This window comes from Physcomitrium patens, chromosome 1, assembly GCF_059467195.1.
Source record: "Physcomitrium patens ecotype Gransden chromosome 1, ASM5946719v1, whole genome shotgun sequence".
Taxonomy (NCBI): Eukaryota; Viridiplantae; Streptophyta; class Bryopsida; order Funariales; family Funariaceae; genus Physcomitrium; species Physcomitrium patens.
In genome coordinates this window covers 3315691-3387209 of record NC_143410.1, presented here as the reverse complement: position 1 = coordinate 3387209, position 71519 = coordinate 3315691, and the positions used below count along the sequence as shown (strand labels likewise).

Sequence of the window (71519 nt, the reverse complement as noted above, 5' to 3'; positions counted from 1 at the left end):
CAAACTCAAGCCATCAGCCCCTTTCCTAAGTAGAACTTGCATTTTTAAGTCGAAGTTGAAAAATGCCGTCTGATAAAAGGGGGTGTGGACGTAGTCAGCCCCTAAATAAATAATCAATAGTAGTGGAATAAATAATCAATAGTAGTAGAACTATGGCTCGTCGCGATGCTCCAATCGCATTGCGTCGCAGCGGCGGTGGAGGCAGGGCCAGATCCCCCAGCGGAAACAAAATTAAGCTGGAAAAAAATCGGCACATCGAGAGCGAGCAAGCGAACGAACGATCTACAACATCCATCTTGGCAAAACGCGTGCCGGCCCCGAGGGTCGGATGCGAAGATATGGTACTGTTGCTCACGCGACGGACAAATTCGCACGAGCTCATTCAATGGGGCCCACAAATGGAGAAGACTCAACAGCTCCCCGCTTATCCGAAGCCTGGTGCACGGGATTGTCCATGTTTTAATAAGTCTCCGGAGTTTGAGTCGAAGTGGGAGGAATTGTAAGTGTTGCGCGCGATGCGAGAGAGGTAGTCGCGACGAGTGGAGCTGTGTGTTTTTTTTTCTTCCTGGAGGTGGGTTTGTTTTGCGGTGCTGAATCGGTGTCAATGGGGGAATCGGGAGTGAAGTCGAGGGTGGCCTTCATCTTGGTTGATGGGTTGGGTGATGTGGGTATTCCCTCGTTGGGATTCAAATCCCCCGTCGAGGCTGCCAAGACGCCCAACCTGGATGCTTTGGCTAGTGGCGGCATCAGCGGGTTGATGGATCCCGTGGAGCCAGGACTGGGATGCGGGAGTGACACCGCGCATTTGTCTTTGTTGGGATACAACCCCAGGATTTATTATCGCGGCCGTGGCGCGTTCGAATCTCTTGGCGCTGGCCTGGCTATGGTCCCTGGTGATATCGCCTTCAAGGTCCGTGCGTCCTGTGCCCTCGAATCTAATTGGGTTTGAACGTTGAAGAGGTTGGAGGGTTTGAGTGTTTAAGCCAGTAGTACCATCGCACTGTGATTGCGAATTACCTGGATCAGCGTCGATTGACAATGGGGTTTAGAGTTTTCCAACGTCGCGCATGGAATTTTGTATCTAATTGAGTCGTTGTTAGTCTATTCTTTCAGAGTAACTTTGCTACGATAGATGAGGAGACGGGAGTTGTAACAAGTCGAAGAGCAGATCGTCATTTTGAGGAGGCGGGTCCGATCCTCTGTGCTGCTCTCAACGGTCTGAAGTTACCGTCTTATCCTGAGTACAAAGTCTCTGTGAGGTATGTCTTTTGACATCCTTGTGCGTCAGCGGGCTGGGTTGAAGCTGCCGGATACTAGTCCCCTTCCGATCGGATTTTTGCGAACACGACGTGTGGGGGTTTCTGTTATGCGGTATGTTTTAGGTTTCCTCTCTGCTGGTCAGATGTTCTCACATTTGCCATTTTAACCCGTACTTCTGTTGCATATATGCAGGTACGCAACGGAGCACAGGTGTGGGGTTGTTGTTAGTGGACCCGGCCTTTGTGGGAACATCTCAGGATCCGATCCTTTGAAGGACCACCGACTCTTGCTCAAAGTGAAGCCACTAGACGATACTAAGGAAGCGGCGCACACGGCTAATGTTGTGAATGAGCTTTCAGATGTGATTCGTGGCATTTTACGCAATCATCCTCTCAACGCAGAGCGCTTAAAACAGGGGAAAGCTATTGCAAATCTTGTTCTCCTTCGAGGCTGTGGTATCCGTATTGATGTACATTATTAATCTCCTTCTTGCAATTCTGTATCTGAATTCTTTCAGCTCATATGTAGTTCAGCACAAGACAAAATCACAGCGGATAGGCAGTTTCTGAGATATTCTCGTTTTCTTCCTTAAATAGGTTCCGAATTTCATGGACATACATGGGCTACGACCATGTATGGTCGCGCCAACAAAGATCATTGCAGGGCTAGGTTTGTCTCTAGGGATTGACATCCTGGACGCACCCGGCACAACTGGCGATTATCGGACCCTTCTCACGAACAAGGCGGTCGCAATAGCAAAGGCTTTGGCTGCTCCCTTGGCTCCTCCACCCAATGTGTTTGTACCCGGCGAAGAAGAAACGAAACCAGGACACGCAGATGGTTATGACTTCGGGTTTTTACATGTGAAGGTATGAACCCTAAACTCTTTGCTTCGATATAATCATTTTCAGTGCAGCATTCTCTATCTGAAATGATAGTTTTATCTCTCAGTATGGCAATTAAGGTGTGCAACTGTATTTCGCATTTGATGAGGTTTTTCTGCTGAATATGCAGGCGATTGACGACTGTGGACACGACAAGGCAATGAAGCTGAAAGTGAAGGCTTTTGAATCTGTAGATAGAATGGTGTCCCAGTTAGCGCGTCTGCTGTTGCAAGCGCAGAAGGAAAGTGGGATACAATATTCAATTTGCATAACAGGGGATCATTCTACGCCCGTAGAGTACGGAGATCACAGCTATGAGCCTGTGCCATTCACGATTTGCCATGTCAATGACCTTGTGAAAGCGAAAGGTGGAGAGGATGTAGTTCTGGCGGCAGATTTGGCTCCATTTAATCTACCTAACGCTGCTGATGCTGCCAGGGCTGAAATTGTGCCCTACGAGAGCTCAGTTAACGCGAAAGCTGTAGCGGGTGACTCTGTGGCGACGTTTGGCGAAATCGCAGCTGCTCGGGGGTGTCTTGGGCGGTTCACTGGGAGCGAGATGATGGGGGTCATCAAGCACTACATGGCTATAAACGCAGCGTCTGTATAACTGGAAATGTTCTACACCTAGGAACTGCTTTCAAGAATTTCCTGCTGTTAAAACATACCAAAATGGTGGCATTTTACAGAAAAATCCTTGGAAATGGAAACCATAGAAAAACCTTTTTCTTGTTGCTCAAGTTTGTGGGTGTCGTCTTTGACACACTGGTGTGTTGGTTTCTGGGCACGCACGGGGTTCAAGACCATTCCCGTTTTACTGCATCTCAACGTGCACTTGCAACGTTGAATTCAGCTCATTCAGATTTCGGCAACAGAAGAATACTCCCTTTCAACATCTGATGAGTTGAATCAGTGCACTAAAATTATTCGGCTTGCCTGAACATCATCTTCAGGCTGTCATCGTTTCAATTGAACGCCGTTTGTACATCAAACTCAACCTAAACGTGACCTCAGGGATTGTTCCCCGACTAACTTTCAACTATTCCTAATAAAAGCTTCACTACACTACACGCGGTGTCAAGGAACAGACCCAGCACTTCTGCCGCGTTGAATCTTCTTCACTTAGCTCTGCAGACTTAGTCGCAAATGGAGTCAATTCGTGATCTGGAGACTTGTGCAATATTTGACCAGTAGCTGTGGATTTACCCCCCAAACCGCTAGGAGAATGGTTCCTTGTGATTACAACAATGGTAATTGTGCAATGATATTAATGGCATAAATTTGGTTGTGATTTTAAAAAATAAAACATCCAAGATATGATTAGGGGCTTGATTATGAATATATTGCAAAATTGATGAACCTTGTAAACACATTTTATCTTAGTTCATTATCTTAAATTTAATTAATTTTATTATTTAGGTTTATTGCTTATAAATATATCTATTTTGTGTCTATTAATTTAAAGACTTAGTTATATGGGCTTTTACTTGACAATATGATAAGTTCTATTACTTTAATGTTTATACTACCTCCTAAGTTAAACCTTAATATATACTTAATATTTTTAATAGCAAATCCATAACTATATTATTTTTAATTATTTGTTTTATAATTTAAGATCAAAATATCAATATAGAATCTTTTTGCTAAATCTTTGTCAAATCATCAAAAAAAATTATAACTAAGGATTTTTTTATGATTGTTAATTTATGATTTTTTTTAAAAAATACATATAAAAATATGTTTTATATTACAATTTATTACATTTATAAAAGAAAACTTCAATAAAATTTTCCATTATTTTTTTTATAAATGAATGTAAAAAAATTATAATATAAATTTTTCATTGAAGTTTTTTTGATCACCTATATTAAAAAAGAATAATATATAAGTGGTTTTTATAAGAATTTTTTCGTTATAAATATATTATTAAAATTATTTATTAAACTAATCTTTAAATTATTATTTTTATAATTTTAAATATCAATACTTCAAATGGAAGGACAAAAAAGCACTATTAGAAAGAATAATAGTTTCTTGCAAAAAATTTGGAAAAATGTTTTAAAAAGAATAGGAAAAAAATCTTATTGATTATAAATAATCTAACAATATTAAAAAATCTCATACCAAAATTTATGCAAAAAATTCAAATTTCTATGTCTCACTTATAAATCCATTTAATTAAAGCAATACAAACAAGAGATTTCACTCCTAGTGGAGTTATTTAGATAATATTTATAGGAGAATGTTAAATAGACACATGGTTTTTACTAAATTGACCTACTAAATATGGTAATCATAATAAATAAATAAATATAATTGATTTTCATTGGATTTGGATCCAATAGTGGAGAAATGAATCTAGAATTAATCTTTTTTCATAATAAGTGGGTCAATTTAGTAAAAGCTTGGGTCTATTTAACATTCCCCTATTAATGTGATAAAAGATATTGAAAGATTAAGCATTTTTTAAGACTAAATAACACATTTTGAAGTGGCAAATTTAGCAAAGAAAGAAGAAAAAAGAAAATCAACATGACTGTTATACCAAGAATCTAAATCTTTTGAAGAAATAATTGTATCATTTGAAAATTTTATAAAAAAAACTTAGATCATTTTTTCAATATCGATGTGGGCTCATAAACTTTGTGGTAAATGAACCAACATAAAATTGAAGCATACGAGTTATAAATCAATGTTTCAAAGAATACCTGAGCAGCCGAAGCAGGCTCGTAGCTTGCAAGCTCGTCCTGCTGAAGTTTAACTTCAAAATTTCTTTTTCAGAAGCAAGCAAACTCGGGAGTGAGGCGAATACTTTAAAGCTCCCATTCATTCGACGTAGGTCCAAGAATATATGAAACAGGTAAAGAATTAATGGTTATAAAATACCTATGCCTCGTGAGAAATACAGAACTTGTCTAAGAAAAGTTCACCGCAGCTGCCAACACATCGGCCTTTACATGGATCCCGAAGGCCAGCATGAACCATTACATCTTTTAGCTGGACATGACCCATCTTCTGAACAGAGAGATTCCGTTGCAGAATGAAGGGTGCATTGGACATATTTTCCATGCCACCAGCAACAACCACCTGATTGAATCCTAACATTATGCTTTGTGCTCCAAACATAACCGCTGCAAATTTATCACAATAGAGAACTTGTTAGCTTCATTATAGAAGAGGCTCAGCTATTTCTCAAGGCAAACTTGTCATCATAGAAGAGTTCATACATTCAAGCAAACTGGTCTGTAACTATTCTTACAAGTAGGAAGTGCAAGCTCTGATCATTCAAGCAAAAGCAAAACTGTTCTATCTCGTTGCTGTCTAAATAGAAGTTTGGTGTTTCAGAATCTTGATTTCTCGAGACAAAGTTAAACCAACGAAACTCCAATCTATCTCACACAAAAGGGGGGTGCTTTGCTTTGTCCCCTTCATGCCAGAGGCGCATACTTCATGCACAGTACTACTAACAGTTTCAGGTAACTGTGCACCCTTCTGGAAACAAATTATACTGTTCCAGTGCCATGTCAGGTAGTACCAACTCGCAATCTACATTGATTGATTTAATCCATAGGCACTTTGTCTCTGCAATCTAATATCTTCGGCAAAGCAAATGAGGAAGATAGCGCATTTGCTTCTCAATAGTTTCAAGAGAATATCCATTTGTTTCCTGCACATGAAAAGATTGGGAATTCAAGAGAGGGAGATTAAGCAACTTACCAAAGCGGCTTAGCGAGCCGAAGGTTGACCTACACCTTAACTAAAAACATTTCCCATGAATACCTCGTCGACATGCTCTCGAGATAGCTTGATGAAACCTAGTGCTCCTGCATAAACATGCAACTTTCCCCGAATTATTATTCAAGTTTCAAACTGCAATTAATAATTCCAATTCTAGTCTCGATGAGTTTCAATCAATCTTAATCGAATTAATAGGCTGCAATAGAAAGACAGCATTCTAGTCAAAACTCGAATTGCAATCGATCCGAGCTCGGGAGCGGAGAGAGAAGCAAGGGAGCCTTTGGATGATCTTACTAACGTGCGCTTCTCAGCTATGATCACATCACAGAGGACGGGGCTGAGCATGCGGTGTTTGCAACACTTTGTATCGACATGCTTCTCACTAGCTTCTGTAATCTCCGCCCCACCACCGCCATCGTCATCGCCATCGCCCCACTTATGACCCTCTCACACTTTCCCTCTGCAACAGTAAATCTCCGAGATTCTGTCTCCTATGACTGTAAGAGGTGTCCCAAAGGTCACAGCAACCTGCTAGAAAAAAAAACCACAGCGAGTCCTCAATCGCAAGTTTCCTTCTCTCCTCCCTTTTCGCATACCATCAACTCCTCTGACAGTTCACCCTTGACCTAATCCAACCTGAACCAAATCCGGTTCAAGATTAACATAAATCCATTGATCTAGAAGAACCAATGATCATGATTATTTTCTCAAAATCATTACGGTCGTAGGAACTGAGAACAAACTTAAAGCAAGTCGGGACGGAATCATCTAAAGTTACCTGGAAATTATATTCAGGCTACAGAATCTAAACTTCAATACGAAAATACTTCTACTTCTTGTCTGATTGCGTGCAATTGAGTAAAACAGCAAAGACCACTCGCTTGATACATGGGAGATTCGACGAACATAGAATTTACAGGAAAGATGATGAATGTTTGCAGCAACCACAGGAGTTGGGGAGGTGAAGACCGTGAGGTGGAAGAGTAGCATGCTTACGTAGCAATGACAACGTGACTGGCCTACAATTATACTCTGGCGTCCTTGGGCAGGAGAGGGAGAACCACCTGCTGTGACGAATCTGGTGATGCTCAAATTTTGCATAGACGAGTGGCGCGCGCCCATCAAAGCAGAGTCGTTGCAATATACATAATCAACTCACAATCCTGAACGGCGTAAAAAAACTAAAAAACTAAAAAAAAAAAAAAAAAAAAAAAAAGAGTGTTCTTGGTGTCGTTTTCCACAACATTATGTTCCTGCACTGTGTCACAAAGAGCGACAGGTTCATTCTAGGGCGAACTATGCCGTGAACAAACGGTTGCTTCACACATCTCCAACCTTGTCATGCAACGAGGCAGTTCATCTACCTTCCACAAAAAGAATTTCAAAGCACAACTATGCGCTGAGTTGGAATGTGAGCTGCGTGCAAGTAGTATGGAGCACGAAACTTTGCTTAAAATTAAAGCCTGTGATTGGGCATGTACTGGGGGATGGCTTTTTATTGCTTGTCAAGTAAGCACAGTACAGCAATAGGAAAGCTACCGAGCTTGTATTGTAAATTTCAACTTGAAGAAAAAATCTTCAGCATGTTGAAAGATGTTACAGAATCAAAAGAATTCGAAGAGCAAGTGAAGCGTGATCCACAAAATGCTAAGTGACTAAAAAGGCAAAGTGGAGAGCTACGACTTCCAGTTCCGAAGAGTACTGATTTATTTCAGGTATGTACCTCACAAATTCTTGTAGCCGACGACGCCCCTGCCAAGAATTCGTCAGAATATCGCATCTGCCATGGCAGAAGCTGATAAGCAGCCTGCCTAACATTCTTTGTGCGCTACATATTTAAAAAAGAATAATCGAAACCCTAAATCAATCGGAGTCTTATGTAAATTTGATTCTTTGATCGAACACTACTGTTTTCTCTGTACATGAGCTTCATAAAAATGAAAGGATGCCTGTGGGGCTAAGCTTTCCAAAGCAAGACGGACTGTAGCCGCATGTCGCACAGGGGCATCTACTGTCTCCACAAGAACAGCAGCCTCAATTTCGCCGTAGTTGGAACCCCCTCCACAAATAAATGCTACAATTGCAGCTTGTAGAGCAGGAAGGCCTGGGTTGTAAGCCGCAGATTCCATGTAAGAACCACGATAGATTTCGCCTTTCTTTGTATAGATAGCTACCCCAGAGGGACACCTGCTGTAGGGCGCGTACGATGCATTGGCAGCTACAAACGCCGCAGTTTTGAGTTCTAGTAGAGAGCGCTTGCTGTTACGCAACCAGGAGTTCAGGCTTGGCTCCTTCAACAAGTTGGACTTCGTGGACTCTGTGAGCCCCTCCTTGTCTGCTACATCCTCTTCACATAAGTTGGGGTGAAGGTCGACTTCAAGGTTTGAGTATTCCTCTCCAGTTGAAATCGCTGGAGTACCTGGGGCAACGAGGCCATTGGCCCTTGACTCAAGGAGAAGGGGAAAGTCTTTGGACAATAAATCATCTGGACCAAATCTATGCGGGAGGAAATAGGAAAGTGGGCGCACTTGGGCGTCTTTTCCGTCTGTTACCAACACCCTGATATTGCCTGCATCTCTCAACTCCTGAAGAAATTGTCTGCAGCATCCAAATGCAACGCGTACAATCTCACAATTTTAGTCAACACAGGGATCCTTGAAGCTATGACAATAAGGACATTATAACTTTAAAACGATTCTATGGGAACCAAAAAACTTGCAAATCTACGCAGAACACTGCCACTAATCCTACTTAGAGGTGCAGATGTTTATGGTTACAACCAACAAGAAGTATATTAGAGGAGAAAAACAGACAATGCGCAAGTTTGAAATAATGCCAGGCCAACTCTCAGTAATCATCAAAAGATACTTGATGAAACAGAAACAACCAGTCAGGCCATAATCTTGGTGATTTCTGCGAATTCACTCGAGCTACATCAAATACAGGGCACATAGGATCTTGTTTTGATATATATTGGTGGTGGTGGTGTTGGTGGCAGTATTAGTATCTAAGTCTATCTCTCTCATTCTCTCGCTCTCTTTCTCAATCCTCCCAATGATCGACGTGTGTGAGAAAAATCTCTGTCGTATTCAGTTTGGGGGCATTATGTTGGCGAAAATCCGCACAGCACTATGGCAATGCCGTACATGCCTAGAAGGTTTGAGAGAATATTCAGAATACACAATTAACCACATTCGAAATCCAGAAATACATTCAAGAGATGATGCATATCGGTAAGGAAGTTGGACACGAACCTGCAATGACCGCACGGGGCAGCGGACACCGCGAGAAACACAATCCGCTTCTCGCCATGTTGCAGCGCATTGGCGACGAGGAACTGCTCGGCGTGCACGGTGCAGTTCAAAGGAAGCCCTGGAAATTCCAAATTCACACCTCTAAAGATGCGCCCACTGATCCCTAGCCCCACGGCCCCAACGTGAAATTTCGAAATAGGTGGGCGAGCCAACGCCGCCGTCGGCTTTACGAGACTCGCAAGGAACTGCTCCACTCCTAACCCTGACGCATGCTGCAGCTTCGCAGCCTTCACGGAATCTATAACGAATTCCGGCATTGTGCCACACCGCGGTCGCATAATATTCCTGAAAACGATTCAACCGGAAGCTATTTACCCTCTTCACCAGATTGGCCGACTCTGAACACAGCACTAATACCCTGTTTCGATCTCAACCCACAAATTATGTGTATATAGGTCTATCAGACAGAAGTGTAGATTTCGTCACCGAATGATACAGTCTTCCAAGCTACAAATTGCTCACGTCTCTGCTAAATCATGGGGCGTCTCATCATTCCTGAGACTTTCCCATCATAGCAACGATCAATCAACGCAGTTCGCAGGTTGATTGTGAAGGGGTGCACTGCTTTTCTACGTTACCAATGCCACGAATGTCAGCTCTGGTGCAAGAAAGAACGTATAAGCACATGCTCACATGATTTCAGGTCACCTTCGACCAGCGTAACAACTGCAATCAGAGTCCTAGAGAGAATTCGCAGATTCACCTGAAACCTTACAATGCTATAAACTCGTGGTCATCATATTCGCATTGTGACTGATGCACTCAGATCCAAAAGATTCGAGACTGTGATTACATTGTTACACCATCGTAATTGGACCTAAAATCCATATCATTTTGATTTACTTTAATACCCTCGGCTAGCTTTAAAAACAGGGTAGTGAACTTTGACTGCAAAGGAATGTGGGTGAGTGCAGGAGCTATGAATCCTGGTCGCAAGCACTGAGAGGAAAGTACCGGAAAAAGGCGCTTAAGAGGCCTTAAGGCGCTTCAGCTATGAACTAAAATCATAACGAAATTATCAAGGAATTTTTCCAGGATAATTGCAGGTGTAATATGGCAGAAACCACAAATGAGAAATACTTCTTAATAGAATCTGACGTAGACTTATAGATGCTAAAATTGCACGTTAGAAGAGTTGCTGTAGAAGCAGACAGATCACATCAAATATAAGGGCACTTCGAAAGAAACAATTCGGAGGAGACAGAGAAGAAGCGGCCAGTTGGAACCGCATAAATACTGCACGTATTTCTGCAGTAGCCGTGTTTAATGTAGTATGCCAAACCTAGACGTATTCTGCAAAGCATTCCACTGTCGGGCGTGAAAATACAATACTATTCCCAACCACCGGCCGACGTCACGTGAGTGGCAAGAGAACCAAAGTTGAGAATTACAGCACTCATTCAAGTCCACAAGAAGCTACATACTAAAGCTCAACGCGGGGCAAATAAGTTTTCCTAAGAAACTATAAGACAAAGAATGCACGAGGAGGTATATGAATGTCGTAGCAAAAAATTGTGTTCCCTGGGCGGGCGATTGACTTTACTTCAGCCAAGAATTGATGCAGGGTTGCTTAGAGCGTGCACCCTGCTCAGCATGTTATACAGCAGATGCAGGGAGACTAAGTTAGCAATGGTGTCAAAGACATACGTACTGCTCGTCGATTACTTAATGTAAAATGGAAATGATTAAAACTACATGCAGCTGACTAACTTTCTACCAGATTTCAATGTCTCATCAAGTTCAAAAATTGAGACGCTTTGCTAAAAAAGAATTGTCTCAATTTCCTAAACTAGCATTCTTGTGTCCAAAATAAAGGGAGATCCTGTAGGAGCAGCCAACCCAAGCTGTCGCATTATACGTAACCTTCTCAACCTTCGTTCTGGTTTTCGTTGTACTCTCTCCTCCTCCTGCATCGCGAAAGCAGAAATCCCTTCTATGAGTACTATCCAAATAGATGGTCCACCACACAAGCACCTCATTGTTTACAGGCTTGTGGCAGATGCCGTACCATGATAAGGAAATGCAACAAGGGATCAGATGCTGCGCTACGAAGGTTTCTCGGGGTGTACCACATCTACCTCGCCATCATACAGCGTGGATGTACAGGAGATATACAATCAGTACACGTGTACAACACAGGGACATGTTGATTTGCTACAGAAAGACTATGTATAATCAAAAATAAATAAAATGACAGGAAATTGTACCTCGTAAAGAACCTTAGGCTTCCGTTTACGCGCAGCTCGTCTTTGCTCTGTCCCCTCATCTTCAGGGGTTTGCTGACCCATACCATTTGCTCTAACACCTGCACAAGGAATCCACATGAGTTAATTTAGCCATAGATTGTTGATTTTAACTTCATTATACAAAGCCAAGATGTTTGACATCAATGAGTACATCTAATACTGATTTTAAGTACATCTTGCTTCTTGATGCAGGCACAAAAACAAAGTTAGGCAGACTTTAATATTGCTGGAGCGAAAATTGACATTATGTCATGACGATTTTTTTATCATTAAAATAAACAAATCCAAGGACATTCAAACAAAGAAAGAAAAAGGGCTCAAAACAATTCAGATCTTGTGCATGTGCACCATTGCTATGTGGTTTCTTGGGTGTTTTAGGCTCCTCTTGTTCTGTAGAAACCGTGAAGGAGTCTGGGAGCTTTCCACTTCTACGATACTCAAGTGCCTGCACACAATCGAATGACTACTTCAATTCTATATCTCAAGAGCTTCTTGAGTACAGTAAACCAGATGTCCGAAGCCAAACCTCTAATTTCGATGCTATACCCAAGAATTCCGTGTCCTGCCTTAAGTGAAAGGGCTGACAAGTTGCATGAGATGAATGAGTATCTGAGGTTAGCGTAAATACTCAGTGTCAAAACATCATAGGCTGAGTTTGGAGCAAAGTGAAATACAAACAGCCAAACACTGACCTCTTCAATACCCTTCTGAAATGCCTTCTTCTTAATTCTACTCCTTTCTTGCATCTTCTGGAAATAACAAAATACTCTTCAAGATGTTAGTGCAGTTTTCATCAATTGTGTTGTATTAACACAAGCCCACAAAAAGACCATCTCATGCAATGAACCAAGTCAAAATACTGCAACGATGTCAAAAGAACTATGTAAAGGGTTCAACGATGATACTCGCATCTGTAAGAACTTTACTAGCAAAGAAGAGCCTCAAAAGTGAGAACTGAAAATTGCTGATTCGTCATAGCAACAGATCCCCTGACAATCAGAGGCCTTGATGACAGGACACTAGAAACAGCAGGAATAACTTACAACAAAGCCAAAGAAAGGAAGAATACTGAAAAAATACTTGGTATACATACCACATCAAATTCTGATAAACCCACTTCTGGATCCACCCAACCACTGCACCCAACAACAAACTCGCTGTAAGTAAAAGAATAACTAAAAACTACTTGCATCAGAAGAATTTAGTTGATGCATGTATAGAAGGTTTTCTTCCACATTGTAATAGGCTTCTAAATATAATAACTGAAAGGTACGCATTTTTGTCTGTTTGAAAAGCCAACGATCGAATTTTTACCGAGTTGCAGGGACAAAAATGTTTTACATAAGGGTTAGAGCACATACTAATCGTAAGTTCCGAAGAAGCGCACTAAAACATCTGTATTGCTTCGCCTGTTACCGCCAGTACCTGGTTGAAAGGCCCTCTCGTTGATGATCTGTTCCCTCCAATCACAGCTATATAAATACAATGACATGGATCGATGAAGCAACCTTCAAACAAAATTCCGTGCATGATAGCAAGAGGCCCGCATCACAAATTTTAGGCACAATAAAAAGAAAATCTTATCGTCTATAACTTGCTATCTCGCATTTTAGGGGTACCTTTCCAAACGCTAGTTCCATTCATTTCACTTCGTCAAAGAGAAAAAATAAAGAAAGGTAGTGTAGAGACTCAGACCTCAGCAGGCCACCAAGGAAACCTCGCAAACTTTGCCCACACAAGCTGCCCGTGCTTAAACCGTGGAGAGGCCTCTGTTACAGCCATAGAAGTCCCTTCGTCAGCACCGCCGTCAGCTCCAAACCCTACATCAGAGATTTGAGGATCTTGTGGGGCAAGAGCGTTTAAGATAGCACCCCCTAGAAACTCTACGCTGTGAGTTTCTTCGCTCTCGGTTTCTTCATTATGGTTTGTCACCGTCACTGAACATCGTCGAAGACAGTTTGTGAGGGAGGTAGACTTCTTGTTTATGTACAAGTTTTAAACCAAGTGCGGTAATTGTGAAGTAATCCAAAAAAGGAATAACAAAAGAGTCTCAGCTAACAGCCTACTTGAGAGGAATACCTGAATCACTTCCTCCTACATCCACTTCTGGGCCGACACTATTCCCTATTGATCCCTCGTTTTCTGATTGAGCGTCTCCTTTCGATGAGCTTTCATTTTGAAACTCCGGATATTCTTTGGAAGAGCCCTCACTTTGTGACTGGGCCTCTTCTTTAACAGATGAACGATCCTCAAAATCACTACTCCCTGCGTCTGATTCCTTTTGCCTCGTGCTCTGATACTCATCACCTGTGCAGCAAAAACAGTTCAGACACAAGATTCCTCATCTTAATCATCAAATCTGCCATACTTCCAATTTGTAGCGTGTAAGTGTTGAACTCATATGTTAGTAAATATCTTGAACTCAAAACGCCACAACGTAGGCTTGAAGGCATTCGATATGCTTATTTCGGATGACCCCTAATTATCATAATCGATGGGTTCATACCTAGTACTGTGAAAGTTTAGAGCCGCCAGTTCGAAGATAAAACTTCCACTGCGTAGCAAAAATAGCCAGTACCTTCAGAGATTGTGATTGATCTCCATATCAGGCTTGCATGCACAGTTTCTTCAATACAGTAATTTTGATTCGAGAAATCGTAAGTGCTGGAGGCGCTCCATCAAGAGCAGAAAATCAGATTACTCAATCCTTCAAGCCATTAATCTTCTGTCACCTGTCAGATGATTGACCCAATCCTCAGGCTAGTGACGCGCAAATATCTAAGAGATATCTACGTAAAGCGCCTCAGTAATTCACCACCCTCAGGTTTAGCCGAACGTCATTTAATGTACAGCGCCATAACATGCCAAGTCCTTTGTTGGAAGGTTCGAGATTTGGACGAGCTGTCTATATTATTAACGGTAATCAAACCTTACGCAGACAGATTGAAGGATTTGCGTGAGCTAAAGGGAAAAGATTTGCAGTGACTGACAAACAGTGACAATCTGAGAGATGAGTAAGATCTGAAAACGCGAGGGCGCAGATATTCCACGACAACTTTCTATCCCATTTACGAGAGTCAGCAGACAGTGCGATGAAAATATAAATCTTGAAATTTCAAATCCGCCGCAGTCAAAGAGTTCTGTTCTTATTTTTCTTTGGCAAGAAGTTCCATAAACCTACACTACCGTAGCTCGAGAGAGAATTATCTGTTAAAATTAAATCAAGAAGCAAGTTCGAAACACGTAGTAGCCAGGAGTGTTCCAACAAACAAAATTAGGAAAGCCAAACCACAGAACAGAAAGTCTCAACCAGATGGAAGCATACATTGAAGGCCAGAGATTTGAGCACAAGTGAAGGGATTGCCACAAACCTCGAAGATCTATCACATGGTTTTCGTAGCTGTCCGAGTCGTACGTTGGTTCTCTAATCTCCAGCGACTTAACTTTCTCTTGCTTAGCTTTAAATTCTCCTCTTCCACGCCCCCGAGGCGCCATTACTTTTTAGATCCTGCGACAACATTTACTGATAGATCGGTAAACCACCAAAAGTGCTGGCAATATGGATTAGACATCTAAAAGCTCACTTCAATTTGTAAGACCTATATTCAAAATCACTACAAAGTAGAAAACATTTCTCACTAGGTATAACTGACAAACAGCATGCTCAAGGACACCATAGCACCTTAGAGAAATTGCAGGAGTTCGTAAAAGAGCTAATTAACAGAAGAAATGAGCGCGTAAAGAAACAAGACAAGTCATCGGAATTACCTCAGGCACTGAAGCCTGCGCACGAAAATGCACAAGGGTGTTGAATAAAGGATTGCCTCGAAATCAAAAACCACGCTGAGAAAGGCCGAATGCTAGTATCGTTAATAGAAGAACAAGCGCAGCATTCACGAGAAAAATAACCTAATCTGCGACTGAAACCTCTGCACAAAAGCAAAATGCTAAAAAAGAAACTTCGACAATAACTAAAATAATCCTAGAGACTATGAATCGAGAAGATAGCGATAATCGAAACACTGAGTAGGAATGCCGCACAACCACATTCGCAATGACGCCTTAATCAAGCTCTTGCGGAAACCCCAGGCAAAAACGCAATAGAAGCCACACAACACCGATTCAAGCCCAATTCGAGTTCTACTCCCTAATTGGCAAGAAGCTCCGACACAAAACCAAGAGCCACACTTCTTACTCAAAATGCTGCGCCCACGAACACCTCGCTACTCCCACTACCATCACTCATCAACAACCATAAGGAACACTGTAACGACCCTAGCATGAACTTCAAAACTCCACAATCAAACATCAGCCGCGAACACAAAGAAGGAGAAATGTCAAAAACAAAAAATCCCGACCGCAACAATACGCCACAAACTACTCCACTCCTCCCCCGCATCCGCACCACAAACCACCATCCACATTGAAACCTCAACCCACGACGAGAGGTCTCGACAACCTCATAAACACACTTGCCAAAAATTCCGATGAAAAAGTTCCAGCTCTACTTCGCTGGCAATCCACATACTTCGAAAAAATTCCTACACACCATGTGGCTCATGCGAGCGCGACCATCGCCACCATGCACACACGCGAAATTTCTCGACCGACGCAAGAATCGGCTCTCGCGCTGGCCACTTCCGCCCCTGGAAGCTGGCTTTGGCTCACTCCGAGACTACTTATGCTGTAGTGATGGCACCACGGTTGGCACTGCAACCACCACCGCCGCCGCCACAAACATGAAAGAAGAACCGCAAGGAATCGTCGAAGGACGTCCGGATGGCGATGGAAAAGCAGGGGCAGCTGGATTTGCGACGCGAAGGGTGTGATTGCGGAAGCCAAAATCGCGATGCTGCAACCGATTCGCAACAAGGCCCGGCCAGAAACCGACTGGCGCCCATTCGGAGGCCATGCTTTGTTGCACTTTGCCAGTGTAAACAGGGTCCCATCTCGTTGCCGGTGTGAAAAGGGACCGGCTTGGCTGCCGCGTCGATATAAAAGCAGGGTTCCAACAATTAGGGCTGGCGATCCTTTGAAAAGCATAGACTGAGGTCAACGAGAGTTGACTTAAAAAATTAATACATGCAATGGACTTTGTGTAGCTTCGATGGGAGGTGTCAAATGATTCTTATTTTTCTTATTTACTAGTAAGTAGGATCAGGTACCTACTGTGCAGTTTATTATCATAAGGTGTTGATATGGTGTGGCTGTTTCTCATCAACTTTGCTAGTTTTAATGCCATTAGAAATAAATTGTCATGTATTTTTAATGTTTTTTAAAGTGGCTAGAAATAACATTAAAAATAGGAGGTTTTTTTAACAGTAATTTCGATCAAGTATGTTCTCAAACCTCTATGTGGAACAATGTATTCAATTATTTACATACAAGTATTCAATTAATTAATTACATACAAAGCAATGAGTTATACACATATAATTTTGATAAAAAATTAAATGTTACAACTATATATTGTGTGTGTATGTATATATACACAAAGGTACTACTAATGTCTCCATAATTTTTGCTAAAAATTATATAAATAAATGAATTCCTATACCTAATATAAAATAAATATATATATTTTTACTTGTCTAATAAAAATATAATTTTATAACATCACAACTAAAGATATGTCTTCATATTCTTCTAATACTTACTTAATGCTCTTTTAAATTTTATTTAATTATGTAGAATTTTCATGATTAATTTTTTATAAATATATAACTTGATATTATTTCATATAAATTATATTTTAAAATATAATGATTTTTCTTTATTATTCTTGTACAAAGAAAATTCCTTGTAAAAGTATTATTATGGCATGAACTTTATAAGACTACATAGAAACTGTATGATGTTTTTTGGTCTACAACAAGACTACTTGGTATTCCCATGTTGAGTCTCAAATACCTTGAATGTTCTAAAGAACAAGTTTATTAAAGTTTCAATCTTAATATGTTTATTTTTAATTTTAACTATTAATTGATTGTACAAAAAAATAGCTTATTTAAATATTGCACTAAAAATTAGTCCAACAATGTAATTCAACAAGAGATACTATTATACTTAAGTAAAAAGGGTTTCAAGATAACAAGTTTAAAAAATCAAGATTTTATATTTTTTCTAAATATATTTTAAATTGGATAATATTAATAATATAAATTTTTATATAATTTTTTTATTAAAAATACTTTATATTTGATTTTAGGGCATTGGATTAAAAAAATTTAGCATTTGAAATAGATGCAAGTTTTTGTTTGTTTACTTTTACTTTTTTTTCTTCTAAGAAAATTAATTTTACTTATTTTTATTCTTATTTTTTTAGAACTTTTATAAGTTGGTTTCTTAGAAATTGTTTTCTTCCAAAGAATCTAACTTTGCCAACCAAATAATTAAACATTACATCAAGCTTTTTTTTAAAAATTATCTTCTTTTTGTAGTTCTATTTTAAAATCTTAATAATAATATTATTTAATTATTCATAAAAATTAATCATTTAAAAAAGAATAAAGAAAAATCTATAGTAATATTTATATTATTGATTTTTAATTGAGGTAGAATTTATTCAGAAAATAGTTAAGTTTTATTATGCTTACAATCAATATAGAATTAAATAATAACTTTAAGTATATTGACTTGAATACAAACTATTAATGGTAATTTCTTTTTACAATGATTTAAAAAAATGTATGATATGAAATTAAATGTTAGTATGGATCATATATCCTTTAAAAATATGTTGTAAAACCAAGCAAAAAATCTGGATTTAAACTTATTAACCTACAATGAATTAAAAATTTGATATGATTTATTGCAAACATGCAAGCCCATCAGTTATAACTTGATTAATCAAAACCTTATTTTTGAGATTTTTTTAAAATTTAAATTTAAAAAATCTATATAAGAAATACTAAAAAAATATTTATGGTTCTAAAGTTGCTAAAAAAACAAAATATCAAGCAATAATAAAATTATTTTCAAATAATAAAAATTATAAATACATTTAGCTTATATCTATTGCTATGTAAATATAATAATTAAAAAAATTAAGTAATTATATTTTTATAATAATATTTATTAAAATATATAATATTATAGTTAAATAATCATATATGATTATTGTATATTTAATATTAGAATACCTTAGTTACTTTAGTAGTTAAAACTTATTTGTGGACAAATGAATGTTTTTGAATCTAAACAAGGCATGTTAAAAAATAAGAGTTGAATCTTTTGAGTTTGTATTTAAATATGACTTTTGCCTATTCTGCATTAATTATATTTAATGAGCTTTAAGTTTTAGAGCATAAAATTTTTGACTTATGAAAATAAAGTTAAATTTAATAAATCTAGTTGAAAAAAAAAATCACTTTAATTTTTGTAATGTTTTTTATTAAAAAAAATTATTCTTATTAACTATATTGTCATTTTAATCAAAATTTTGCTTATCAAATCAAAAGACTTGCTTTATCAACTAGATTGAATGATAACCTTTGTAGTAATATCTCTTTGAATGAAAAATATCTCTTTGATGCTATATATATATATATATATATTGCAAAGAAACTATCTTTCACATACATGACTGCACTCATGTATATATATATATTGCAAAGAAACTATCTTTCACATACATGACTGCACTCATGTATGATTTTTATTTTTTATTTATTTATCGCCTTAATAAAAAAAAAGATGAATATTTTTAATTATTTAATGAATTTTCTTCAATATTTACTATTTGCTTTTGAAACATGTTTTTTCACATCTTTTGTATTTTTAACCATACCTTTGTATTTTTATGTTCTTTTTTTTTTCTTTTTTTTTCTATTTTTTAAGTATAAAATATTTAAAAAATAATTACTACCTTTGTCCACTTGATTTTCTTGTAACTATTTTCAGAAAACCACAATCTTTTCTAATTTCATATGCAAAAGCACATCATAGACTTGTCATGCATAACCTTGTCAAATCCAAAGCTAAACCTACATTTGCTATAGGAACTCAATAAAAAAAACATTAATACTTTTAAATTCTTGTAGTGACACAGATATCAACACATCTATTTTTTAATAGATATATTTATTCATTCCATATCTATCTATTTTCAAGTAATCAAACTAATAACTTTTCTTTTAACAATATGTGCAACATTCAAATTCCAAATTCCCAACCTGTCCAATTCAACTGCTTGCAATCTTCTAGAAGTTTCACATCACTTTAGAATCTTCACATTCACAATGCACACCATTCCTGGATCCGTGATAGTGAAACATCATTCGTAGCATATCTGCATCCAGTTACAGAACACCTGCGGAGTTGATTGGAATAAATAAAATTGTCTCCCAAATGATTCCGATGCCAATCACCATAGCGATTGCTTCCAATTTTGGTTGTGAATTGCTCATGAAACGATCCTTTCAGGGAGATGCTCCATGAGTACGAGAGGCGATTGGTTTCGGATTTGGCCAACCCTCTTTCGGAATAGTGCATCTGTTGCTGTGCTTCATGGCGGTAAGGAATTGATGAGCTTGGTTGATTGCTTTAGGGGGAGGGTATCTAGGTCTTAGTGATAATGTTTGGGATCCTTGGTTGTACTCTTGTTGGGACAAGTAAACATTTGTTACGCATGGCAGGCAATGGAAAAAGATTTGACGCTTTTGATGCTGTGCTTGGGATTCTGCTTGAAGAGGAAAAGAAGCATAAGCTTACCGAAAGCTAAGGAATGGACTGGATAAAGTTGATTCACTGTTTTTCACAGTTTATATTCTGTTTATATAGCATTTTTCACATTCTGTGAGGAATGGATTAGGATTTCAGCAGCTATACTAGTCATCCGTAGCCGTATTAGATCATTGCTGTGTCATTGTCTTGTCAATGATGTCCGTCGTGGAAGATTGCATTATTGAAAATTTCTCAAAATCATGCGGCATTCGTCGTGCAAACAATCTGGATACGGGTGCTTCATTCGTCGTCGTCTTGAAATATTTGCTTCTAATTTGTTTAATTAGTTAAGGGAGGATACGTTGATCATCTCGTTCGTGTCAAGTATTTAGCAGTAAATCTGGCAGCACACAAGAAATGCTAGGAAGAGGACAATTAACAAAGTTTTGTGTACTGATGCGGCTGCAGCAAGGGACGACCTCCCCGAATGTGGAATGGTCGATCATGAGAATATAAGCGTTTAGGTGATCTTTTTTCTGCAGGGTCGGCAGTAACCTTCACTGGCCTTTCTTTGTGTGTGTCCTGCCGTTTAGCCAGTGATCATACTCAATGAATTATCATTTATTCTTGTCCATTTTGCTTACGGAGGTTCATTTGGATATTGACTGGTGTTTAAAGAATGGTTTTGATTTCTCACCTTTGAGAAGTAGAACTACAACTCCGAGATCATAGTGTGATTAAGCTTGATTTTTAATTATCAATGATTGCAGTTCTTCTGTCAATCTCTTATTCTGGCCGTTCTACTGTCAAATCTTAGTTCTTTCTCAGTTCACAAGTTTGCATCTCGTGCTAATAGAGATTTGTGTGTGCTTATTTTTCCAGCCTACCCCCGACTAAAGGAGCAGATTGTTGATATCAACGGAACGACTTAATCAATTCAACGCAAGAATTAAGGAATTCAAACGGACTCTACTAGAAACAGAGGAGCTTAATGTGTCCATCCTGCAGGTTCTACACTCTCAGAGACAGACCCTTCTTCATGCCCAGAACACGGTGCGCAAATCTCATCATGCCCTCTAAAATCTGCTTATGTTCAACGTTGAATGTCCTGTGTAGTTGTGGTGAACAGTGGCTGTGACCTTGTGTGTTAGACCTGGTAGCAAAATCACCGAAAGAATGACCAGGCACGATTCACCTTATTCAATTATGCGCATAGAATTTGCAGATGATATGTACAAAATAGATTCAGGAATGAATTAACATGGATGTGTGCGCTGGTCATACAATTGCACTGCGTGGATGACAACATTGAAAAAGGTCGGCTGAACCTGAATTCAATGACTCGACTTGTGTCACGAAATAAATGGATAATCTGATTCGCACCAAATTACTAAGATTAATCTTCTTTGAAAGGAGAGTTGGCATGATAGAAGTCTTTGACCATGACTTGTGAAACTCTTGTAAATAAATACTGTATGAGCTTTATCTTGTTGCTGGAGTTTGAAGTGTTCGGACTCCAGGCAGGATATAGTAGCACTACCAGTGAGATTTTGCAGTGTCGTCACCATGGCTGAACAGACGTCGGTAGTATCTTGGTTCGGGACCTGGGTTGAGCACACGAGTATGCCCTCGATTATCATTCCAACGCATGATTCCTGCCAGACACCAAGCCAGTGGCTGGATTCCAATGGGTTGTAGATTGACAAGCAATTGAAGTTGCCGGATCTGGGTTCGGTGAGCCTAATTGAGATTGAAAGGGGACGGACGGTAGATCTTTAGTGGTAATTGTTGCAGTTGAATACCATTGCAGATCTCATGATGTGGATTAGCAGTCAAAGTGTTGAAAGCTGCTAAGAATTCTAGGTCCTATGTGTACAGGTCTGCAAAAATTGTCGAAGACATATTATGGGGAATGCAACTCTCAAGGAAGAATTTGCACCATCGAGGCACAGAGATGGCTTGATCTTACGATCCGGTTAACAAGATTTATCAATTGGTTCAACACAATCTACTAAGAGATCTGACATTCATGAGCCCGCGAATTATTTGAGATAAAGTAATTGCAGCGATTTGAAGGCAACAACTCACGTAGATCTTCACCATGGGTTGCAGAATTCATGTGTATCATTTATTTTTTTATATTTTTATTTGTTTGTTTTTGGTTCAAAAATTTAGCAACAATTTTTTTGTGTTATTATAAGACTTGTCTAATATATATATATATATATATATATATATATAAATATAGATGTATATGGTAATATTTTTCAATATATGTATATTTAAATATATATTATCTTGTCTTTAATATATATATATGTATATATATATATATATATATATTCTAAAATATTTTTTAAGTTTTTCATATATTTTAGATTTATTTTGTATTTTCTATTTTTATTTTGAAATCTATAATATATTTAAAATTATCATGATAAAAAAAATTATATTTTTAGTATATAGATAATTTGATCAATAACTATATTATTTTTAGTATTAATAGTATTTGATCTATCTTTTAATTATTTATAAGTTAAAAGGATATTTAAAACTTTTCTTAATGATTTTTTTTGTAGTTATTGAATAGTGACTTCTAGTTGATTATTAGTTGTTAAAATTTGAGAGCTTTGTACAAACATTCTTTTTATGTATACTTTTTTATTATTGAAATGTCATTTTGAATTTGAAGTTTTTGAACTACAATGGTGCTCTTAATGTATTATCACAGACATATACATGTAAACTAGTAATTATCTATCTATATAAATAGATAGAAATAGATAGACGTAGGTAAAAGTAAGTTAATTCTATAATATCTTTTATAGAAGCTTCCTAAAAGCTTCATAGATACTGCTTTGACTTTGTAGGTGTCCATTGTTGACTTTTAGGTTAGAAACTTGGTCAACAAGTTAACTATGTGCTTTACATGTTGGTAGCTTGAAGAATAAGCTAACTATGTAGTAAACATATAGAAAAACTTGCCTTGTAAGTCAAAGCATGTATCTTATAAAATGAACACATATTGGAGGTCTTATAGAATATCGCCAAGTAGTCCTTAGTTAGATAGTATATATAGAGATAAGAGTGAAGCTCTCTTCACTCTTGTCAACTCCTTTCTTGCTTCTAATCTAATTTCAAGAGTTTCAAGTTTTCTTATCTTTTGGCAATAAGCCATTCGAGTTTCTTTTTAATATACATACTTCTTTATTTCTATTTCGTCTTGTTTTCTTTGATACGGATTTCATTGATTTATGCATCATCTTGCAATTCATGTCCTTGATAGATTGAAAAGAGTATACTAATAATATCAAAGCTTTATCTTGTCTTGATTAAAAGTGGATTATCCCTTTCTCATCATAAAATATAAGCCTATTAGAAGTTACGGATTAGCCTCTTCTAAATTCATATTATTCTTAGTATTTTCTTTGTCTTCAAGCCCTTTCTTCTACTTGTCTTGAGTAGTATTAAATATTTTTGTGAGTGTTATTATGGCAGAGCTTTTTAAATTAAGAGTGTAATGGCACAAATGCAAGAGAAATTTAGAGAGTTGATGCTTACGATGCATCAACTTAGCTTCCCACCACAAGGATCAACAAGAATGACATGAAGTGAGGATATAAAGATGATTAGAGTTGCTTCAACATCAGTACCAAATCATGTCCTTCTATCTATAATAGAACATCTTTCAAATGTTAGAGAACTAAGAGTTGTCATACCTAAGAAGTTTGATAGTACAAGATCCAAATTTCGAGGATTTATCAATCAAGTACAACTTGAGATTGAACTTCAACCTCAAAGCTATCCAACTCAAAGATCACAAGTTGGATTCATTGATACACTTCTTTCAGGTTTAGTACTATCATAGTTTTCAACTTTTTTTGAATGACAAGATCTAATATTGGATAATCTAAAGGCATTTTTGGAAGAATTTTAGTCCATGTGTAGAAAACATGATGCAACTCATGTTACAACCAACAAGATCCGTATTTTATGACAAGACAATCGATTTGTAATATTATATGCTTCATATTTTTGATAACTTATAACTGATATCAAGTGGAATGATGTTGCACTTATTAACCAATTTCTATATGGATTACAATATGAAGTAAAGAAATTGATGCTCAACTTACCTGATCCTCAAATATTGAGTCAAGCAATTGACTTTGCTGTGAAGTGCAACAATTGAATTTTTAAATTTTAATCTGAGAATTGCACAAGTCAACCTCAACGTTACTACAATTCAATGGCAACACCAATATCTCCTCAACACATACATTTAAAAGTAGAGGATATATAAATTAATGGAGTATGTTTTAAACATCTTATCGAGCAAAAAATGACTCGTTGTCATCAAGAAGGATTGTGCTTATATTATAGACAACCTAAATACATTACTCAATGTTGTCTAAAGAAGTGACAAAACCACAAAATGAAGAGTACAGCTATCAAAGAAGACAATGTATCAAAAAACAAATTTATCCAACTATAATAGGGACTCTACGGCTAGAATCTTGTACAATTTCTTATGAAGGTTCTATCCTCTCCTCAGAATCCTCTCCTTGTTTTATAATAGATGTGTATTTAGGATCTAATAATTATAAAGCCTCTGCCTTGATAGATTCAGGAGCCTCAATTTATTTCTTAGACATAGAATTTATTAAAAGTCATAAAATATCGTTAGTACAAAAAACTAAGCTTATTCATGTAAAAGTCATAGATTATCGTCTGTTGTCTTTTAGAGATATTACTCATGAAATACTTTCCATAGATGTAGCAATAAATGGTCATAGTAATTACGTAATCTTTCATATAATTAGATCTCCTTTTAATCCAGTCATTTTAGGTTTATCATAGTTAGAAAAGTATAAGCCTTGCATAGATTGGACTTTTCATACTCTTGACTTCTCTAAAAGTATAACTAAGAGTAAAATTAATTTAGTAGAAAGTCATAAGTCTAGTACAATAAAACTTATATTTGTAGATGCGAGAGCTTTTCTTGTATGTTGCAAAAGAAGAATCACATTGAGCCATTTATGCCATACTTATTTCTAATGATGTAAAGACTTCAAGTGGCATTCCAAGCCAATATCAAGAGTTTTAAGATATGTTTGAAAAGAAGAATGCCGATACTCTTCCAAAACATCATCCCTATGACTGCTCAATTGACCTTCAAGAAGGAGTACAATTGCTATTTGGACCAATCTATAGTTTATCACAAAATGAATTGGTTGAACTCAAGAAATATATTGAAGAGAATTTGGCCAAGAATTTTATATGCTATTCCAAATGACCAGCAAGAACTCCAATCTTATTTGGAAAGAAGAAAGATGGATCATTATAGATATATTTTGATTATCAAAGATTCAACAAGATCAAAATCAAGAATAGGTATCCTTTATCTTTGATATCCGGACTTCTCAATCAACTGAATCAAGCTAAGATCTACACAAAAATAGATCTATGAAGAGCATACAATCTAGTACATATTAAAGAAAGAGATGAATGAAAGACTACATTTTGAACTAGGTATGGATATTTTGAATACCACATCATGCCTTTTGAACTTACAAATGCATCGATAGCTTTTCAACATCTAGTGAATGATGTTTTTTGAGAGTTTTTGGATGATTTTGTTGTCTCTTATCTGGATAATATTTTAATCTATTCTAAAAACATAGATGAATATGAACTTCATGTTCGTCATGTGTTACAAAAATTAAGAGATGTTGGACTCTATGCTAAGATAAAAAAAGTGTATATTCCACACTACTAAAGTCAACTTCTTAAGATACATCATTTCAAATGATGGACTTGTGATAGATCCTAAAAAAGTTCAAACTATTATAGATTGGAAGATTCCAAAAATGATAAGAGATGTCCAATGCTTTTAGAACTTTGCCAATTATTGTCAGATCTTCATCAAAAAAAATTCTTGAGTTACAACCCCACTTACACGTTTGACTTGCAAAGACAAACTTGAGAGGAGTAGAGAAGGTGAAGCATCTTTTGAAGCTTTAAAATCAACTTTTATTTCTACACCAATCTTATATCACATCAACTTTTCTAAGGCATTTTTATGGAAATAGACGCATTAAACTTTGCTTTGTATGTCGTATTATCACAAATGAGAATAAATGATAAACTTCACCTGATAGCTTTTTATTCCAATTTTTTTTCAGCAACCGAGATTAACTATGAAATCCATGACAAAGAGTTTCTTGCAATCATGGATTCATTTGAAGAATGGTGTCATCATCTAGAAGGTGCTTCTGATCTAATTATCGTATATATGAACCACAAGAATCTTGAGTATTTAATGTCAACACGTGTTTTGAATCATCACTAAGCCTATTAGAGCATGTTTTTATCAAGATTTGATTTCAAGATCACATATCGACCCCAAAAACAACAAGTTTTGTAAGATGCCCTTTCTAAACGTACTTATCTTGCACCAAAAGAAAGAGATACATCTTTTGATCAACAAAAAAATGATTCTTTTGAAATCAAAGCATTTTCATCTTCGAGTAATGAAATCAACATTGATTGTTGATTCCACCCTTGTAAAACAAATCCAATCAAGTATGTCTTCTAATCCTCTTGTTCACAATATCAAGAATCCTTCTTTTAAGTCCCAAGATACTTCTAAGATTGAGTTCAAAAATAACCTACTGTATTTTGAAGGTCAATTATATGTTCCAAAAAGAGAAGCATGATTACATGTTCTTCAAGCACGTCATGACTTTCTAGCAGTAGGACATTGTGGATACAACAAGACTTTGGAGCTTATATCTAGAGATTTTTAGTAGCTACAAATGTGAAAGGATGTAAAAGACTTTGCTCAATCATGTGACATTTGTTCAAGATCAAAAACTCCTCGTCATCAATCTTATAGGCTTCTTCAACCATTATCCATTCCAGAACAACCATGGTCTTTTATTTCTATAGATTTCATGACGGATCTTCCAATTTCAAGTTCTTATGACTCTATATTTGTGATAGTAGATTATTTTACCAAGATGGCACGTTTTGTATCATGTATAAAATCTATCATAGGTGAAGAAATAACTAAATTCTTTCTTGACAACATCTATTGCTATCATGGATTATTCAAGGATATTATATTGGATAAGGGAACTCAATTTGTATTAAGATTTTGGTAGACTCTTTTTAAGATTCTAAAGTGGATATAAAAATATCTTCGACATTCCATCCTCAAATTAATGGACAAACAGAGCGTGTTAATCAAGTTATGGATCAGTATTTAAGATGTACCATCAACTACCAATAAGATGATTGGACAATTCTTTTGCCATTGGCAGAGTTTGCTTTTAATAACATAGTACATTCTTCTACAAAACCAACACCTTTCTATACCAATTATGGTTGTCATCCATGATTTGATACTTTTGACTTTTCAGAAGTTAATAATCTTGTGGTGGAAGATTTGACAAATCGTTCATTAGAGCTATATGCAACAATGAAAGCAAATTTACAAGAAGCTAAAGAACAACAAAATATCAATACGGATGTTTATCAAAAGGAACAACTACCATTTTACGTGGGTGACAAGGTATAGTTACTTTGTCGCAATATCAAGACTACTCATCCTTGTGACAAGTTGAACTATTGTAGGCTTAGACCATTTCTTATTTGTAAACAAATCAATGTAATTTTATATCATTTATACCTATCAAAGTCAATGAAAATCCATCCAATATTCCACGTGACTCTTCTTGAACCATATAAGACAGTGGACATACCAAGAAGAAAAGTGCCACCTGCTCCTATAGAAGTAGACAATAATAAAGAATTTGAAGAAGAAGAAGAAGTCTTAGATTCAAGGCGGTGCCAAAATAAGTTGGAATATAATTAGCACGGATACAATATTAGTGAACACACATGGGAGCCAATAAAGAATCTTGCAAATACAGCAAAGAAGGTGGAGGCTTTTAATCCATGACATCCATCAAAATGAAGATGAAAACCTTTTTTATAAAAGAAATAAGATCTAGGCAAGATAATATTCTACTTTCAATCCTTGTTTGTAGCTTCTTTGTATTTGAGACCATGAAGATATGGAGAACAAACAACCAACAGATTTGATTGAAGAGCCTTCATTTGCTGATGTGTAGGACAAGACATTGTAATTGTCATAACCTTCAAGACTATGCAATTGAGATGAAGATCCTGAAGAATGACATGTTTTTTCTTGAATAGATGGCAAGATACAACACGTTTGGTATCACGACCTTAGAAGAGACTCCCGATGTTTGGTAATTTTATTAAAGGTAGGAATAACTTCTGATAGTATTTCAAATATTTTATTTGAAGGAAGTTATGAAGGCCTCAACAATGACCAAATAACAGGGTGGTCTTCTCACCTTGGTATGAAAAACTATCGATGGTTGAGAGGCCCTATCAATCATCTTCGAAGAGAATAAAGATTTGAGTATGTAGCAAATACAATTCTTTGCATCATAGATTTTCTCAACATATGATGACCGCTTCTTGTAGAACTTGTTCCTAGAAGGGAGAATAATGTCACTGATATACACATGTAAGCTAATAATTACCTATATAAATAGATAAAAGTAAATAGACATAGGTAAAAATAAGTTAATTCTATAATATCTTCTATAGAAGCTTCATAGACATTGCTTTGACTTTATAGGTGTCTATTGTTGACTTTTAGGTTAGAAACTTGGTCAACAAGTTAACCATGTGCCATACATGTTGGTAGCTTGAAAAACAAGCTAACTATGTAGCAAACATATAGAAAAACTTGCCTTGTAAGTCAAAGCATGTGTCCTACAAAATCAATACATATTGGAGGTCTTATAGAACATCGCCAAGTAGCCCTTAGTTAGATAGTATATATAGAGTTAAGAATGAAGCCATATTCACTCTTGCCAACTCTTTTCTTGCTTCTAGTCTAGTTTCAAGAGTCTCAATTTTTCTTATCTTTTGGCAATGATGCATTCCAGTTTCTCTTTAATATATGTACTTCTTTATTTCTATTTTGTCACTTTTTCTTTGACACGGATTTCAATGGTTTATGCATTATCTTGCAATTCATGTCCTTGACAAGTATATTAACATTCTCCTATTTTGTACTTGAATATTTTTAAGTTAGTATGTGATTAGTAACAATGAAATTGATAAGACATATAAAGAAAACAACACTAACATGTATAAAAAAAATAAAAAATAAACATAATATTCAAGCATGAATAAAGCAATTACAAAGTATAGTGCTAATGGGTTGTGCTGTACATCCATGATGGAAGGGAGTTGAATACCACAACTCCAAGAAGTATTCTACAACCATGAGTAAAAGAATTGGGCATAAAAGATTTAGAGAGATGTGCATAATTTAGTAGAGACAATTACACATAAAATATATAAAATAAAACTACAACCATCTAAATAAAATAAGTAAATAAAACCACAAGTCTTTATTACATGTGTCCAAGACAAAAACTCATCAAAGATTTGCTCTAGCAATTTATGGCAAGTTGATAGAATAGGTACAACATCTAACATAAAATATACATAGCATAAGACCTTAAAATCAAGGATAATTAAATTAAGGCAGTATAACCTCAAACAATGTGACAAGTGGCAACTAAGTTGGGTAGGGGTAGTAAAGTAGTTCCTGGTAGTTGCCCATGGATGTCCAGTTTTTTTTTTTTTTTTTTTTTTTTTTTAATGTCTATTGATCAATTCTAGATGTTTTGTCAGAATATTCCAAAAACGGCAAGCGCATTGAATTGTTCCATAGTGTAGTTGCAAATGTTTGTTTTGATATTTTGGTATATAAATAATAAATAAAAAAGTGTCAGCAAAATAACTTTGTAAATTAGGTAGAAATTAATATATTCTCAACCAAATAAACAAATCATTATGAGAAGAATTCTAAGATTTAAATTATAACTTAAATTAAATTAAATTAATATGAATCAAAATTTGCAATATAATATCTCTCTTCATTCCAGCTAATTTTGACGGGTAGTTCTATCAGTATGGTGCAAAACCAGATTTCACAAACGAACACACAGAAATCTGTATTCTTCGACACCAATGCAGATGAAGCGAAGAGCAACCAAGATGTAAGAAATTCTTGGGCCCCGGAGGATCGTCAATAGTGCTCATCGTGTAATTTACAAGGTATAATGTACATTGACATCCCACCTGTTCGGTGAATGTACAAACTACGACTTAATCACCGACTTCCTCTATGCTAGTGGCTCGCAGACAATTTGCAGCTCTTGCTATATGCTGAGATTCACAATCTAGAATACCATCAACTAAAAACTCTTGGTGCAGAGGCGCTGCAGTTGTCGGACGGTGTTACTCTGATCTTACAACTCACTCGCAATCAATAGCTTTCCCTAAAAATATCAAAAATGTACACTAATCAGAAAAATTATCTCTGTCTGCAACTCACACTCCAGGAACTTATGCATTGAGCCCTACATCGGCGCGGGTTGCAGCTGTCGCGAATGGGATCATGAAGCGAAGGATTCAGATGCACCCCCCTCGCCGAAATGCCATAGGAAATTTGCGTAGTTACTTGCAGGGAAAGAGCTGTCTGGATCGGCTGCTATGGCGGCCTTGAACGCTCTCTCGGCTGCGGATCGAATTCCCCGCCCTAGCCATAAGAAACTAGCGAAGCGCCCGAGAATGGTCGAATCTAGAGGATCCGCTTGCATAGCCCGGTGGAAATACTCCTCAGCTCTGACATATAAATCAGAAAAACCCCAAAAACATTAGACTTATGTTACGGGTTGTTGAGAATGTGAGACGATGCATCAAATTCCAGAAAGCTACCAAGTGGCTCTTGATTCAAAACAATCCAGCATGCTGTAAGATGAGGTGCAGGACCCACATACCGGTTGTTGTCACGCCGGACGACAAAAAGAAACTGCGCGTAGTTGGCAAGAAGCAGAGGATTGAAAGGATCCATGTTGATAGCGTACTGATACTCGAGATTAGTGCGGTCGAAGCAAGGATACTTGTCGGATTCAAGATGTACCGCAACAGGAGCAACAAACCTTCGAATTGTGTCTTGACCTAGCTGTACATGTTGCAGTAGCTCATTGCTATCGGGCTTCAAATCCTGCATGCTGCTGTCAAGCCACGCCTTCCACAAATCTTGCCGCTTCTCACGCTTTGATTGCGACTTCCTTTTAGCTTCATCGACTGCAGAACCAGGAGAGTGGAAGTCACGAATTGATTCCTTCTGAGAAAACATGTATCTCTGGTTTAGAGCACTATTGAACCATGCGTCCCCATCATAGCTCTCTGCAATCAGACCAGAAGGGTAATTGTTGCCCCCAGAGCCATCACCTAGACTTGCGGGGTCAGGTTCAGATGCCGTCGACACGGAATCCTTCAACATGTTAGAATATATCTGAGTACCAATAGCCAGGTAAGGATTAGACGATGCTTGTGGGTTCCCGTATGTCGAGAGGAAGAGGGCTATGGGCTCTGGTGTCTCTGTGACGATGGCTATGGCGACATTCTCCCCCGTGGAGTACACAGTGAAATTAGCCAGTAGAATCATGACGGAGACCATGAGCTTCGGAGTACATGCGAAGATTGTTTGGAAGAGCCAAACGAAAGACGAGTGCAACTCCCGATGAGCAAGAAGTAAAACCTCATCTACATCCCACTCTGACAACAGCGCCTGCCGCATCTGCAGGGCATGGCTCTGCACTGCCTTGATCATGTACACCATGGACGAGAATGCTTTCTTAATGGCGCATCCTCGCTCCCTCGCAGGTGAAGCTCTGCTTTCGCCTTTCTTTCGCAGCTTCTTTATGGATGACGGAAGGTGCACACCTCCCAGCCCCAACCCACAGAGCACCTGCGAATCTTTGCCTTGAGTAGAGATGGAAGTGGACGCAGTGGAGCACCCTGGCGATTCGACGCCATGGTGTGGACTAGGTCCAGAGAGATCAGCACCAGTGTTAAAGGATGATCCAACCTCGGCAACGTCAAAAACTGCTGCTGTCGAAGGTGGGCATTCACCTAAGTCGCTCGCTCTAGATCCCGAGTGATGAGACGATTCCAAAGACATCATCCTTGCATGAAACTCGTCATCAAGATTGGGCGATGGCGACCTCCAAAATTCATCGGTTTCAGGGTTAGAGGATCCAAAATTGGGGCTAAGCATAGATCTCGGAATCTCTGCATTTGCGAAGCCTCCATCCTGTCGATCCTTCTGTTCGATTATGTCTGATTGTGCACCAACACCTCGTTTCGTTACACCAAAACCAAAACCATCCTTCTCCTGAAATCCCTCTATACTCTCCCCATCAGGAAGCCCTGCCTGCTCGAAGGAATTTGCTCTACAAATGCAAGTTTCTGAAATTCGTTGTTTGCTATGCTCCAAGCAAGAGCCAGATGCTGAGACCGAAACAGAGCCGAAAGTGGGGGAGTTCAGGATGGAATTTGAGCTAGAGGTGACAACTTTACTCTTTTGGCTCACAGCCTTGTGCCTTCGCCCAGTACTTGAGGCTGCTACTCTAGGGCGTCGCCTCGCCAGGCGCGAACGTCGTGCGTCCCTCAAGTCAGGGTCAATGATAACATGAAAAGGCAGCGATAGTTGTGCAGCAGCATTTGACATGAAGCCTTTGGAGGAAAAAAAAACTTCTAGAGCCATTGGTCAAGTTAGTATTTTTTCTCCGTGAGGTGTGATCACAGACCCCTCACGAGAAGCCGTCAGCTAAAAAGTATGTGCCACTGCGGCTGCGTGTCAAATAAACTCATAACTCTTACTGACTTCTCCCTCGCCTTCCCAACAACATCACTTCTCAAGCAATCACCAGAATACCCAGATCTGTCTACACTCTCAAGCTCAGAATAAAATCCCTCTCAACAACAGACCCCCCCATTTTCTTCTCTGGTCCTCCACTCCCCACAACGACAATCTGTGTAACATCCGAAGGCCGAACAATCAGTTCTCTGGAGGAAACTCTCAGTATGCTTAAAGCCTTGATCGATGTCCAAGTTCCTAATCTTGATGCCAAGACACCGTTGCCTAGAATTCGAAGGGGAATTTAGTCTAAGGAGAAATAACCCTGTGAAAAACTTCACAACCGATAACAAACAAAAAATGCCAAACCTATCAGGGACCAAAACTCTGTCCTAGAGAGTCGAAAACTCTCCCGGGGGGGGGGGGGGGGTTGTGCAGATCGAGACCCTACAGTAGATGATCGGGCATCGCAGGGCAACCAAGATCGCTTTTCCAGTGGGCATGGCAAGAGCGACCAACAGAAACGAGAATCATGATATTTGTGGTTTTGTCTGCAGTGTCAAGCCCCGAGATATTAATATGCGCTAATATTAAACCCAGGGGCATGGTCGAGTCTCAGAAACTGTCTACGCGGGACCAGTTTCATAGACTCGCGATCATGTGCAAGCTCTAAAGCTCACCATCTCTCGGCTCCACTTGCTAACTCTCCTTCTCTAGCACGGTCAGCCCTCAGATCTCACGCTGCATTTCATCTCGCAACGATGACAAGCCTTCTCATATCATTAGCCTAATCAACTCAAGCGATACAAATCTCCACATCCAGCGGGGAGGGAAGACGCGGAGCATCAGAGTAACCTCGATCTACCGTATCAGAACTCAATCTCGAATTTCATGCTCGGAACCAAACTCCGATCTCCGAATCCGGAACTCGCCTTGGTTATATATAAACCTCTGAGACAAATTTCAGACAAAAAGCACACAAAAGCTTCCCAAAGGATTCCAAACTACTCCAATGCTAGTTAATGCTTACCGAGGTAACTCTATTTTTGGGAAATGTCACATACGCTCGCCTGATACTGCGCTCGGGGTTCGTTATCGGCAATTGACGAGAAGCTGCAACAGTTGACGGAGGCACCGAAAAGTTGATGTCATTAGGCAGGTGTCGCTATTATTCTGGCATGGCAAGGGCATGGCGAGACCTGCATGTTATCACTACAGATAGTGGTTAACATGAAAAAACAGTTTCTAATTTGGGCGCCGGAGTGGGAGCCCTCTCTCACCAATACTAATTGGGATATGCTGCGCTGTGCACCATTGATTCTCCGAGCGAGTGTGTCCGTCCAGCCAATGCATGATGATTTCAACAGTGCACTAGTGCTAACCACAACCAGCAGACAAATTTTACTAGCTGCACCTCGTAAGGTGACGTGTGGATATTGAAGCCTGCCAATCCTGAACGAAACTCCTGAAACTGCAGTCGTTTCCACTTCCAAGTCGACCCAAATCACGAGAAGCTTGTCTTAGAGTTCGATCCGAATGACACGCGGATGGTCATCCATTTACACGATTCTAACAAAACGTTCTGTGGGTCCCACTTTTTTGGGGAGTTGTCAGTCGATCCCCGTCGTCGGCTCCTCTGGTCACCCTCACCCACTCACGATCGGAACTAGATAGTCCATCCTAGAACTGGTCATTGACATCGAGGTCGCCAACCAGCCCCATTCTCAGCGCACTGCGTTGTTTCCCCTACTAGACCGTTCGTCAACTGTACGGACCCTTCCACACAACCTCCATCGATGTCGAGGTGCCAGAGATCCTAGGTAATCCGATCCTCTTGTAATAACCCGATCCTCCTGCAAGAACATCAATTGTTTCTTCTTTTTCTTATGCAAGTTCATAGTAAATGGGAACTGCATTCAAAGGCCATTCAAATGGGTGCATGTTGCATGGAGATAGTGGATGTTGGTTCTTGGAACTCGTGGCTCATGGGGTTTATTTAGGGTAGATTAAGTTGTGGGTCTTGGATGATTTGGTATGTTTGAGTGGATTTTTGTGGTTTTGTTGTAATTATGTGGTTTTATTACTTGTGATTTGTTCCCCAAAATAGGTAGCTATATATATATATATATATATATGTGTATATATAAATATAGAAACAAACAAATAAATAAAAAGATGTTGCAAGTGTTATTATAGTTATCATAGTTACTGGTGCTGTTACCACGGCTTATTTTTATTAATATTGAAATTATTACATATATATATATATATTGAAACTATCAACAATATTTTTTTATTGGTATAAACAAAAACTAAATATATATATTAGGTGGGAGGCAAGATAGCAAAAATTGTGGTAGTATTAACAATATCTAATATATATATATATATATATATATATAATATTTTGTTACTTTTGTTCAATACAATAAAAATGAAAAATATTAAATTGGTACTTTAATATTATTATTACTTTATTTTTTACATATTTTTAGTAAAATGTACTACTTATGATTTATTGAAATGTGTAAAAATAAAGTTAAATTAATTAGAATTGAGAATGCCAATTTATTCTAAGGATTAATCAACATGATTTATATTATCTTATTTTTAGAAATTTGATTTTATTCTTAAAACACATTATTAATATGAAGTTAAATAAATTAAAATTTTATAATTTAAAATTTATTTTTAACAATATCTAATATAATTATATTTTAAATTGATTTTTATAATTTTTAACACTAACATTAAAACCCCTTGCTTTATTTTGGGAGTAACATATTGCAGGTAATCAATAAAACATAGATTGAAGTAAAAAATTATGACTAAAATTTTAGTTATATTTTCTAAGTCTTAAGGCTTAACTAAAATATAGTAGTAGATATAATTATAGACATGTTGTGTCTTTAAACTCAAAAGTGATTTAAATGACGTAGACTTTTTAAAAATTTATGAATTGAGAGCTTTACATTTATATATTATAATATAACTATTGGATAAAAAAATGGATGAAGATTAATATATATAGTTTATGTTTAGAATACGTTTTTGTAAAATTTAATAAAAAATATATTTGATTGATATTTAGAAAAGTCCATTTGTAAGACAAGATTAAAATCATATTCCAAGGTAAAAAATGATCACTTTTTTTTTTCAAAGAGGTTCTTTTGGAGATCAAACTCTGAGATTAGAGAGAAGGTTTTTAAAATTTTCTTACACCTCAAAATGTCATGGACATACATTGGAAGATTCTTCGAATATTCTTCTAGAATATTCTCTAAAGATTCTCTAAAGATTCCTTTAAAAGGTTCTAGAAGATTCTTAAAATATTCCCTAAAGATTCTCTTAGAAGGTTCTAGAATATTCTTAGAAGGTTCTAGAATATTCTGATAGATTCTAGGAAATTGCTCGAGAAGTTTCCTAATTAGTAGAAGTTGTTGGAGAAGCGTCCTAGTTAGCGGAAGTAGCTCGAGAAGCTTCCTATTCAGTAGTATATATAGGAGTCGAGGTTGAAGGGTTCTTCAGTCTCGACAACACATCTCTTGGAGTTTTAGCTCATCTTTCTGGTGTTGTTCTTGTACTCATCTGTTTAATCTAGTCCTGCCACTTCTTCTTGAACTTCTTGTTAGATTTCAAGTCTGTATTTTGTGTCCGTGACAGTTTGTCGAGACTGCATTTTCACTGGTATCAGAGCTAGTTCCTTCTTGTTAGGGAGTGGATTACCCCTCTTCTTGAAGGTGTGCTAGTGTTTTAGAGGTTGCGGATTACCCTCCTCTAAACTGATATCTCTTCTTTCTCAATATTGGAGCCTTATTCTTCTTGGAGAGAGTGGATTACCCCTCATCTTGGAGTCTTAAGGCGTTTTAGAGGTTGCGGAGTACTCTCTTCTGAACCAATATTGTCTTCTTGTCAAAACTCTTTTTTCTTCTTTCTGAAGGTTAGCCGAAGGTTAAGACGTTAAAATGGCTGAAAGTTTGGAATCCAAACTAGACGCTATCATAAATACTCTTGCCTCGTTGTCACATAGGACAACAGAGATCGAAGGAGTCATGGTGGGACTCCATAACAATGGAGCATCTGGGATAGCGCCATCTAAAGCATATCAGCGTCAAACTTTTGCGCCAGAAGAAGCAGTTCTACCTCCATTTCAACAAGATCGAGTAGTCCTACAATGAAAGGAGCCTCGAGTTAGTCTTCCGGATAAGTTTGATGGAACTCGTTCCAAGTTTCGAGGTTTTGTCAACCAAATCAGGTTGATAACAATTTTACAGCCCGAACGTTATCCGATGGAGGAAGCGCGTGTTGGGCTTGTTGGAACCTTGCTTACAACACAAGCTCTGTCTTGGTTTACTCCCTTGTTCAAGAAGCGATCGCCAATCCTGAGCAACTTTGAAACGTTCTTGGAGGCATTTGCAGAAGCATTTGGCGAGCATGATAAAGTTCGATGGGCTACAACAAAGATCCGATCGCTACGACAAGGAACACGCTGTGCATCAGTCTATGCCTCGGATTTCAGACAATTGACAAGTGACATTAATTGGGGTGAAGAGGCGTTGGTGAGTCAGTTTTATTGGGGCTTGAAGGATGATGTGAAGGACTTGCTGTTATCTCTTCCTGATCCTCAAACGCTCAACGAAGCTATTAGCCAAGCTGTAAAGTGTGACAACCGCCTATTCCAGCGTCGCCAAGACCAACGTCCAAGACATCAAATGACTCGTTACGACGTGACTATGTCTGCAACTAGCTTAAACTCACATTCGGAGGCAACAGACATGCAAATCGACACGACGCGTGTCCGATCTCTTACTCCAACAGAGAAGAAACGGCGTATGGAGGAAGGGTTATGTTTGTACTGTGGAGAAGAAGGTCACAAGGTTGGAAATTGCCCAAAGAAGCAAAATTGGCACCCTGTCAAGACTAGAAGTGCGATGATTCCAGAAAACGACGACGCCCAGCCACAGTAGGAACCGTGCGGCTGGACAATCTAATATCACGACAACAATCAGGTTCCTCCTTCTCTGTCCAACCTGCCCGTTGTTTTACAATTCCTTTGTTTTTAGGCCCTCAAAAACAAAAAACTTTAGCTTTATTGGATTCGGGGGCATCTACTTGTTTTTTAGATGAAGAGTTTGCTAAACGCCACAAGATCCGTTTAGTACAGAAGTCCAAACCTGTTCACGTAGAGGTGATAGATGGACGATCCTTATTGTCAGGCAACGTTACCCACGAATCAGAACCTATAGAAGTGGTGTTTAAGGACCATAGTAGTCACGTTATTTTTAATATTATTAGAACCCCATCAAGCCCTGTTATCCTTGGTCTTTCTTGGTTAGAAGTTCATAATCCGTCCATTGATTGGAGGCTACGAAGGATAACATTTCCTGAAAAAAATAATAATAAACCTGTTGGTAGAACCTACATGAAGAAATCCATGTTTATTGGAGCGAGAGCGTTCCTAAGATCGTCCAAGGAAGGCGCACCATTTGTCATTTATGCAGCTCCAACTAGCGGCGAGAATATCTCAACATCGAATATACCAGAGCAATATAGGGATTTTGAAGACGTGTTTCAGAAGAAGAACGCCGATATACTGCCGGAACATCGACCATACGATTGCGCCATAGACTTAGAGGAAGGAGCGCAACCACCTTTTGGTCCAATATACAACCTATCGCAGACGGAGTTGGCAGAATTGCGGAAATACATCGATGAGAATCTAGCCAAGAATTTTATTCGACATTCAAAGTCGCCAGCTGGAGCACCAATCCTATTCGTGAAGAAAAAAGATGGCTCACTACGGATGTGCGTGGACTACCTAGGACTCAACAAGGTGACCAAGAAAAATCGCTATCCCTTACCTTTGATCTCCGGCCTCTTAGATCAACTTGGACGTGCAAGGATTTTTACAAAGATTGATTTAAGAGGAGCCTACAACCTTGTGCGAATCAAAGAAGGAGATGAATGGAAGACAGCCTTTCATACAAGGTATGGCCATTTTGAGTACAATGTCATGCCTTTTGGTCTTACCAATGCTCCAGCGGTCTTTCAGCATATGATGAACGACATCTTTCGGGAGTACCTTGATGACTTTGTTGTCATCTATCTGGATGATATTTTGATATTTTCCAAGAATGAAGAAGAACATGAGAAGCACGTTTGTTTGGTTCTTGAAAAACTACGCGAACGAGGACTCTACGCCAAGTTAGAGAAGTGTCAATTTCACCAGAATGAGATGGAATTTTTGGGCTTCATTGCGACTACAGAGGGCTTGAAGATGGATCCAAAAAAGGTAGAAGCAATTATATCTTGGGAAGTTCCGAAGATGGTTAGAGATGTTCAGTGTTTTCTTGGATTTGCTAACTTCTATCGGATCTTCATCAAGAATTATTCTCAAGTTGCTGCACCACTCACGCGTCTAACAAGCAAAGACAAGCTCGAATGGGGATCACAAGCAGCAAAAGCATTTCAAGATCTCAAGACGGCATTCACTACGGCTCCAATCTTGGTACACCCTGACTTTACAAAGGCTTTCTATTTAGAGACCGATGCTTCAGATTTTGCTTTAGGAGCTGTGCTTTCACAGATGGGCATAGACAAGAAGCTTCACCCAGTTGCGTTCTATTCACGGAAGTTCTCTGCTGCTGAGATCAACTACGAGATCCACGACAAAGAGCTGCTTGCTATAGTGGATGCCTTCCAAGAGTGGCGTCACTTCCTCGAAGGAGCTGCACATCCAGTGACTGTTTATACGGACCACAAGAATTTGGAGTATTTCATGACAACTCGAATTTTGAATCGTCGTCAAGCTCAATGGAATATGTCTCTATCACGATTTGACTTTATTATCACCTACCGCCCTGGAAAACAGCAAGGATTATCTGACGCATTATCGAGGAGATCGTATCTTGTGCCAAAGGCTGGAGAAGCAGCGTTTGATCAACAATGTACAACATTGTTGAAACCAGAAAAATTCAGGATTTTTGCTACTGTTGCAACTATCGATGACGGCTTCCTCAGCGAGGTACGTACTGCGACCATTGAGGATTCTATAGCTCTTGACATCAAACAACGTGTCGATAATGACAAGTTTAAGGTGGAGGGAGATCTTCTGTATTTTGAGGAGCGGTTGTATATCCCGAAAGGACCAACTCGACTCCGAGTACTTCAATCTCGCCACGACTTTCCAACTGCGAGACATTTTGGATTCAACAAGACTTTGGAGCTCATTTCACGAGATTTTTGGTGGCCCCAAATGTGGAAGGATGTGAAGGAATTTGTCCTTTCTTGTGATGTTTGTTCAAGATCCAAGATCCCTCGACATCATCCGTATGGACTTCTCCAGCCATTGCCTATTCAGCACCGACCATGGTCTTCAGTTTCTATGGACTTCATTACGGACCTACCGCCATCGAATTCATTTGACAGCATCTTTGTTGTGGTGGATCGATTTACAAAGATGGCGCATTTCGTGCCTTGCAAGAAAACATCGTCAAGTGAAGACACCGCAAGACTCTTTCTTGATAACATATATCGTTATCATGGCCTACCAGATGATATCGTGTCAGATCGAGGTACTCAGTTTGTATCCAAGTTTTGGAGGTCCCTCTTTGAGATATTGAAGGTGGATATTAAGCTCTCTTCGGCTTTTCATCCTCAAACTGACGGTCAAACAGAGCGGATGAATCAAGTTTTGGAGCAATATTTACGATGCAGCATCAACTATCAACAAGATGATTGGACTGCATATCTACCGCTTGCTGAGTTCGCATACAACAACACTCTTCATGCGTCAACTCAACAAACACCATTCTTCTGCAACTACGGATACCACCCCAAGCTCGATTTATTGAGTTCTTCAGCAAATAACAACCCAGCAGCTGAAGGATTTGTGAAGCAACTATCGGAGCTTCAAGCGACGTTGAAGCTTCAATTGCAATCTGCCCAAGAGAGTTACAAGGCATCTGCAGATAAATATCGAAATGAGGCGCCTACTTTTAAAGTTGGAAGTAAAGTATGGCTTCTTCGACGGAATATCAAGACCAAGCGGCCATGTGACAAATTGGACTATCGGAGATTAGGGCCATTTGTTATCGAGAAGCAAATCAATCCGGTGGCATATCGTCTGGAGTTACCAGCTACTATGAAGGTACATCCAGTCTTTCACGTGTCTTTGTTGGAACCTTATCGAGAGTCAGCTTTTCCCCAAAGAGTACAAAGTCCGCCACCAAGTATCGAAATTGAAAACCATGAGGAATACGAGGTGGAAAAGGTACTAGATTCACGGCGTAATAGGAGAAAATTGGAGTATTTAGTGCATTGGAGTGGATACGACATCAATGAACGAACGTGGGAGCATGCCAAAAATCTTGCCAATGCACCAAAAAAGGTACAAGAATTTCATCAACGATATCCTCATAAACCTAAGCCGATTCAACGATAGCTTCTTGCTGAAGCTTGCTCATCAAGTAGCATAAAAAAGGGGGAAGGCACCTCCAAAACCCATAGTTCGATAGTGTAGAACTTTGTTAGCAACTATAGTTTGCTCTCATCATTTTAGCCTTTGGACATGGATAGTCAAGATACTACACTTGTTATGTCATCTCAAGCGACTAGCTCACGAAGACGACCGCGAGATGAAGAACCGCCTGCACCACGACGACGTCGGAGGATACCGAGCAACAGATCGCTAGTAATTGTATTTGAGGTCGAGCCTGCCTACGACGGTCAGCCAGAAGGTGTGTTTGGAGGACAGTTTTACAATGAAGACACAGAAGTCCACGCTTGGTCAGAGGTTGAAGGTGTTGGTCACTACCGTTGGCTCCAAGGGCCGATGAATCATTTGCCTCGCGAACAACAATTGGAATTCATAGCGGATGTGATGCAACAGATTTTTATTTTCTTGCGTTGGTATTGACTGATAACAACATTGCTTCTCGGAGACCTCGAAGTTAGAAGAGGAGGTGATGTCATGGACATACATTGGAAGATTCTTCGAATATTCTTCTAGAATATTCTCTAAAGATTCTCTAAAGATTCCTTTAAAAGGTTCTAGAAGATTCTTAAAATATTCCCTAAAGATTCTCTTAGAAGGTTCTAGAATATTCTTAGAAGGTTCTAGAATATTCTGATAGATTCTAGGAAATTGCTCGAGAAGTTTCCTAATTAGTAGAAGTTGTTGGAGAAGCGTCCTAGTTAGCGGAAGTAGCTCGAGAAGCTTCCTATTCAGTAGTATATATAGGAGTCGAGGTTGAAGGGTTCTTCAGTCTAGACAACACATCTCTTGGAGTTCTAGCTCATCTTTCTGGTGTTGTTCTTGTACTCATCTGTTTAATCTAGTCCTGCCACTTCTTCTTGAACTTCTTGTTAGACTTCAAGTCTGTATTTTGTGTCCGTGACACAAAATTTGTAGAATTTTGATGTAGGAGAGCTCTTCAACAAAAGAAAATAAATAAATAAATAAATAAATTTAGAAATGGCAATTATAAAGGCAATAAAGTAAAAAATGATTTTTAGCCAAGTTTTTAAAAATCTAAGGTTAATTAATGATAGAATCTATTTATATTGCTTAGTGAGCAGAAAACTTGATTCTATCTTTTGCTATAATTTTAATAGTTTACTTGCAAGTTATTGGTTTGTATATATATAAAGATATATTTTTAAAATAACATATTAAAATAAATTACTTTTATTTAGATATCAAAATATTTGACCATTTGAGAAAGAAGTTTTTTGAGATATTAACAAAAGATATAACCTTTAAAGCTACATACAAATTTTAATCAAGATTTAATAAATAAATTACAAGTTTTTTTTATTAGAATTCTTATTTACTTTTAGATTTAAGAGTTATGCATCATTAATAGAATTTTTTTATTCATTATTATTAATCTAATAAATGGATTTATATCTAATTTTATAAAAATAAATTTAATTCAAATTTGAATTGTAGCTTATAAAAATTCGATACTTAAAACTTAGAATTCTCATAAGATTTCTAAGATTTTAGTAGAATTTTACATAATTTGTCAATAAATATATACATATATATATATATATATATATATATATATAGTATATATTTTTTGATAACTTAATAGGATTTTGAAATATTTTAAAGATTTATTAGGATATATTAGATTTTTTTTATAGGATTTATTAAGATTTTATAGGATTTTTTGAGATTTTAATACAATTTTTGTTAGTTATTTAAAATCTTGATGAATGTTTGATGGAGTTTCTATAATAAATATTTAGGATTTCTTTAAGGTTTCAATAAGAATTTTAAAATTTACTAAAAATGTGATAGATTTTTTTAATATTCGATCAAATTTTTAAAAATATTTTAAAAATAAAAAGTATAATATGTTTAAAATTTAATAGGTTTTACAAAAATAATTTTAGAATTTAGAAAAAATTAATTAGAATTTTTATAAAATTTGATAAATTTTGTTAAAATATTGTATTAGAAAATTATCCAAGATTTGATTAAGATCTTTATAGGATTTGATTAAAATTTCTTAAGATTTTTTCAAACTTACTAAGATTTTATTAAGATTTAATTTTAATTTTTTAGGATTTTACTAACAAGTTATTTAATATATATCTAAGATTTGGTGGTGTTTGGGATTTAGAATTATTAGAATTTAAAGTTACTATGATTGAAGATTTTGAGAAGGATTATAGTTGTTAAAAGAAACATTATCAAACACCTTGTTTTATTTGGATTATAAGAAATTTGTGGCCTTTAGGTGACTTTCTTTTGAAACTAAATGCTTAGTGTATTTCCAAGGTGTAATTCACATTACACAACAATATCAATGCTTAGAATTAAAAATTCCAACTTATAAGCCTTTAATCTATTAAAGTCATATGATATTAAATAACTTTAAAATTATTTGACTATTTATCAACCATTAAATAAATTAAAGATTTTTTTAGAAATTTTAGTATAATTGAATTAAAAGAAAAAGAATTAATTAATTATGAATGATGTAAAAAAGCATATAAAAAAATTGTGGGCATTTTTGCTCAAGGATTTAGAAGGTAGAATAATTACTTTGAAAAAATTATTCTTTATTTATTTCTTTTAAAATGAATGAATGAATATGTATATATATATATATATATATATATATATATAGATGATGCAACTATTTTTTTTCTTCTCTCATTTCTATCTTTTATTTTCTTCTTCCAATAGTATAAATTAATTTGAACTTATTTGAAGATGGAATTTTTTCTATATTAAAATATCAATGTACATTTTTTTTTGTAGCAGGTAATACATTAGTCAAAAAATTATATTGATTATGATATTTTTTTTTTATCAATAATAGAACTAATATTATGTAATTAACAAACCTCTACATTTCATATAAGAAGACTTAAAGATAAATACTTATTTATTAACAAATTCATTTAAAGGAACATATGATATCAAGTTTTTTTTGTATTATAAATATTTTTTGTTTTTTTTTTACAAAATATATATATATATATATATATATATATATATTTTATAAGATAAAATAAGGTATTGATAAAGTTGCAATATAATGTTTTTGAAGCTTTATCTCCTTTGCCATCTTATAATTGATTCCATCTATTCTCGTCTCCATTGTCTATTCTCAATTCCAAAATCCCTCCCATCTCTCTTCTCCTATTTCCATTCTCAATCCAAGATGAGCCTTGCTTTATACTTCCTCCCTCTTCCTCTTTTACTTTGCACCCTCTTGCTGATCCATGATAGATGAGGCTCAATAATAATAATAATAATAAATTATTGTATTAAAGAAAAAAATAAAAAGAAATTTATAAAAAGAAAAAAATCCTTACAATACTTCTACCATAAAAAGCCCATTTATAGGAACTAGGAGGGCGAAATAGGAATAGATTTTCTAAAGTCTAAAACCTTATCAAATCCATAACAAAAAATAACTTGACACAATGTAAGACCAAGATCACCAAAATAAAACTAAAAATAACTGAATGGAATAGAATTCAAAAGACAAGACAAAGTAAAAGAGAATAAAATCAAATAAAATCAATTTGAATCGAATAAGAAAAATCAGCCAAACTTTACTAAGAAAAAGAATTTCAAGCTATACCTAACTCAATGCCCAAATGGCCTTTGCTAATCTTAGTTATATTTTGTTCAATTATCCTAGAACTTTCTAAAATATTTCTAATAGTAGGCCCCACCAAAATAACTACTCTTCTAAAAGATTCTAGAAGTGGGTTCTATTATGATAATTATCCTAAGTCTTTTTAGAAGGTTCTAGAGTAGATCCTATTTAAATCACCATCCTAACCTTATTTCTAGAAACTTCTCAAAAATGACTTCAAGTACATATCTTTATGTGCAAATAATATAAATATCATATCTATGCCATGTTATAGCTAATTTTCCTCTCCTAATGTAGAACGTCCTTGTTTTCTTCCCAATGGTATTTCCAAATGATTTCCTAACAACAAGTGAGGTTTTGTGCAGGTTGTCATGTTGCATCATGGATGGAATAACCTTTGTATTGAAGTTGCGAACATCCATTGCTATGACAAAAGTAAGGATATTCCAAAATACTGTCTATTTCATATTTCTATTGGTCATCAATTACAACTTGTCATGGTGGTGGTAGTGGTCGTTAGTGTTAGTCCAAAAAATGCCTTGATTTAATATGAAACTCCTTGAGCTGCAAAATATGGAAGATTGGATGGACCTGAATATGTGGCGGAAGCTCAAGGTAGTATGCAACATCAAAAATTATTGTAAAAATACAAAAATATCTAAATCATTGAGGTGCTAGCTTATGTACTTGGATTGATGTAGCAAGTGGAAGGTTGGCAATGGAAAGTAATAGTTGATCATCTTTTTGGAAGGTCTTATATCACCGGTGTCGAGGTAGAGAGAATTTGCCTCAAGAAAGTGCTGGGCTTCTAGCTGCCACTAAATGGTCAATCAAGTCTAAGATTTAAAAGTACCAAGTTTATATATATAATATATTCCTTTTTAGGGCAATTATATCAATACATAAGCCCAAGTACTAAGAAAACATCCAAATGTATGATAAAGTATCTTAATACTTTGTATATCTTTATGAGAAATGTTTATCAAACTTCAATAGCTCATATCTCACGATCGGACTGTCCAAAAAACTTAAAACTTTACACGTAGTATTGATATACTTTCAAAAACTACCACAAAAAAATTCAACTGCAAATTTGTTACAGATCTTGAGATATCACCAAAACTCTAACAGTATCTTTAAACCCTAGCTTACATACACCCGCATGCTAATTTCTTCATATCTCATAAAATAAATATTTAAATACCATGAAGCTTTGATCTATAATTTTTTAACTTAATAATTCACACTTATAGAAATTTTGAGCTAAAAATTCGTCTAGAAACTCAAGATATAGCTCCAAACATTACTATCAACAAAATGACTCACTTACTGCCTTTGAATTACATGTGCTGTCTTCAATGCCCTATAACTCCTTCATCTAGAATTGGAATTCGTCAAATAGTATATGTAAAGTGTAGTCAAGAAAGTGTTCTTTTCAACTTTAGTCGCCGATCTTTCATTGATTTTCGTACTCATATGTTATGTTTCAAAGAGTGACAATAGGTACAAATTTGAAACCTTAACTTTGAACCCCTATATCTCCTTCATAAAAACTGGAAATCATCCAAATTCTTCATCCAAATTATACCCAAAACCCTGAACTTGCTGACCCTAGCCTCCAAAGCTCAAATGAATTCGAAAGAGAAACCCTAATCCCTAATAAGGCCTCAGGCAGCCTCCTTGAAGCCCATTGGACATGGCCTTCGACCAATAGGAATGAAGTTTCCCATTCTTTGCCTTCATCTCACCATACCTTGCTTTCATCCCTTCCAATAAGCCTCCTATTAGTTAGGAGTTTTATCTTTAGGCCCCAACCTTCTCTTAAGCTTTATACTAAATATCTAAATCTTACATAATATAAACACTATAATCAAAATAGATAAATCTCCAAATAAATTTCCTTATATCAATTCTCTTTAAATTTGTTTACTAACCACTCTAATCTACATCAAAACTTACAAACATATTATATGTCTTAATTAATTTTTACATACTATAAGCAATTACAATACGACATCCACCTCCTCCAAACCTACACATCCTTCGCTATATGCAACATGTTATTCTTCTTCATCTTCTTGAAATTTCTTTGAATTACTCATAGACTCTTCTTCTTCATCTTTTGGTCCAAATATTGAGATAAGAATTCTTGAAGGACTTCTATTTGAAATAATCCATCTCTTTTCTTGAAAGTCTTCATCATTTATCATGCTATTGGAATCCTTATGATAGTTCCATCTAACTCACATAAAGTATATGTGGCATTATCATAGATTGTAACTAGCACATATGATCCAAACTATTTTTTTATAAATTTTTTTATAGTACTATGTTGATGCTCAAGGTTGCTATCATAAACTAGAATCTAGTCTCCAATCTCTATAGGCTTAGGCCTCAACCTATGAGTCTTATCAAATCTTTCTTTATTTTTTAATCTTGCTTTCTTTAACCTCTCAGCCGCAATTTGTAGGTCTTCAGGTAACCTACCCAATTGTTGGATTCAAAGCTCCAATAATCTTTTTCTATTTATATTATCTTTCCAAAATAAAAATATCCATGTAAGATAGGTTTTTTCAGCTGGCATCATAGGTTTTTGTCCTAACATTAACTCGATGGATATATAACGAGTGATAGTACTATGAGTAGTTCTATCAATCCATAGAGCAAATAGAAGCAGTTTAGGCCATTGAATTGACTTATCCTTACATACCTTAACCAATGCATAAATGATAGAAGGATGATTCCTTTCACTCTTTCCATTGGCTTCAGGATTATAAGAAGTAGTCAGCTTCAATTGAACTTCATACTTGTTGAAAAATTCTCTTGCTTCAACGGCATCCAATTCTCCTCTATCACCTCTCATCTCCCTAATGCTACCATATCTGCTAAAGATGTCTTTCAATATAAATTTGCATATTACCTTTTTATTCTTGGTTCTCAAAGCCCTCCCTTCAACATAATTTGAAAGCTCTTCTCTTGCCAAAACTAAATATTTCATACCCCAAAGTCTTGATGGTATAGCTACCAAATCAATCACCCATTGAAAATGTATTGAAGGTAGATAAGTAGGATGTAATCCATCTCTGTACCTAACTTTAGATTATAGTTGACATTCTGTGTTGGAGCTCACAAAGTCTTCTACATTCTTGTATAAAACCTTCTATCAATACCTTTCCTTGATCTTGGTATATGTAGCTCAAACTCCTCTGTGCTGTGCCCAAAGTGTATCATGATATTCTCTTAAAACCTTAAACTTAGTTTCAAGATTTCCTAATATCCTCAATAGGATTTTATCACCTCGTTTTGGCCTCTTCCATACGAATCCATCTCTAAGTAAATAACCATAGGATTGATATCTAATATCTTTGAAGATTTTATCCATCCACCCTTCTTATTTCTTCATTGTACTTAAATAAATTCCAATATCCTTCAATTTGCCTTCATACAAACCTTCATAGAATTTTTGAACCTTATCACCAAAATCCATTCCACAAGTAACAAATGAATTTCCATAACTCTTTTCTTCTTGATCTTCACCTCCTTCGTGTGCCATCATTTCCTCTTCAAAGGTATATCTAGCTCTGGACAACATATCTGCCACCAAGTTTTCTTTGCCAATAACATGTACTAAAACAAGATTCAATGTTCTTATGTAAGCTATCCATCTTAAAATGACAATGTCTGAGTAGTACAATTAATTATCATTTCAAGTAATGGCAAACAATCTGTTTTCAAAACCATACTTGCTCCAATCAAATAATCCCTCTCAGCCTTTAAAGCGGTGAGTGCTCTCCAAAGCTCTCTTTTAGCTTGTAGATAAGCCCTTTGCCTCTTTGTAAGAATCCTAGCTCCAAACCTTATAGCAGACCTTTTCCCTTCTACATCATCTTATTCAATAGCCCATCCAATTGCTATAGGGCTTGTATCCACTATTACAACTACTGGTCTTTCACATTGATAATCCACTTGTCTAAGCACAGGTGGTGAACTCAACATCTTTTTTAGGTTTTCTATAGCTATTTATTGTTCTTCTTCTCAAACAAATCTCTTATCCTTCTTTAATAACTTATATAGTGGCTATGAGATATGGGCAAAGTGAGGCACTGAAATGTGATAGAATACACATGCTCCTAAAAACCTTCTGGCTTCTAAAAATAGAAATAAATTCTTTTTAATATTTCATGCTCAGATTAATGGACAAATTGAATAAGAGAATTAAGTTCTAAAGCAGTATTTGAAGTGTATCGTCAACTATCATAAAGATGATTGGATAACTCTTTTGCTATTGACAGAGTTTGCATAAATCAATATATTCTTCTATTCAATAAACACCTTTTTTTGTCAATTATGGTTATCATCTATAACTTGATACTTTTGACTTTTCTAAAGTTGATGATCTTATGATAAAAGATTTAGCAAATTATTTGTCAAATATATATGCAACAATAAAGGAACAATTAAAAGGAGCTCAAGAACAACAAAAGATTAATGTAGATGTCTATTGCAAAGAACAACCATAATTCAACATGGATGATAAAATATGGTTATTATGTTGTAATATCAAGATTATTCATCCTTGCGATAAGTTAGACTATCATAGGCTTGAATCTTTTCCTAATTATAAATAAGTCAATCTATTTGCTTATTGATTATATCTACCAAAGTTTATGAAGATCCATCCTATATTTCATATGTTTCTTCTTGAGCCATATAAAACAATGAATATCTTGAAAAAAATACAAATGCTACCTCTTCTTATAGAAATAGATAATCATCAAGAATTTGAAGTGAAAGAAGTTTTAGATTCAAGACGGTGCCAAAATAAGTTGAAATATCTTGTTTATTAGCACAAATATGATATCAATGAATGCACATAGGAGCCAACAAAGAATCTTAAAAATGCTACAAAAAAAAAATGAGGCATTTCATCAACGATATCCATCAAAATCAAGATAAAAAATAATAAATCTTTAATATGAAAGAAATAAGATTAAAAAAAGATAGTATTCTACCTCCTACCCTTGTTTATAGCTTGTGTATTTGTGACATTAAAGAGAAAGAGAATCAACAAGTAACAAATTCAATTCAAGAGCTTTTATTTCCTGAATTATCAGTCAAGCTACTGTAATTGTGACAACTTTTAAGATTACATAATCAAGATGAAGATCCTCAAGAATGACATATCTTACCTCAAATAGATGGTGAAATACAACATGTTTGCTATCATCACCTTAGTAGAGATTCTTGATGTTTGGTGATTTTATTAAAAGTAGAAACGACTTCTGACAATATTTTAAATATTTTATTTCAAGAGAGTTACAAAGGTTTCAACAAAAATCAAAAAACAATGTAGACTTCTTGCCCTAATATGAGAGATTATCGAATGTTGAGAAGACTTATCAACTATCTTTGAAGAGAACAAAGATGAAAGTATGTGGCAAACATAATTTACAGCATCTTGGATTTTTTTAATATATGAAGACCACTCCTTGAAGAACTTGCTTCCAAAAGGAGAGATAATGTCATAGACATACTGTCAAGGACAAGAACTCAATGAAAAACAATTCAGAGAAGTGAGCCTTCACTCAAAGAGAGGTAACAAAATATAAATAAACAACTATATATATTGAAAGAGAAACTGGAATGGTTATTGCCAAAAGACAAGAAAACTAAAGACCCTTGAAACTAGCCTAGAAGCAAGAAAGGAGTTGACAAGAGTGAAGAAGCCTTCACTCTTGTCTCTATATATACTATCTAACTAGGGGCTACGTGGCGACGTTCTATAGGACCTCCAATATGTGTTGACTTTGTAGGACACATGCCTTGACTTACAAGGCAAGTTTTTCTACGTGTGGGCCATATAGATAGCTTGAACTTCAAGCTAACAACATGTGTGGCACATGGCCAACTTGTTGACCACGTTTCTAATCCAAAAAATCAATTAAAGACACCTATGAAGACAAAGTAGCGTCTAGGAAGTTTCTACGAAGCTTCCATATTAAATATTATAGAATTAACTTACTTTTATCTATTTTTACTTACTTCTTCCTATTTCTATATGTAATTATTAGCTTACATGATTATGGCCGTAACATTACCCCCCCTTCTAGAGACGAGTTCCACGAGGAGCGGTCATCATATGTTGAAGAAATCTATGATGCGACGAATTGTATTCGCCACATACTCTGATCTCTGTTCTCTTCAAAGATGATTGATTGGGCCTCTCAACCATCGGTAGTGTCCTATACCACGGCAGGAAGACCACCCAGTTATTTGATCATTGTTGAGGCCTTCGTAACTTCCTTCGAATAGAATATTTGGAATACCATCAGGAGTTGTTCCTACCTCTAGCAAAATCACCAAACATTGGGAGTCCCTTCCCAAATCGTGATACCAAACGCGTTGTAACTCACCATCTATTCGAGGATGAACATGTCGTTCTTGAAGATCATCATTTCGATTGCGTCGTCTTGAAGGTTGTGACAATCGTAATGTCTCGTCCGACAGGTCAGCAAATGAAGGCTCTTGAGTTAAATCCGCTGGTTGTTGGTTCTCCATCTCTTGAGCGCCACTACTACAATAAAGCTACGAACAAGAATTGAAAGTAGAATGTTATCTTGCCTAGATGTTGTTTCTTTTATAAAGAAGGTTTTCATCTTGATTTTGATGGATGTCGTTGATGAAAAGCCTCCATTGCCTTTGCTGCATTTGCAAGATTCTTTATTGGCTCCCATGTGCATTCACTAATACCATATCCGCGCCAATGGACAAGATATTCTAATTTATTTCGGTGTCGCCTTGAATCTAAGACTTCTTCTACTTCAAATTATTTATTATTCTCCACTTCTATAGGAGGAGGTGGAGCTTGTCGTCTTCTTGATATGTCCACTATCTTGTATGGTTCAAGAAGAGACATGTGGAATACAGGATGGATTTTCATTGACTCTAGTAGATGTAAATGATATGCAACTGGATTGATTTGTGCAGAAATAGAAAATGGTCCGAGCCTTCCATAGTCCAACTTGTCACAAGGACGAGTGGTCTTGATATTGTGACGAAGTAGCCATACCTTATTACCCAAGACAAATGATGGTTGTTCCTTTCGATAGACATCCGCATTGGCCTTTTGTTGTTCTTGAGCCTCTTTTAACTACGCCTTCATCGTTGCATGTAGCTTTGATAAATAAATTGCCAAATCTTTCGCAGCAGGATTATCAACTTTTGAAAAGTCAAAAGTATCAAGTCGTGGATGATAACCATAATTAGCAAAGAAAGGTGTTTGTTTTGTAGAAGAGTGTACCGTGTTATTGTAAGCAAACACTGCCAATGGCAAAAGAATTGTCCAATCATCTTGTTGGTAATTAATGATACATCTTAAATACTGCTCCAAAAATTGATTAACACGCTCTATTTATCCATCAGTTTGAAGATGGAATGCCGAAGATAGTTTTATATCCACTTTAAGAAACTTGAAAAGAGTCCGCCAAAATCTTGATACAAATTGAGTTCCCATATCTGATATAATATCCTTGGGTAATCCATAATAGCGATAGATATTATCAAGAAAGAACTTAGCTGTTTCTTCACCTGTGATAGATTTTGTACATGGTACAAAATGTGCCATCTTGGTAAAACGATCTACTATCACGAATATAGAGTCATAAGAACCTGAGATTGGAAGATCCGTGATGAAGTCCATAGAAACTAAACACCATGGTTGTTTTGGAATGGGTAATGGTTGAAGAAGTCCAAAAAGTCAATGACGAGGAGTTTTTGATCTTGAGCAAACTTCATATGATTGTAAAAAATCTTTAACTGCCTTCCACATTTGAGGCCACCAAAAATCCCTAGATATCAGCTCCAAAGTCTTATTATATCCAAAATGTCCTGCTGCTAGGAAGTCGTGACGAGCTTGAAGAACACGTAAACGAGCTTCTCCTTCTGGAACATATAGGCATCCTTCGAAATAGAGTAGGTTGTTCTTGAATTCAAATTTAGATGGATCATGAAATTTAGAAGAATTATTCTTGATATCATGAACAAGAGGGTCTGAAGACATACTTAACTGGACTTGCTTAAGGAAAGTTAAATCAACAGTCAATGTTGATTTTATTACTCGAAGATGAAATTATTTTGGCTTCAAGAGAATTGTTCTTTGTTGCTCAAAAGTTACATCTCCTTCTTTTGGTGCAAGATAAGAACGTCTAGACAAGGCATCGGACAAACCTTGTTGTTTTCGTGGCTGATAAGTGATGATGAACTCGAATCTTGATAAAGACATGCTCCAACGAGCTTGGCGATAATTTAATACGCGTGCTCACATAAAATATTCGAGGTTCTTGTGATCCGTATACCCGATGACTAGACTAGAAGCGCCTTGTAGATACTGATGCCATTCTTGAAAAGAATCCATAATTGCAAGAAGTTCTTTGTCGTGGATCTCATAATTGATTTCTTCTGCTGAAAATTTTCCTGAATGAAAGGCTACTGGATGAAGTTTGTCATCTGTTCCCATTTGTGATAAAACTGCACCCAGAGCAAAGTCCAATGCATCTATTTCCATAAAAAATGCTTTGGAAAAATCAACACGATACAAGATTGGTGTAGAAATAAACATTGTCTTCAAAGATTCAAAAGTAACTTCTGCTTCTTGATTCCATTGGACTTTGTCTTTACAAGTAAAACGTGTAAGTGGAGCTGCAACTCGAGAGAAGTCTTTGATGAAGATCCGATAGTAGTTGGTAAATCCCAAAAAGCATTGGACATCTCTTACCATTTTTGGGATCTTCCAGTCTATAATAGTTTGAACTTTCTTAGGATCCATCATAAGTCCATCATTTGAAATGATGTAACCTAAGAAATTGACTTGAGTAGTGTGGAATACACACTTTTCTATCTTGGCATAGAGTCCTGCATCTCTTAATTTTTGTAACACATGACGAACATGAAGTTCATGTTCTTTTGGATTCTTAGAATAGATCAAGATGTCGTATAGATAACATACCACAAAATCGTCCAAAAACTCTCGAAAAACATCATTCATTAGATGTTGAAAAGCTGCTGGTACATTTGTAAGTCCAAAAGGCATGACATTGTATTCAAAATGTCCATACCTAGTTCGAAACGCAGTCTTCTATTCATCTCCTTCTTTGATGCGTACTAGATTGTATGCTCCTCGAAGATCTATTTTTGTATAGATCTTAGCTTGATTCAGTTGATCAAGAAGCCCAGATATTAAAGGTAGTGGATACCTATTTTTGATGGTAATCTTGTTGAGTCCTCGATAATCAACACACATCCGCAATGATCCATCTTTTTTCTTCACAAATAGAATTGGAGCTCTTGCCGGAGATTTAGAATGGCGTATGAAATTCTTGGCTAGATTTTCTTCAATATACTCCTTGAGTTCAGCCAACTCATTTTGTGATAAATTATAGATTGGTCTGAATGGCAGTTGTACTCCTTCTTGAAGGTTAATTGAGCAATCATAGGGACGATGTTCCGAAAGTATATCCGCATTCTTTTTTTCGAATACATCTTGAAATTCTTCATATTGGCTTGGAATGCCACTTGAAGTCTTTTCACGAGTAGAAATGGATGTAGCATAAATAATGTATGGTGATTCTTTCATAGCAGCATGCAAGAAAGCTTTTGCACCTATAAATATGGGTTTAATTGATCTGGACTTATGACTCTCTACTTGCTTAACTACACTGTTAGTTATACTTTTAGAGAAAGTGAGAGTTCGAGAAATCTAGTCTATTTGAGGGTTATATTTTTCTAACCACGATAAACCTAAAATGACTGGATTAGAGGGAGATCTAATGATATTAAATACTACAAAACTATTATGACCATTGATTATTACTTCTAGAGGAAGGATTTCGTGAGTAATATCTCCAGAAGACAATGGACGACCATCTTTGACTTCTACATGAACAGGTTTAGTTTTCTTTACTAAAGATATGCTATGTCTTTTAGTAAATTCTTCATCTAAAAAACACGCTGAGGCTCCTGAATCTAACAAGGCAGAGACTCTGTAATGTTTAGGTCCTAAAATAACATTTAATGTAAAACAAGAAGAGGGCTTTGAGGAGAGAATAGGACCTTTACTAGAAGTTGTGCAAGGTTCCAGCCGCACGGTCCCTATTGTAGCTGGACAAACTCGTTTTCTGACATATTATCTTCTTTCACAGCCATACTCCTCATTTTGTGATTGCGTCGTTTCTTTGGACAATGCTGAGCAGTGTGCTTTGGTTCTCTACAATATAAACATAATCCTTCTTGACGACAACGAGTTTTTTCTTGCTTAGTAAGAGGTTTGAAACGTACTGCATCAATTTGCATATCCTCTACTTCCGAATGTATGTGTTGAAGAGATGTTGGTGTTGCCATTGAATTATGGTAACGTTAAAGTCCACTTGTATGGTTCTCAGATCGGAATTCAAAAAGGCGATTGTCGCACTTCACAGCAAAGTCAATTGCTTGACTCAATGTTTGAGGATCAGGTAAGTTGAGCATTAATTTTTTTACCTCATATTGTAATCCGTAGAAAAATTGGCTAATAAGTGCAGCATCATTCCACTTGATATCAGTTGCAAGTTGTCAAAATTGTGAAGCATATAACGTTATTGATCGATTGCCTTGTCGTAAAATATGGATCTTATTGGTTGCAACACGAATTGCATCATGTTCTCCATACATGGATGGAAATTCCGCCGAAAAAGCCTCTAGATTATCCAATATTGGATCTTGTCGTTCAAAAAAAGATGAAAACCATGATAGTCCTGAACCTGAAAGAAGCGTACCAATGAATCTAACTTGTGATCCTGGAGTTGGATAGCTTTGGGGTTGAAGTTCAATCACAAGTTGCACTTGATTGATAAATCCTCGAAACTTGGATCTAGTGCCATCAAACTTCTCGAGTAGGGCAATTCTTGGTTCTCTAACATTTGAAGGGCGTTCCACCATAGGAGAAAGTACATGGTTTGGTACAGATGTTGAAGCAGCTCCAACCATTTCTATATCTTCACTTCCTGCCAATCTTGTTGCTCCTTGTGGTGGTAAATTGAGTTGATGCATTGCAAGCATTAACTCTCTCAATTGCTCTTGCATTTGTGCCATTGCACTCTTCATTTCAAGAAGTTCTGCCATGATAACACTTAGAAGAGAGAAGATATCTAATATCGCTCAAGACAAATAGAAGAGAGGACTTGGGGACAAAGAAAATACTAAGGACAATATCAGTTTAGAAGAGGGTAATCCGTAACTTCTAATACGCTTATATCTTATCAAGATAAAGGGGTAATCCACTCTTAATCAAGATTAGACAAAGCTCTGATATTGTAGGTATACTCTTGTCAATCTGTTAAGGACAAGAACTCAATGAAAAACAATACAAAACAAGTGAGCCTTCACTCAAAGAGAGGTAACAAAATATAAATAAACAAGTATATATATTGAAAAAGAAACTGGAATGGCTATTGCCAAAAGACAAGAAAACTAAAGACCCTTGAAACTAGACTAGAAGCAAGAAAGGAGTTGACAAGAATGAAGAAGCCTTCACTCTTGTCTCTATATATACTATCTAACTAGGGACTACGTGGCGATGTTCTATAGGACCTCCAATATGTGTTGACTTTGTAGGACACATGCTTTGACTTACAAGGCAAGTTTTTCTACGTGTGGGCCACATAGTTAGCTTGATCTTCAAGCTAACAACATGTGTGGCACATGGCCAACTTGTTGACCACGTTTCTAATCCAAAAAGTCAATTAAAGACACCTATGAAGTCAAAGTAGCATTTAGGAAGTTTCTAGGAAGCTTCCATATTAAATATTATAGAATTAACTTACTTTTATCTACTTTTATCTACTTTTACTTACTTCTACCTATTTCTATATGTAATTATTAGCTTACATGATTATGGCCGTGACACATACATATTTATTCTAATATTTACTTATATGATTGAGTGGAAGTAAAAAAAAAAAAAATTATTTGATAACATTTTCTAGAAGCTTCTTAGAAGCTTTATAGATGTTACTTTGACTTTACATGTGCTTGTAGTTTATTGATCGGTTAGAAACTTAATCAACAAGTTAATCATGTGTTGGTAGCTTGCAAAATAAGCTAACTATGTAATGTATATATAAAAAACTTACCTTGTAAATTAAGATAAGTGTCTTATAAAGTCAACACGTTCAAGAGGTCATATAGGACATTGCCACATAGTTCCTAATTAAGAGTATATATGGAAGTAAGAATGAAGCCTTTTTTACTCTTGTCAATGCCTTTCTAATCTTTAGTCTTATTTTAAGACTTTTTAGTCTTCTTATTTTTAGCAATAATTATTCTAATTCAATACTATATCATCTTTGAGTGACTTTCTAGTTCTTTTCAATGACACAAGAATGTATTAAGGATTTCTTTCTTCAAGATTCATGTCCTTGACATTGGCTTTTTTACATTTTATCTGACTAAAAATTACATTACAACATTTTATAAGTTATTTAGAATGTATTTAACTTGCAAAATACATTTCTAACTTGGAAGGAATTTTTTTAACATGTGCACCATATAGTCAACTTGTACAATAAGTAACCAACATATAAAGAAAGTGATCAACAAGTGTGACACTTAGCTGACTTATTTATTAAATTTTCAATGTAAAAGTTATACACAAATACTTATAAAGTCAAATCCACATCTATAAAACTTCTCTACAAGATAATCTCAAATTTACCTACATCTATGTAACTCCTATTATGTAAGTAATTATATACATACATACATACATACATACGTTGATAAAACAGGAGAGTATTACAAGAAACGGAGACTGTTACATATACCTGGAATCAGGAACGGAGTTACTGTTCCAGTGAGTGTCGAGGTGGATGAATGAATCTACCGATAGGCTGCGACTATTGCAATAGTCAATGGACGACACACTCCGATCGCCTTCAATTCCAGGATGGATGACGAGACATGGAACCTTGATGTCAGAGGGGATGCGTTTCGTGGAGAAATGGACACAGAATGACGTCGGGTTGGATATGTTGGACATCGGCGATCATCGTTTCGCCGTCCCTCCAGATATGCACCAAGACCTCATGACCGCGCTCTTGCAGCTTGAGGTAAGCCCGTTGCTCCATGGAGTTCAACCCCGTCCCTCCAGATATGCACCAAGACCTCATGACCGCGCTCTTGCAGCTTGAGGTAAGCCCGTTGCTCCATGGAGTTCAACCCATCGCACACCAGGAGAAAACACAGCTTCGTAGCTGGTAGCGAGACAGAAGGTGTGAGGTCTTCAGCACTCGGCGCTTCCCACTGAGGCGCCATCACACCGCGAATCGGAGAGGGGCGCAAACCCTTCGTCGTTCGCTGGTGCGGAGGAGCCGATTCGTGGCAGTGCAGGGTAGACGATAGGTATGCATGGTTGAGCCTGAAGCCTGCGACCGACGGTGGGGTCGCAGGGCTGGTGAGATAGCTCAATCGCCGGTAACCAGCTGTTAAGCTTGCGGAGTTACCGATCGCGTGGACACATCGAACGGAATCCATGGTGAGCTGAGGTTGTTGCCAGGAATGGCAAAGTTGGCGTGAGCACTGCAACTCCGCCGAAGTCAGCCAGCACTCCTCAGGTCCCTCCAAGTGTGTCGACAGAGAGGTGCGTATTTTATCGTTTCCCCAGCGCTTCTGCAAAACCGACATTCGTGGACTAGGACGCTTTCGAATGTTCACTTATCGGTATTCAGACCGACTTTAAGGGTCTATTTTTTGGGATTTCACCAGATTTCTGTGCAGCAGCTGTGCCACTTCAGCGTGAGTGTGCCAGTTAGTGGAAATTACTGAGCTCACCGAACAGAAATGGAAATAACTAAGTCGGCAAGGCTCTTTCACTCTTAAGTACTGATCCGGAGGTTTTATTAATTCATGTCTTCTCTCCTTAAAAAGGTATGTTCTAATATGGTAACTGAAGGTTCAACCAGTTATTCGGCAATGTAGTCACTGGAGTTTCAACATGGTAACTTGAAATGCGCCTACTGGAGAGAAAGATGATGTAGAAGAAATAGTAGTTTGAATATTGAAATAGCCATTCCAGAAACAATGGAGTTTGCCGGTGGTTAGATTGTTGTTGGGACCACTTACAGGTCACAAGACAAGGCAGCTAGTTCACTTATGATCGTTGGCAGCATTGACCATCAAGAGTCAGCAGTTGGAGTCCTGGATTTGCTGAGGCTTTAAGGATCCCACACAACAGTACCAATTGTAATGGAAGAATGTTGATCGGTGGATTCAGTTGATTACACAGTATGCTACAAGTTGAAGACTATCCAGGTCTTGTTGTTTTGTGTGTACTACCACCTACATGAGTTTTAAGAAAAGGATGTCGACCCAACCTTGTCAATCATCAGTTGTAATAGAGTGACCTCCTCCACGACCTTGGGAAACAATGACTTGCTGATTTTTTTACTACCTGAGAGCTTCAAAATTTAGAACACCAACTTCCTGCAGATCCTTCATGTTTTAAACTTTTTCCGCCAAGGAGTCAATGGCAACGTAGAACACATATCTTTTCCTCGCAGCCCAGTGCTTCTGCCTCCATAACTGGATTCGGTCCACAATTGGATTGGGTCCAGGAATACCTACGTCCCGATGGTTTTGTACAGGGCATGGTCTTTTTGCTTCTCCAGAACATACGTGGATTTTTCAAGCCCACGTCTCCATAGATAGTTCGGCAGATGATTCCCCCGAGTCTGAAAAGAAATGACCAGTAGTAAGGTAATGTATGTTTTGTTACAAAAGATACTAGGTTAAAACAAATGTCAAAGGAAGTAATTAATGATTAAATGAATTCACATGAATTTTTGATCCAGTTTTGTTTTTCTATGCTTCTGTTTTCTTTTTTCAATTCATTGATTAGAAATTGTGTTTTGCATTCTTACAAAATGCTTAATGATCATTTTATTTTGATATAATTTTTTCAATATGGAATCAAATGCAAAGTTGTATAGTAGAAAAAGTGGATAACTTTGAATGTTTACGACTTTTAAGAGATACAATTCTAATATCAATGCAAGCAAATTTGTTAAGCTTAGCTAAAAATACACAATGCTTGCACCAAATGTAGATCAGTGTGTTGCAAGGCTCAGTTCATGTAAAAATTGTTTCGAATGCAAATATTTGTGTCATAAACTTGTGAAATTTGTGAAATTTGTGAAATGTGAAGTTTGTACAGAAAATCAACACTGGCAAAGCAATATTGCCACCAATTGAGGTTGCAAACATCTTAAACCTGTCCAAGTCCCTGAAATGCTCCATTAAGAATCACTAAACTAAGGGCGTTGTCGTATTCTGTTCAAAGCATTCAAGCCACGTCTGCTCTACAATAAGCATTGTGGTCGTCATTTCGGCGCTTGGATAGAGCTCCTCCAAACATTTTTTCAGGACAGAACATGCGGAAGAAATCTGAAACAGGATTTTCTGCTGGTGACTGAGATTGAGACAAAATTATGGGACAAAAACTGCAAAACTTGGAATTCAGTTTCCCTGAAGCCTCGGTTACCAAACCTGAAGAAATGGCGGTCGAGTTCTGCTCCTCACTGTGCTGGCTGCTAGTACTTGTCCCCACTCAGCACGGCTTTGATGGGTCGTGATATCCAAGGCTAGCTACGACATACTGCAAATGTTTCATAAAGTCATGAGCTCGTTTTGTACTTTTGAGGTGCACACAAAGCATCCCTCCTAATTCATCCCTTTTGATCAGATACTGCTGGGGGTGATCCTCAAACCTGGGTAAATGAGCATGTTGAGATTCGCAAGCCCTACCGGACTATAAAAATGCACCGTTACAATGGTCTCACTTCGAGGGAGGAGCATGCCGAAATTGAATGCAACATGAGAGCATGAGGGTGCGTTGATGTAGATGTGTCGGAGAGGAAACAAGTCGGGAACATAGACGATTTGAAAGGTTCTAGCTGATCTGTACATACTTTAAGTATAGAGACACCAAGCAAGTTGTGAGCACGGCGTTTTGCAGCATCCTTGAGATGTAGGAACTGTTCTATTGAGTCACATATTTAGCTTGCGATCCGCGCAGAAAGTGAGCAACAGAACCATGGGGGAACACATCGACTATCCCAAGCTGGATTGGAAGGAGAGCATAAATTGATATGATTACCAGGCCCTTGGAAGCAGGTAATACGCCGGAAACAACATGAACCACATGCAGTCTGAAAACTCCAACTCTTGCACATTATCGACTAGATGCCTTGCATCAAACCCACGAATTCTCTCCTGGCCGGGCTCAAAGCTAGTGTTCCAAACAGTCGTAGTTTCGTAGTATTCTAACCAATCCTAGTATACATATTCTCTTATCTCTCGATCTTATTGCTTCACTTCGTAAAATTCTACTGGTCGTTACAGTTAGATTATATGATTAATTAACGGCAGTAGATGTTCAATAATTCAACTTGAAACATCCGATTCTTTATCAACAGTGTACAACAATAAGTCTGTATACATCTAAATAATCGTTCATAACTTGTGATGCAGCTGCACTGCAAGGAGCATCATCTACAAACTCCACGTACCATAGCTCAGACTGAGTAATCTCACACTAGCCACATCAAGGTTACAAACAAAACAGTAAGCTCATCCTGGTGCGACTCTAGTCGGCTCGCGATTGTCCAGCACGGGAAGACAAGATAATGCCGACGATCAGTCCATACAAGGCAAGCGCCTCAGCGAAAATGAGGATCAGGATCATCCCCACGAACAGCTTCGGCTGCTGAGCATTCGCCCTGCAAACGATGCCATCCTCCACGTTAACAACCACATCCACAACACACCAAACCCTCCCATAACTCACTCTGCATCCTCAAACCTCATGTCCATCACCGTGAACCCTCTGCGAATCCATTTCAATCCCGATTACATCTCTCTTTCCAACTTCACTACGTATTCCCATACATCACCACATTGCAAGGGTTCGTCCGCTACCTCACACCAGCATCTCCAACGATACCGATGGCCATGCCTGCCGACAGTCCTGCCAACCCGCAAGACAATCCCGAAGAAAGATGCGCGTAGCCGTCAAACACGTAGTAAGCCTTCGACTTCGGGTTGATGCCCGTGCTGATGATCACGGCAATGATCAGCCCGTAGATACCCAACACTCCAGCCATGACCACTGGCACGATCGACTTCATCACCAGCTCGGGCCGCATCACACCCATGGATGCCACTCCCACTCCACTCTTGGCTGTTCCATATGCAGCGCCCATGCCTGCGCTCAAAAACCTCCTCGGGTTAACATATCGGTAAAGAGCGAGCAAGCTGATCAAAGTCCTTCAAAACAACAAGATAGGCCCTCAACGTCACTGCTTGAATCTGCAAGATTTTGAAAGGGCTACAGCAGACAATCCATTTCCACAAATAAGATCAAATACAAACCACCAGTCCTCGCCCTAGTTCCTAGGATTTCAATTTCACAAAACCTAGTCCGCTAGTGCAGCCAATCCAATGCGAGTCAAGCCATACATCGACAACATCACATCTCAATGCTTCCATTCGCTTAACCATTAAAACTCAACAAATCCCACCCCCAAAAGAAATGATATGTTCAGCAAGACTACAAAAGCATGCACAATTTCTTGCAAAAATAATCAAATGCCGGGGGCTTCATACCAATCGAATCATCTAGCACCGCAAATTGCAGTCACATGAAACTGTACTACTCATAAGAGAATTCGAATAAGTCCTTTGCGGGCATTTGCATCACAATTGAAAACTCAACCACCACAAGAGAACGCTTGAGTAGGAAAAAATTCGCAACCTACGGGCCTATAGTCTGCGACACAGACCTTCTTGCCCAACTCCCCAAACTCTTACGAATCATCGCACCTGAACCTAAGTGCCCTAAAATACAGAAACATAGGCTGCTGGGATCACCAGAAGCACATCTCCCCACATGACTCAAGTCCGACCCCAAATGTTCACAATACCCACATCAAATAATCCTCCCAATCGCAACCAAAGTAACGAATCCAATGCATACATGAGAAAACGAGGGCAGCTGCAGCTCCAATGAAGCCAAAAAAGGGGGCGACCTCATCCCCGTTGAACACAGCAGCAGTGGACATGGTGTCTAGCAGGTTGAGTGAGAGAGAGAGAGAGAGAGCGCGCAGGCCAAAGTCGCAGTGGCAGATTGGCACTGGGCTGCGAAGAGTAACGCGACGGATCTGGGGATCCCAGCAAGCGAGGAGGGCTGCAAGTAACACACAAAGGCGATGCGGGAGGAGGACGAGGAGCCGGAGTGGCGACGGGGCCGCGAGGCCGCGGGGCCAGAACGGTGCCCGCGCTGATAGGGCACCCCGTGATCACGCGACCAGTGTCATGTGGATGAACGATGGATCATGAGGATGGATGTTTTATAGATGGTCATGCATTTGGGACGTGCGGGCTGACGGTACTGCCCCCATTCCCTCCGTCACTAGTAACTCACTAGTCACTGACTGGTTAGGACCGTCGCGCTCCATTCGTTTCCTCATCCAGCCTTCACATGAGCAAACCTGAGCTCATGTATGTTTCAGACATACATTTCTAATATTCAGATTTACTTTGGTGGAATTCTTTGTTGCAATGTTTTTTTTTTTTTTTTTTTTTTTTTTATGTTTTCATGGATACTGTTAGTGTATTTGATTTTTAACAACTTCTTTTAAATATCAGATTTTGATAAGATGATTGTTTATTTATATATATATATATATATATATATGTGTATACATACATGAGAAAGTTTAGGTCATTCTATTCACCTAATTTATATCATTAAGCAACACAACAGAAAAAAAAAATATAAAAATCTATTATTATGATTATTATTATTATTATTTGGTTGTTGTCTGGATTATAATCACAAAAATTCTCAATTGGTTCTTTTACATAAAAATAAAAATAAAATAAAATTTCAAAAAATAAGATTCAATTAATTATTTATTTTTAATCAATAAATTTTAAAATTTTATAAAATTAAATCTTTAAAGAACATTGGTAAAAATTTTATATTGAATCAAACAAAAAAACAAAAACAAAAACAAAGAAAAACAAAAAAAAAGGGGATAAAATCAATGTCCATACCTTGTAGAATATGAAAGTATAAAGGAATTGAAATTTAAATTATTCAACTTATTCAAAGCCTATGCTTTCTGCCGATTAAGTATGAATAATTATTAAAAACCATCAATCTACAATATAACAATCCCTCATAATCACTCATTCTGCAAATGAAATAAATCACTAAATAACATTTAAAAGATATGTGTTTCTGGTCTTTATATGTGCACTGGCGAAGTTTGATATCTGTTTCCATGTGTGTTCATTCATATCACACAACCAATGCCTCAATCCATTCAGAACATATCACCATTCACACCCACATCAGCCTGTGCATTCAATCCATAAGTTGCGCCGGTTTTGAAATACGTGAGAAGCTGTGGTCCAAAACAGTATCCATACACCAAAAAGGACAATCGTAATTTCATCGTGGTTTAAGAGAGTTTCTCTTACAGTACATTACACCTTTGTCTTATACGTTATTCAATACCCAATTCAAGGTCGGAGACGAGCGATTGGTGGGTGACTACCTAATGTGGACTAAACAGTTAAACAATTCTGTTCTTGTTATCTTATTCCAGCTCCTCTTCATGAGATTGCACTCCACACAAGCGCCACTTCTACGCCCGCTTCTAACCAATGGAAGGGATGTAAACAAGTGCTTATATACATCGACAACGCCTTAGCCAACCAGCGATCGTCACTAGTACAGATTTACACGTGTTCCTGCACCTCACATCTTCAACACTGCAGTGATCGTTCGCACCCGAAAAGCATGTGCTCATCAGATCATTGTTCGAAGCTCCTCCTGCTGACAAGTCTCCCCCAGATTTGATCTGTGCACGACCCCTCAGTCAACAGGTGCCTTTATAGCATGGAGATCCGCATGGCAGGGCATGTTCTCCGCCATCTTTTGCACAAACTCCCGCCGCTTCCTATTGATAGCGTCCGACACAAAACACGCTTTCATCCGAACCAGCTCGTCGTGGCGATGCTGCTGGGGCCGGCTTCGGAGATCCGGGAGCTGGCGCTGCTTCTCCGCGATCTTCCGCTCGCACTGTCCCCCCTCTCGCCAGCTTCTCCGCCCGCATCATCACGCTTTCCACGAATCCCACACTGGAACGCGACACCACCTCGTCGATCAACCCCACTCTCCTGCCCTCCCACGCCGACACCGGGTCCGTCGACTTCACCATCTGCCCCGCCACTTCCCAACCCACTCATTTCGGTGGCTAGTGCGTCCAGTACTCGGACCCGTACAGCTCGGGTGTACCACCACGTTCCCGTGCACCCATACCAAGTCCGCCGCAATCGCAAACTTGACGCCTCCCGCTCCCCCATTCTCCACCATGGCCGACACCGTCACGCGCTTGCTGCAGGTCAGGACCCGCTGCACCACGTCGTTGATCGAGTTGATGTTCTCCCACGACTCCTGAGCGGGGTCACTAGCGACTTCGATCATGTTCAGATGAATCCCTTTGCTGAAGTAGTTCAGCCCGCCCATGAGCACCAGCACCTTGTTCTCCCACCTTGTTCTCCCACTCCAGCTCGATGTTCTCTAGCTCCTTCCAAATCCCATATAAAATTACCTTCTTTTAAATTAATATTGTTCTTAGTAATTTTTTTATTTTCAAATATTTTCTTCCACTCATCTTGAGTAATATTAGACATTTTTTTTTTCTAGTATTATCATGATAGAACTTATTGAAATGAAGGGTGCAATAGTACAAATGCAAGAGCAATTGAAGAAGTTAATGTTTTTGAAATGAAGAGTGCAATAGCACAAATGCAAGAGCAATTGAAAAAGTTAATGTTTGTTATGCATCTACTCAATTTATCACTATAAGAAGCAACAAGATTAGCAGAGAGTGAAGATATAGAAATGATTGGAATTGCTTCAACATCTACACCAAATCTTATTAATTTTCAACTCAATCCAACTTACAGATTGTGAGAAAAAGCCCAAAAATCGCATCGATGTCACTTGGTTGCCAACTTAAAAATTGATGCAAATATTCCAGTAGTAATTTGTCCTTATTCAATTGTTAATTTCAATTCAAAATTGGTGTATAGTTTGATACTGAATTCTTCTAAGACCATGCCAAATTTCAGCTTCATCCAATTAATAGATCTCTAGATATTGTAGAAATCCTACTCAATCCCAAACTTCTAACTTCTAATACCCTCTTGTACCAAAATCTAGATATCTCTCAATTGCATTGTTAGATTAATATAAAATTTTAAACACACTTAGCACACCTAATCAACCAAATATTATCAAATTTTGAACTATAGATGTAATACCAATTGTACAAACTAGCTAAGAATACTAGTTTCAATTGTATTGCATAAAATCCAAATCGCCAATACAAACCTTGACTTTCAACAATAATTGCAAAGTTATTCCAAATCCTTTCAAAATAAGCCTCACACCTTTGAAATTATCTTAAAGTTAGCTCATTAACTCTTATTTTTTATCTTTAAATGCCTCCTTATTTTGCATTAGATAGTTGTTTTAGTGGCTAGAGGTCTGATTTTGACCGTGTCCTACAAATGGTCAATTTTCAAATATCAATCTAATCTGTTTTAGGAATTTTTTAATCCAAATTTATCTTCAATTTAAATCTAATATCAACCATGCTAATTATTTACCTCTTCTAACCTGATTGTATTAATTTATGGTCTTTCTAAGGCAATAAAAGAATTTCTACAATCTAGAAGGTAAAATTATTAACCAACTTTTAATATATTAGCTATTAAGATAATAAAATAAATTAAGAGGCTTTTATAAAAGTCATATTTGAATATCTTGAATTATTATTGAATTAGGATAATTAGATATTAATTAGAAATTTATTTTTGATTATATTTTCACCATTTAGTCATGTTACAAGATGATAGTGATGTACTATAAAATCACTAATATGTGTTTAATTTGTAAGACATGTGTCTTAACTTGTAAGACAAGTTTCTTATATATATATATATATATATACCATATGATTAGCTTGTATCACAAGCTACCAATATGTGTAACACATGGCTAATTTGTTGGCCAAGTATTCAACTTATCAATTACATGTAGACATGTATGAAGGTGAAACCACATCTATGAAGTTTTTAAGAAGCTTTTCTATAAGATATTATCAAATTAATTTATTTTTACCTATTTCTATTTATTCATATTATTTTAATAATTATGAAAGTAAATATGTATGTATGTAATAATATCAACCATTAATTAAAAGAAGACATTGATTAGATTTGTAAGTTAACATACCTTCATCTCTAGAAAGAAGAAGTGCTAAAGCCATTAATTTAGACATTTGGATTGAAAGAAATATTTATCCAATTGATTCAAAGAGTAGAGTTCTACTTCGATTTATAACTTTAAAATCCTTGACAAAATATATTTTTACTAAAAAAAAAAAGATTATTAATTTATTTTTATTTTTTAGTATAAGAGACTACAAGTCATAATGGATTGTTTAAAAAATGGTCAGCTAATATGTAACATTGGCGTGAAGCATGAAATACTAGAGAGCTTGCTATACAATATAAAAAACAAATACTATTCCTAAAAACATACCTAAAACCATATAAAAATAATAAAAAGCTCTAGTATAAAATTTCTACATTAAAAAAAAAAACTTAATTAATCACAAACTTAAATCAAAGAGAATGCTTTATAGATATCTGAAATTTAAAAAATCTATAAGATAGAATTAAAAGAATCTTATGTTGAATTCCAAAGAGTCAAAAGAAAGCTAAATTTGCTTGTGCTTACACTTTTTGGATACAGTTCTTAAATATAAGCCATAAAAAATTATTAAATGCTTTCAAAGATAAAAGATGTGCCAAAAGAAGAAGAATACAAATTTAATATTCACTTTTGAATTCTTTAATCTATTATATCAAGATAGAATATAATATAATTATATTTAATTAATTTATCATTGATGGAGTATAGGTTGTTACTAGTGCCAAATATGGCATTAAAGTTATAAATTGTTTACTTGAGTTTTGGAAGCAAAAAAAGATTGTTTGGTGATAATAAAACAAAAGTCCAAAATGCAACATTATTTACTTTATTACTATCAAATGTAGAAGTAAAAGATTCTCTACAAGCATCTAAACTTAATAAAGTAATAATCCAAATTACAAACAATATCTTGCAAAAGATAAAAGAAGAAGTACGAACAAAAGATATATTGGCTGCATGTAAATCTTTTAGAATTTTTCAACATGTCTATGAACAAATATTTAAGACTCTCAAATGATGTATTTCAAGAGTTGATAAAGGCCTCAATTTAAAACAACTTTCAAACTTTTATCTAATTAAGGCTTCACATAAGTAAAATTTATTTTATTACATATAAAAAGCTTTTGAAAATATATAATATATATTATAATGTATTTTTTTATCTAAATCTATTAAGCTAATAGAATAGTGGTATAATGCACTTCTATAAACATACACAATAATTACCATCATTAAATGAAGTAACAAAATTACATCTTTTTAGTACTTTATTTGACAATTCAATGTATAAAGATAGGAATTGAACTCAAATTTGAAAGATTTTACTATATATTTTTATTATATCAATAATACCTATGAAATGGATGCTTAAAAGAGTGATTTTAGCAAGAAAGTTCAATCTATAAGATTACTTCTATTGAAATCAAATAATATATTTGCTAATATAGAAGTAATTCGACATAAAATGGTCTAATTCTATAACATTATATTTAAAGGTGAGTGATGATGTTATATTTCAAGATAAAATTGTATTTTCATCCAATGAAAGATATATATATATATATATATATATATATATATATATATATATAATTATCTTATTTAGGTATGTTAACTTATAAATCTAATTATATTAATTATGTTAATTCATAAAATTCCATCCTTTTTATTTTTTTAGAACAAGTACACAATACATTAAACATTGTCACTATTATATAGTAGAAAAATTCTTGTACCTACATTTTATGCACATATAGAATATGTAAGATATTAAATTTTAAAAAGTGGTTATTAAAAGTATTTAAAATTCCTTGAATAAAGCTAGAATTTATAGAAAGAATATTATTGTAATGAAAGATATAATAAAATTAAGCCATAGTAATTCTTTTTCTTATAAATTATCACTCTTAAGCTCAAATTACTTGAAATTCTATTAATTAAGTTCTTGATCATAAATAGATAAGATATACAAAGATGTTGTGACATCATACTTATATATGTTTATTTCAATAATTATCTATATGATTAAGTAGAAGTAGATAAAATTAGATCACTTTCATAACATCTTCTAGAAAAGCATCCTAGAAGCTTTGTAGATGCGATTTTGACTTTGTAAGAGTTTGTAGTTGATTGGTAGGTTAGAATCTTGATCAACAAATTAATCACATATCACATATGTTGGTAGCTTGTAGAATAAGTTAACTATGTAGTGCACACATAAAAAACTTTCTTTGCAAGTTAAGATTTGTGTCTTGTAAAGTCAACATATATTGGAGGTCTTATAAGACATCATCTTATAACTCCTAATTAGATAGTATATATAGAAGCAAGAGTGAAGCCTTCTTCACTCTTATTAATATCTATTTTTTATCTTTAGTCTTGTTTTAAGATTTTTTAGTATTTATTATTTTGCCAATAGTCATTCTATGTAAATATTATATCATCTTTGAGTGATTTTTTAGTCTTTCTAAGTGACATAAGAATATATTGATATTTTAGTTTTTAAAAGTTTATGTCCTTGACAGTTTAATAAGAGTGATAATTTATTGCTCTTATCTTATTTTAAAAGTAAATAAATTATTCCATTTCAATTATTATACTTTAAAGATGAAAAACTATCTACCTTTAAATAAACAATTTAATTTTTTAATACTAATTTTTTCTTTAAAAAAAGTGAATTACCTTTCTTTTGAGAAATTTTTATTTGATATTAGAGGTTACAAATTACCTTCTTCTAATTTAATTTATTGAATTTTTTTGAATTGTCTTTACAAGAAAAATTTATAGATGCTATTCTAAGCAAAAGTAAGAAAAGATTTACTTCTAGTGCAAATCTTTAGAAGCTTATTAATACTTTAAGAGTAGAAATTTCATTTATTTCTAAAGTGAATTATAGAGATAAAATTTCTAATTATATAAAAGAAGTCCAAAGTCTATTTCTAGAAGTTGTGCAATTAAAAGAAGCAAGTAGATGAATCTCACAACCAAATACAAGAAGTCTCACTTCTATAAGGATTAACGAGGCAGAGACTAATATGTCCAAAAAGTTTGATGGAATAAGCTAAAAATTTTGATGATTTGTACAATAAATTAAGCTCTATTTGACATTGCAACTTTTCAATATCCTAATGGATTTACTAAAATTAAATTCATATATACACTTCTATCATTTTTTTTAAAATTTATATCTTTGATAGAAAAAGATTCATGACTATTCTATGATTTGAATTCATTCTTAAAAGTATTTATAGCTATATTTAGAAAAAAGTAACTAAAAAATAGTAGTAGAGATCAAACTTATATTGCTACAACAAGGATCATGTTTAGCCACCATATATACTATTGAATTTCAAAATCTTGCTGACGACGTGGTGTCAAGGACAAGAACTTGATAAAAACAAATAAACAAGTGAGACTTTTTTCAAAGAAAGATAAAAAAATAGAAATAACTAAATATGTATATTAAAAAAGAAACTGAAATGGCTATTGTCAAAAGACAAGAAAATTAGAGACCCTTGAAACTAGACTAGAAATAAGAAAGGAGTTGATAAGAGTGAAGAAGGCTTCACTCTTGCCTCTATATATACTATCTACCTAGGAGCTACAGGACGACGTTCTATAGGACCTCCAAAAATGAGTTGACTTTGTACAACACATATCTTAACTTGTAAGGCAAATTTTTTATGTAGATATGACATAGTTAGCTTGTTCTACAAGCTACCAACATGTGTGGTACATGGTTAACTTTTTCACCAAGTTTTTAACCTACCAATCAAGTATAAAGACATGTAAAGTCAAAGCAGCGTCTATGAAGCTTCTAGAAAGTTTTTTTAAGAGATATTATAAAATTAATCTATTTTTATCTACTTTTACTTATTCATATCACCTAGGTAATAATTATAGTAAATTTATGTTCGTGACATTATCTCCCCTTCTAGAGATGAGTTCCATAAGGAGCGGTGATTACATGTCGAAGAAGTCTAAGATGCGGTGAATTGTATTTGCCACATATTTTGAACTTTATTCTCTTTGAAGATGATCGGTAAGGCCACTCAACCATCGATAGTGTCCCATATCAGGGTGGAAAGACCACCCAATTATTTCATTATTATTAAGGCCTTTATAACTTTCTTCA

General features: G+C 36.5%; 5 protein-coding genes and 2 long non-coding RNA genes across 22 annotated transcripts; 2 read left to right on the top strand and 5 right to left on the bottom strand.

Annotated features, from left to right (window-relative positions):
- The first annotated feature begins 501 nt into the window (after window positions 1-501).
- Window positions 502-2884, top strand: LOC112287850 (uncharacterized). The gene is made up of 5 exons (XM_024531385.3): window positions 502-910; window positions 1114-1259; window positions 1453-1729; window positions 1857-2129; window positions 2275-2884. Exons 1-5 carry the CDS (start codon window positions 605-607, stop codon window positions 2752-2754), a joined length of 1482 nt encoding a protein of 493 aa, XP_024387153.1. The 5' UTR covers window positions 502-604; the 3' UTR covers window positions 2755-2884.
- A 2063-nt stretch (window positions 2885-4947) lies between these two features.
- On the bottom strand, window positions 4948-7296 carry LOC149989825 (uncharacterized). Of its 8 annotated transcripts, none has more exons than XR_016498218.1 (4): window positions 6882-7296; window positions 6180-6416; window positions 5865-5971; window positions 4948-5278 (listed from the first exon to the last, which is right to left on the bottom strand). It is a non-coding gene; the product is annotated as an uncharacterized LOC149989825 (long non-coding RNA). The 8 variants fall into 8 exon arrangements; XR_016498232.1 differs by having other exon boundaries at window positions 6180-6413; XR_016498243.1 differs by having other exon boundaries at window positions 6180-6521; window positions 6882-7279.
- A 34-nt stretch (window positions 7297-7330) lies between these two features.
- LOC112285650 (cytidine deaminase 1) lies at window positions 7331-10398 on the bottom strand. 3 transcript variants are annotated; one of them, XM_090244230.1, is made up of 3 exons: window positions 9903-10398; window positions 9140-9797; window positions 7331-8483 (listed from the first exon to the last, which is right to left on the bottom strand). In XM_090244230.1, exons 2-3 carry the CDS (start codon window positions 9475-9477, stop codon window positions 7790-7792), a joined length of 1032 nt encoding a protein of 343 aa, XP_090100356.1. In that variant the 5' UTR covers window positions 9478-9797; window positions 9903-10398; the 3' UTR covers window positions 7331-7789. The 3 variants fall into 3 exon arrangements, with proteins under 3 accessions (XP_090100356.1, XP_073385061.1, XP_073385051.1); XM_073528960.2 differs by having other exon boundaries at window positions 9140-9484; XM_073528950.2 differs by lacking the exon at window positions 9903-10398 and having other exon boundaries at window positions 9140-9484; window positions 9626-9896.
- A 300-nt stretch (window positions 10399-10698) lies between these two features.
- Window positions 10699-16335, bottom strand: LOC112285627 (uncharacterized). 6 transcript variants are annotated; one of them, XM_024526616.3, is made up of 11 exons: window positions 15974-16335; window positions 15214-15288; window positions 14817-14968; window positions 13525-13752; window positions 13141-13382; window positions 12807-12898; window positions 12539-12581; window positions 12138-12194; window positions 11794-11890; window positions 11407-11504; window positions 10699-11106 (listed from the first exon to the last, which is right to left on the bottom strand). In XM_024526616.3, the coding sequence occupies exons 3-11, from the start codon at window positions 14938-14940 to the stop codon at window positions 10984-10986; spliced, it is 1104 nt and encodes a 367-aa protein (XP_024382384.1). In that variant the 5' UTR covers window positions 14941-14968; window positions 15214-15288; window positions 15974-16335; the 3' UTR covers window positions 10699-10983. The 6 variants fall into 6 exon arrangements, with proteins under 6 accessions (XP_024382384.1, XP_024382360.1, XP_024382378.1 ...); XM_024526592.3 differs by having other exon boundaries at window positions 14817-14953; XM_024526610.3 differs by having other exon boundaries at window positions 15995-16335.
- Window positions 16336-19788: 3453 nt separating this feature from the next.
- Window positions 19789-22398, top strand: LOC112281486 (uncharacterized). Of its 2 annotated transcripts, none has more exons than XR_002969618.3 (4): window positions 19789-19959; window positions 20578-20633; window positions 20992-21162; window positions 21988-22398. It is a non-coding gene; the product is annotated as an uncharacterized LOC112281486 (long non-coding RNA). The 2 variants fall into 2 exon arrangements; XR_002969617.3 differs by having other exon boundaries at window positions 19806-19959; window positions 20992-21843; window positions 21988-22375.
- A 7850-nt stretch (window positions 22399-30248) lies between these two features.
- On the bottom strand, window positions 30249-34241 carry LOC112289548 (uncharacterized). Its single transcript, XM_024534813.3, has 2 exons — window positions 31008-34241; window positions 30249-30852 (listed from the first exon to the last, which is right to left on the bottom strand). Exons 1-2 carry the CDS (start codon window positions 32780-32782, stop codon window positions 30624-30626), a joined length of 2004 nt encoding a protein of 667 aa, XP_024390581.1. The 5' UTR covers window positions 32783-34241; the 3' UTR covers window positions 30249-30623.
- A 27231-nt stretch (window positions 34242-61472) lies between these two features.
- On the bottom strand, window positions 61473-63270 carry LOC112286465 (V-type proton ATPase 16 kDa proteolipid subunit). The gene is made up of 3 exons (XM_024528378.3): window positions 63065-63270; window positions 62008-62293; window positions 61473-61808 (listed from the first exon to the last, which is right to left on the bottom strand). The coding sequence occupies exons 1-3, from the start codon at window positions 63147-63149 to the stop codon at window positions 61676-61678; spliced, it is 504 nt and encodes a 167-aa protein (XP_024384146.1). The 5' UTR covers window positions 63150-63270; the 3' UTR covers window positions 61473-61675.
- Window positions 63271-71519: the final 8249 nt, after the last annotated feature.

Excerpts from the sequence above, each read along its gene's own strand:
- LOC112286465 (XM_024528378.3), bottom strand. The coding sequence starts at position 63,149 with ATGTCCACTGCTGCTGTGTTCAACGGGGATGAGGTCGCCCCCTTTTTT. Across the intron at positions 62,294-63,064 it reads AGCTGCCCTCGTTTTCTCAT|GCATGGGCGCTGCATATGGA; the intron begins GTATGCATTGGA and ends TTTTGAGCGCAG. Across the intron at positions 61,809-62,007 it reads GTTGGAGATGCTGGTGTGAG|GGCGAATGCTCAGCAGCCGA; the intron begins GTAGCGGACGAA and ends CATCGTTTGCAG.
- LOC112289548 (XM_024534813.3), bottom strand. The coding sequence starts at position 32,782 with ATGGCTCTAGAAGTTTTTTTTTCCTCCAAAGGCTTCATGTCAAATGCT. Across the intron at positions 30,853-31,007 it reads GTCCGGCGTGACAACAACCG|AGCTGAGGAGTATTTCCACC; the intron begins GTATGTGGGTCC and ends TTTATATGTCAG.
- LOC112285627 (XM_024526601.3), bottom strand. The coding sequence starts at position 14,940 with ATGGCGCCTCGGGGGCGTGGAAGAGGAGAATTTAAAGCTAAGCAAGAG. Across the intron at positions 13,383-13,524 it reads TGTAGGAGGAAGTGATTCAG|TGACGGTGACAAACCATAAT; the intron begins GTATTCCTCTCA and ends GACGATGTTCAG. Across the intron at positions 11,505-11,793 it reads CAAGAAACCACATAGCAATG|GTGTTAGAGCAAATGGTATG; the intron begins GTGCACATGCAC and ends TTCCTTGTGCAG.
- LOC112287850 (XM_024531385.3), top strand. The coding sequence starts at position 605 with ATGGGGGAATCGGGAGTGAAGTCGAGGGTGGCCTTCATCTTGGTTGAT. Across the intron at positions 1,260-1,452 it reads GAGTACAAAGTCTCTGTGAG|GTACGCAACGGAGCACAGGT; the intron begins GTATGTCTTTTG and ends GCATATATGCAG. Across the intron at positions 2,130-2,274 it reads TCGGGTTTTTACATGTGAAG|GCGATTGACGACTGTGGACA; the intron begins GTATGAACCCTA and ends CTGAATATGCAG.
- LOC112285650 (XM_090244230.1), bottom strand. The coding sequence starts at position 9,477 with ATGCGACCGCGGTGTGGCACAATGCCGGAATTCGTTATAGATTCCGTG. Across the intron at positions 8,484-9,139 it reads GCCCCGTGCGGTCATTGCAG|ACAATTTCTTCAGGAGTTGA; the intron begins GTTCGTGTCCAA and ends TGGATGCTGCAG.